Source organism: Salmo salar, chromosome ssa06 (assembly GCF_905237065.1).
Source record: "Salmo salar chromosome ssa06, Ssal_v3.1, whole genome shotgun sequence".
In the NCBI taxonomy this organism is placed as follows: Eukaryota; Metazoa; Chordata; class Actinopteri; order Salmoniformes; family Salmonidae; genus Salmo; species Salmo salar.
Window position 1 is genome coordinate 30,013,597 of NC_059447.1, and position 71,681 is coordinate 30,085,277.

The 71,681-nt window shown below is 42.6% G+C and overlaps 3 protein-coding genes and 2 pseudogenes across 13 annotated transcripts; 2 read left to right on the forward strand and 3 right to left on the reverse strand.

Annotated features, from left to right (window-relative positions):
- LOC106606984 (uncharacterized) overlaps positions 1-3,998 on the forward strand; it is a 7,297-nt pseudogene extending 3,299 nt beyond the window's left edge.
- A 10,914-nt stretch (positions 3,999-14,912) lies between these two features.
- Positions 14,913-19,253, reverse strand: LOC106606910 (uncharacterized; annotated as a pseudogene).
- A 3,017-nt stretch (positions 19,254-22,270) lies between these two features.
- Positions 22,271-24,185, reverse strand: LOC106606914 (GTPase IMAP family member 4). Of its 3 annotated transcripts, none has more exons than XM_014203382.2 (3): positions 23,876-24,185; positions 22,939-23,766; positions 22,271-22,739 (listed from the first exon to the last, which is right to left on the reverse strand). In XM_014203382.2, exons 1-3 carry the CDS (start codon positions 23,958-23,960, stop codon positions 22,642-22,644), a joined length of 1,011 nt encoding a protein of 336 aa, XP_014058857.2. In that variant the 5' UTR covers positions 23,961-24,185; the 3' UTR covers positions 22,271-22,641. The 3 variants fall into 3 exon arrangements, with proteins under 3 accessions (XP_014058857.2, XP_014058856.2, XP_045576192.1); XM_014203381.2 differs by having other exon boundaries at positions 22,271-22,742; XM_045720236.1 differs by having other exon boundaries at positions 22,271-22,742; positions 22,939-23,736; positions 23,876-24,148.
- An 8,444-nt stretch (positions 24,186-32,629) lies between these two features.
- apol (apolipoprotein L) lies at positions 32,630-39,587 on the forward strand. 8 transcript variants are annotated; one of them, XM_045719450.1, is made up of 7 exons: positions 32,630-33,024; positions 33,195-33,345; positions 34,730-34,848; positions 35,661-36,257; positions 36,355-36,390; positions 36,506-36,634; positions 36,737-39,587. In XM_045719450.1, exons 4-7 carry the CDS (start codon positions 35,785-35,787, stop codon positions 37,725-37,727), a joined length of 1,629 nt encoding a protein of 542 aa, XP_045575406.1. In that variant the 5' UTR covers positions 32,630-33,024; positions 33,195-33,345; positions 34,730-34,848; positions 35,661-35,784; the 3' UTR covers positions 37,728-39,587.
- LOC106606913 (eukaryotic translation initiation factor 3 subunit D) lies at positions 39,570-47,807 on the reverse strand. Of its 2 annotated transcripts, none has more exons than XM_014203380.2 (16): positions 47,666-47,807; positions 45,856-45,981; positions 45,702-45,747; positions 45,354-45,490; positions 45,186-45,271; positions 45,003-45,075; positions 44,689-44,804; positions 43,875-44,007; positions 43,500-43,647; positions 43,166-43,296; positions 42,913-42,998; positions 42,401-42,530; positions 42,129-42,271; positions 41,780-41,972; positions 41,446-41,545; positions 39,570-39,669 (listed from the first exon to the last, which is right to left on the reverse strand). In XM_014203380.2, the coding sequence occupies exons 2-16, from the start codon at positions 45,976-45,978 to the stop codon at positions 39,653-39,655; spliced, it is 1,662 nt and encodes a 553-aa protein (XP_014058855.1). In that variant the 5' UTR covers positions 45,979-45,981; positions 47,666-47,807; the 3' UTR covers positions 39,570-39,652. The 2 variants fall into 2 exon arrangements, with proteins under 2 accessions (XP_014058855.1, XP_045576191.1); XM_045720235.1 differs by having other exon boundaries at positions 44,689-44,810.
- Positions 47,808-71,681: the final 23,874 nt, after the last annotated feature.

Sequence of the window (71,681 nt, forward strand, 5' to 3'; positions counted from 1 at the left end):
CTGTTTTGTTCGTGTGTTCAGGTCACTATCCGAAGGGTAACGCGCGAGCGCATTTCGTGACAAAAAATATCAAAATATTCCATTACCGTACTTAGAAGCATGTCAAACGCTGTTTAAAATACATTTTTATGCTATTTTTCTCGTAAAATAGCGATAATATTCCAACCGGGCAACGTTGTATTCATTCAAAGACTGAAAGAAAAAAATTGAGAAGTCTCGTGAACGTGCCTCTCAGTCTCACTGTCCCCAGGCTGACCACTTACAAACTCTGCTGCTGTACTTTGCCCAGAGACAGCAGACACCCCATTCCACTTTCTGGCGGCTTTAGAGAGCCAATGGAAGCCTTAGAAAGTGTCACGTTACAGCACAGATGCTGTATTTTCGATAGAGATGTAACAGAAGGACAAGAAATTGTCAGACAGGGCACTTCCTGTATGGAATCTTCTCAGGTTTTGGACTGCCATATGAGTTCTGTTATACTCACAGACACCATTCAAACAGTTTTAGAAACTTTCGAGTGTTTTCTATCCAAATCTACTAATTATATGCATATTCTCGTTTCTGGGCAAGAGTAGTAACCAGTTTAAATCGGGTACATTTTTTATCCGGACGTGAAAATACTGCCCCCTAGCCCCAACAGGTTAATGATGGTGTTGGAGTCGTGCTTGGCCATGCAGTCGTGGGTGAACAGGGAATACAGGAGAGGACTAAGCACGCACCCCTGAGGGACCCTGTGTTGAGAATCAGCGTGGAAAATGTGTTGTTGCCTACCCATACCACCTGTGGGCAGTCCGTCAGGAAGTCCAGGATCCAATTGCAGAGGGAGGTGTTTAGTCCCAGGGACCTTAACTTAGTGATGAGCTTTGTGGGCACAATGTTGTTGAATGCTGAGCTGTAGTTAATGCACAGCATTCTCACATAGGTGTTCCTTTTGTCCAGGTGGGAAAGGGTAGTGTGGAGTGTGATTGAGATTGCATTATCTGTGGATCTGTTGGGGCGGTATGCAAATTGGAGTTGGTCTAGGGCTTCCTGGATGATGGTGTTGATGTGAGCCATGACCAGCCTTTCAAAGCACTTCATGGATACCGACGTGAGTGCTACGGGGTGGTAGTCATTTAGGCAGGTTACCTTCGCTTTCATGGGCACAGGGACTATGGTCATCTGTTTGAAACATGTAGGTATTACAGACTCAGTCAGGGAGAGGTTGAAAATGTCAATGAAGTACCTTGGCAGTTGGTCCGTGCATGCTGTGTACATTTCCTGGTAATCCGTCTGGCCCTGCAGCCTTTTGAATGTTGACCTGTTTAAAGGTCTTGCTCGCATCGGCTACGGAGAGCGTGATCACAAAGTCATCCGGAACAGCAGGTGCTCTCATGCATGCTTCAGTGTTGCTTGCCTAGAAGCGAGCATAAAAGGCATTTAGCCCGTCTGGTAGGCTCGCGTCACTGGGCAGCTTGCGGCTGGGTTTCCCTTTGTAGTCTGAAGTAGTTTGCAAGCCCTGCCACATCCGACGAGCGTCAGAGCCGGTTTAGTAGGATTCAATCTTAGTCCTGTATTGATGCTTTGCCTATTTGATGGTTCTTCTGAGGGCTTAGTGGGATTTCTTATAAGCGCCCGGATTATTGTCCCTCTCCTTGAAAGCGGCAGCTCTAGCCTTTAGCTCGGTGCGGTGTTGCCTGTAATCCATGGCTTCTGATTGGGATATGTACAGTATGTACGGTCATTGTGGGGATGACGTGGTCGATGCACTTATTGATGAAGCCAGTGACTGAAGTGCTATACTCCTCATTGCCATTGGATGAATCCCAGAACATATTCCAGTCTGTGCTAGCAAAACAGTCTTGTAGTGTGGCATCCACGTCATCTGACCACTTTCGTATTGAGCGAGTCACTGGTACTTCCTCCTTTAGTTTTTGATTGTAAGCAGGAATCAGGAGGATAGAATTATGGTCAGATTTTCATAAAGGAGGGCCAGGGAGAGCTTTGTATGTGTCTCTGTATGTGGAGTAAAGGTGGTCTAGAGTTTTTTGGTATTTTCTCTGGTTGCACATGTGACATGCTGGTAGAAATGAGGTAAAACTGATTTAATTTTGCCTGCATTAATGTCCCCGGCCACTAGGTGCGCCGCTTCTGGATGAGCATTTTCTTGTTTGCTAAAGGCCTTATACAGCTCGTTCAGTGTGGTTGTTGTGCCAGTGTCGGTTTGTGGTGGTAAATAGACGGTTACGAAAAATATAAATGAAAACTCTCATGGTAGATAGTGTGGTCTACAGTTTTTCATGAGGTACTCTACCTCAGGCAAGCAATACCTCGAGACCACGTAATATTAGACATTGCGTACCAGCCGTTATTGACAAATAGACATACATCAGCCCCTTGTCTTACCGGACGCTGCTGTTCTGTCCTGCCGATGCACAGAAAACCCAGCCAACTGTATATTATCCGTGTCATCGTTCAGCAATGACTTTTATGTCCCGTTGGTAGGATAGTCCCAAACGGAGCTCATCAAGTTTAGGCTTCTAAACAGATTCTACCCCCAAGCCATAAGACTCCTGAACATCTAATCAAATGGCTACCCAGACTATTTGCATTGCTCCCCCCTTTTACTCCACTGCTACTCTCTGTTATTATCTATGCATAGTCAGTTTAATAACTCTACCTACATGTACATATTACCTCAATTACCTCAACTAACCGGTGCCCCCGCACATTGACTCTGGACCGGTACCCCCTGTATATAGTCTCGCTATTGTTATTTTACTGCTGCTCTTTAATTACTTGTTCCTTTTATTTCTTAATCTTATTTTTTAAACTGCATTGTTGACTTGGGGCTTGTAAGTAAGCATTTCACTGTAAGGTCTACACCTGTTGTATTCGAAGCATGTGACTAATACAATTTGATTTGATTTGGGCCTTGTCTGGAAGCAACATTATATCCTTTGCGTCAGACTCATTAAAGAAAAAATCTTTATCCAGTTCGAGGTGAGTAATCACTGTTCTGAAGTCCAGAAGCTCTTTTCGGTCATAAGAGACAGTAGCATCAACATTATGTACAAAATGAGTTACAAACAATGCGAAAAAACACAAAATAGCACAATTGGTTAGGAGCCCGTAAAACGGCAGCTATCCCCTTTGGCACCATTCTCAGACTGACGTTCCTGTTCCAAAGGGCTGAACAGAGCATCACTGGGCTGTTCAGCCAGCGCCAACCCAGGATGGAGTAGTTCCTGCCGAGCTGGTGGAGAATGCTGTGCAACTGGCCAGGATGAAGCTTTGGGCTAAGATCTCCAGTGTGGCAGGCAGCTCAGTGGGGGTAGCTGGAGGGATCCTATCCATCGTGGGCTTAGCTCTGACCCCTGTCACTGCTGCAGCGTCACTGGCTCTCACCATTGCAGGGGTCAGCCTGGGGGTCACCAGTGGGGTCGTGGAGTCTCTCCAGGAGTGTCTGGAGGATGTGGCCAGGAATATGAAGCCCGTCCTGGGGCTGATTAGGGATGGTTGGAGCATGGAAGGTGATTGCCCCTACTGGGGCCATCGGATAAGGCATTTACTCCCTAGTTAACCGTTCCTCAGCTTTGAAGGCAGTGAATGTCCTTAGAAGAGAAGAGACGATCTCAAGCGCAGGTAAGTTGGCGCTCCAGGAAGGCAAAGCAGCACGAAACCTGCCCAAGCTAGCAGAGGACATCCTGGACATTGGACAGATAGCCCTCTCCAAGTCAGCACGGGCTGGTCTTATCACCCTTAACATCCTCTTCATTGGCCTGGATGTATTCTTCATCTGTAAAGACAGCATCAGCCTGGCCAAAGGCAGCAAGAGTGAGAGATCCCAGCTCATCCGTGCCAGATCAGCATTGTGGCGCACAGAGATGGACTCCTGGCAGAGGATCCATGACTCGCTGTGTAGAGGTCTATTAACATTAGAGAAAAGCCAGATCGTCCTGGAGCAGCCATGTTACCCTCTGGGGGAGAAGCTGAGAGGGAAAAATCGATGTGTATGACGCAGTAGGACAACATAAATGACTTAACAGTCTTTGAAGTTAGGGCCTCTCAAACATACTGTTCAGTGGCACTTAGAATGTTATCAATTAAAAATAGATGACACACTTTTTTCATTTTCATCAATCATTCTGTACACGAGTCTAATTTTATAATCAACTTTACAATTTAATGTTATAAGAAATAAAACAATCTGTTCAATTTAATGAAACGTATTCAGCTTGGCACTTTTTTTTAAAGTAGTCTGTTTTTAATATCATGGCCATATGTTCCCAAAATATGTGTTCGGTGTAGTCAAAATACTGAAAGTGAAATGTAATAATGTTTCTATGATTGTGTTGCTGACATGCACCTTCATACACAGAAGACTCATATTCCTCACTTCACTGGAAGTTGAAGACTTCTCACACAGGGACAGATCAAAATGTACTGGGGGGAGGGGCTTGTCCAACTGAAGGTGTCGTAAAAAAAGCATCCTCCCCAAAGTTACAAATATTTCCACATGACCCTCCCTTTGTACTGTAAAATAATTTCAACACCCTCCCCCCTCATATAATTAACTCAAAATCATTTTTACGACCACAAATAACAATATCTGTACCGAGCCTGTGTTTATAATCATGGGTATCGACTTTGCCACTTCAGCATGCTTTTGTGGCACAGTCAATGCCACGCAGGGCTACGGGCCAGAAGATTGAGGGTTGTCGTGGAAATTCTAACAGAAAGGAAGAGACTGTAGATCCTTCAAACAACAACCTTTTTAAATAAGATGTGAAAATCTGGAGCTGGTTAAAACAATCCCTCAAAAGTTAAGAACCCAACAAAGAATAGTTTTGTCTCGGCTTTTATAAGCTTAGTCTACGTGACAGTTTAGCAGGTGTGTAAGATCATGATGGGAATATAGCGTAAACAAGTGATAACGCCAGTTTTGTTACTCCTTTCTGCTGATAGAATTGTCACTGCTGCTCAAGCTAGCCTCTGTTCTATTCATATCTCCACACAGCTGTGCCCTTGAAATATACAAAAAGAACAGGATGGACCAAAAACTGGTCACAATCAATCACCAGCTTGGGGTGAATCAGATTTTCAAAATGTTTATACCGTATTCCTAATTACATCAAATATATGCAACAAATTTTCCACCAACAGGTTTCTTTGCCAATGACCACACAATCTATAAACAAAGCATACCGACTTCGGGCACTTCAATATCATGGTTTTCATTTTCAACACCACAATAAATAGACTACTGTATGTCAATCTAGACAAACAGAAAATACATCCCTGCCTAACTTGTAGGCTTACCCAGTATTGAAGGCTTGGCTTGACAATCTCAAAATGTCATTCACCTTTTTGATGTTTTGTAACAGATGTCTCTTTCCATTCCTCAATTGGCCGCTGCACAATTTGAATTGATTGATTTTATTTGTCAGTTAAAGAAATACATACTGTATACAGTGCATTTGGAATGTATTCAGACACCTTGACCTTTTCCACATTGTGTTACGTTAAAGCCTTATTCTAAAATTGATAAAATATATTTTTTTCTCATCAATCTACACACAATGCCCCACAATGACAAAGTAAAAACAGGTTTTTAGAAATGTTTGAAAATGTATTAAAATTCAAAACAAAAATACATTATTTACATAAGTGTTCAGAACCTTTGCTATGAGACTGAAAATTGAGCTCAGGTGCATCCTGTTTCCATTGATCATCCTTGAGATGTTTCTACAACTTAATTGGAGTCCACCTGTGGTAAATTCAATTGATTGGACATTATTTGGAATGGCACACACCTGTCTATGTAAGATCCCACAGTTGACAGTGCATGTCAGAGCAAAAACCAAGCCACGAGGTCGAAGGAATTGTCCGTAGAGTTCTGAGACAGGATTGTGTCGAGGCACAGATCTGGGGAATGGTATCAAAAAACGGCTGCATTATTGAAGGTCCCCAAGAACACAGTGGCCGCCATCATTCTTAAATGAAAGAAAAGCTGGCCTCCCGGCCAAACTGAGCAATCGGGGGAGAAGGGCCTTGGTCAGGGAGGGGACCAAGAACACGAAGGTCACTGACAGAGCTCCAGAGTTCCTCTGTGGAGATGGTTGTCCTTATGGAAGGTTCTCCCATCTGTGCAGCACTCCACCAATCAGGCCTTTATGGTAGAGTGGCCAGACGGAAGCCACTCCTCCGTAAAAGGCACATGACAGCCCGCTTGGTGTTTGCCAAAAGGCACCTAAAGGACTCAGATCATGAGAAATAAGATTCTCTGGTCTGATGAAACCAAGATTGAATTATTTGGACTGAATGCCAAGCGTCTTGTCTGGAGAAAAACTGGCACCATCTCTATGGTGAGGCATGGTGGTGGCAGCATCACACTGTCGGGATGTTTTTCAGCGGCAGGGACTGGGAGACTAGTCAGGATCGAGGAAAAGATAAACGGAGCAAAGTACAGAGAGATCCTTGATGAAAACCTGCTCCAGAGCGCTCGGGACCTCAGACTGGGGCAACGGTTCACCTTCCAATATGACTAAGACCCTAAGCACACAGCCAAGACAACACAGGAGTGATTTTGGGACAAATCTCTGAATGTCCTTGAATGGTCTAGCCAGAGCCTGGACTTGAACCCGATCGAACATCTCTGGAGAGACCTGAAAATAGCTGTGCAGTGATGCTCTCCATTCAACCTGACAAAGCTTGAGAGGCTCTGCAGAGAAGAATAGGAGAAACTCCCCAAATACAGGTGTGCCAAGCTTGTAGCGTCCTATCCAAGAAGACTCGAGGCTGTAATCGCTGCCAAAGGTGTTTCAACAAAGTACTGAGTAAAGGGTCTGAATACTTATGTAAATGTGATATTTCCGTTTTATTTTATTCATACATTTGCAATAAATTCTAGAAACGTGTTTTTGCTTTGTCATTATGGGGTATTGTGTGTAGATTGATGAGGAAGAAAAACTATTTAATCAATTTTAGAAGGAGAATGTAACCTAACAATATGTGAAAAAAGTCAAAGGGGTCTGAATACTTTCTGAATGCACTGTACAGTGCCTTGCAAAATTATTTATCCCCCTTGTTATTTTTCCTATTTGTTGCATTACAACCTGTAATTTAAATAGATTTTTATGTGGATTTCATGTAATGGACATTCACAAAATAGTCCATATTGGTGAAGTGAAATGGAACAAATAACTTAAAAGTGGTGCGTGCATATGTATTCACCCCCTTTGCTATGAAGCCCTAAATAACATCTGGTACAACCAATTACCTTCAGAAGTCACATAATTAGTTAAATAAAGTCCACCTGTGTGCAATCTAAGTGTCACATGATCTGTCACATGATCTGTCACACCTGTTCCAAAAGGCCCCAGAGTCTGCAACCCCACTAAGCAAGGGGCACCACCAAGTAAGTGGCATCACGAAGACCAAGGAGCTTTCCAAACAGGTCAAGAACAAAGTTGTGGAGAAGTACAGATCAGGGTTGGGTTATAAAAAAATATCCGAAACTTTGAACATCCCACGGAGCACCATTAAATCCATTATAAACAAATTGAAAGAATATGGCACCACGACAAACCTGCCAAGAGAGGGCCGCCAACCAAAACTCACAGACCAGGCAAGAATGGCATTAATCAAAGAGGCAACAAAGAGACCAAAGATAACCCTGAAGGAGCTGCAAAGCAATTGAGAATCTGTGGTATAACTTAAAGATTGCTATACACCAGCGGGACCCATCCAAGTTGAAGGAGCTGGAGCAGGTATGCCTTGAAGAATGGCCAAAAATCCCAGTGGCTAGATGTGCCAAGCTTAAAGAGACATATCCCAAGAGACTTGCAGCTGTAATTGCTGCAAAAGGTGTCTCTACAAAGTATTGACTTTGGGGGGTGAATAGTTATGCAGGCTCAAGTTTTCCGTTTTTTTTGTTTGTTAACGCAATAAAAAAATATTTTGCATCTTCAACGTGGTAGGCATGTTGTGTAAATAGAATTATATACTGCTCAAAAAAATAAAGGGAACACTTAAACAACACATCCTAGATCTGAATGAAAGAAATAATCTTATTAACTACTTTTTTCTTTACATAGTTGAATGTGCTGACAACAAAATCACACAAAAATAATCAATGGAAATCCAATTTATCAACCCATGGAGGTCTGGATTTGGAGTCACACTCAACATTAAAGTGGAAAACCAAACTACAGGCTGATCCAACTTTGATGTAATGTCCTTAAAACAAGTCAAAATGAGGTTCAGTAGTGTGTGTGGCCTCCACGTGCCTGTATGACCTCCCTACAACGCCTGGTCATGCTCCTGATGAGGTGGCGGATGGTCTCATGAGGGATCTCCTCCCAGACCTGGACTAAAGCATCCGCCAACTCCTGGACAGTCTGTGGTGCAACGTGGCGTTGGTGGATGGAGCGAGACATGATGTCCCAGATATGCTCAATTGGATTCAGGTCTGGGGAACGGGCGGGCCAGTCCATAGCATCAATGCCTTCCTCTTGCAGGAACTGCTGACACACTCCAGCCACATGAGGTCTAGCATTGTCTTGCATTAGGAGGAACCCAGGGCCAACCGCACCAGCATATGGCCTCACAAGGGGTCTGAGGATCTCATCTCGGTACCTAATGGCAGTCAGGCTACCTCTGACGAGCACATGGAGGGCTGTGCGGCCCCCCAAAGAAATGCCACCCCACACCATGACTGACCCACCGCCAAACCAGTCATGCTGGAGGATGTTGCAGGCAGCAGAACGTTCTCCACGGCGTCTCCAGACTCTGTCACGTCTGTCACATGTGCTCAGTGTGAACCTGCTTTCATCTGTGAAGAGCACAGGGCGCCAGTGACGAATTTGCCAATCTTTGTGTTCTCTGGCAAATGCCAAACGTCCTGCACGGTGTTGGGCTGTAAGCACAACCCCCACCTGTGGACGTCGGGCCCTCATACCACCCTCATGGAGTCTGGTTCTGACTGTTTGAGCAGACACATGCACATTTGTGGCCTGCTGGAGGTCATTTTGCAGGGCTCTGGCAGTGCTCCTCCTGCTCCTCCTTGCACAAAGGCGGAGGTAGCGATCCTGCTGCTGGGTTGTTGCCCTCCTACGGCCTCCTCCACATCTCTTGATGTACTGGCCTGTCTCCTGGTAGCGCCTCCATGCTCTGAACACTACGCTGACAGACACAGCAAACCTTATGCTACAGCTCACATTGATGTGCCATCCTGGATGAGCTGCACTACCTGAGCCACTTGTGTGGGTTGTAGACTCCGTCTCATGCTACCACTAGAGTGAAAGCACTGCCAGCATTCAAAAGTGACCAAAACATCAGCCAGGAAGCATAGGAACTGAGAAGTGGTCTGTGGTCCCCACCTGCAGAACCACTCCTTTATTGGGGGTGTCTTGCTAATTGCCTATAATTTCCACCTGTTGTCTATTCCATTTGCACAACAGTATGTGAAATTTATTGTCAATCAGTGTTGCTTCCTAAGTGGACAGTTTGATTTCACAGAAGTGTGATTGACTTGGAGTTACATTGTGTTGTTTAAGTGTTCCCTTTATTTTTTGGAGCAGTGTATAAACCCCCCCCAAAAAATCATTTTTAATTCCAAGTTGTAAGGCAGCAAAATAGGAAAAATGCCAAGGGAGGTGAATACTTTCACCAGCCACTGTATACACAAAGATGTTTTAAAGTGATCAAGATTGCATAATAAAGTCCGGGACTTATTTCCATTGTGGTCCCTATTTTTTTATATAAATACATACAGTACAAGTCAAAAGTTTGGACACACCTACTCATTCCAGGGTTTTTCTTTATTTTTACTATTTTCTACATTGTAGAATAGTAGACAAGATATCAAAACTATGAAATAACACATATGGAATCTTGTAGTAACCAAAAAAGTGTTAAACAAATCTAAATATATTTTATATTTGAGATTCATCAAAGTAGCCACCCTTTGCCTTGATGACAGCTTTGCACACTCTTGGCATTCTCTCAACCAGCTTCATGAGGTAGTCACATGGAATGTATTTCAATTAACATGTGCCTTGTTAAAAGTTAATTTGTGGAATTTCTTTCCTTCTTAATGCTTTTGAGCCAATCAGTTGTGTTGTGACAAGGTAGAGGTGCTATACAGAAGATAGCCCTATTTGGTAAAAGACCAAGTCCATATTATGGCAAGAACAGCTCAAATAAACAAAGAGAAATCAAATCAAATCAAATCAAATCTAATTTATTTATATAGCCCTTCTTACATCAGCTGATATCTCAAAGTGCTGTACAGAAACCCAGCCTAAAACCCCAAACAGCAAGCAATGCAGGTGTAGAAGCACGGTGGCTAGGAAAAACTCCCTAGAAAGGCCAAAACCTAGGAAGAAACCTAGAGAGGAACCAGGCTATGAGGGGTGGCCAGTCCTCTTCTGGCTGTGCCGGGTGGAGATTATAACAGCACATGGCCTAGATGTTCAAATGTTCATAAATGACCAGCATTGTCAAATAATAATAATCATAGTAGTTGTCGAGGGTGCAACAAGTCAGTAACACAAGAGTAAGTGTCAGTTGGCTTTTTCATAGCCGATCTTTGAGAGTATCTCTACCGATCCTGCTGTCTCTAGAGAGTTGAAAACAGCAGGTCTGGGACAGGTAGCACGTCCGGTGAATAGGTCAGGGTTCCAGCAGGTCTGGGACAACTGGTCTGGGACAGGTAGCACGTCCGGTGAACAGGTCATCATTACTTTAAGACATGAAGGCCAGTCAATCCTGAAAGTTTTAAAAACTTTGAAAGTTTCTTCAAGTGCAGTCGCAAAAACCATCAAGCGCTATGATGAAACTGGCTCTCATGAGGACCGCCACAGGAAAGGAAGACCCAGAGTTACCTCTGCTGCAGGAGATAAGTTCATTTGAGATTCCAGCCTCAGAAATTGCAGCCCAAATAAATGCTTCACAGAGTTCAAGTAACAGACACATCTCAACATCAACTGTTCAGAGGAGACTGCGTGAATCAGGCTTTCATGGTCGAATTGCTGCAAAGAAACGACTGCTAAAGGGCACCAATAAGAAGAAGAGACTTGTTTGGGCCAAGAAACACGAGCAATGGACATTAGACCGGTGGAAATCTGTCCTTTTGGTCTGATGAGTCCAAATTTGAAATTTTTGGTTCCAACCGCTGTGTCTTTGTGAGACGCAGAGCAGGTGAACGGATGATCTCTGCGTGTGTGGTTCCCACCGTGAAGCATGGAGGGGGGTGGTGTGATGGTGTGGGGGTGCATTGCTAGTGACACTGACTGTTATTAATTTAGAATTCAAGGCACACTTAACCCCAGCATGGCTACCACAGCATTCTGGAGCAATACGCCATCCCATCTGGTCTGCGCTTAGTCGGACTATCATTTGTTTTTCAACAGGACAATGACCCAACACACCTCCAGGCTGTGTAAGGGCTATTTGACCAAGAAGGAGAGTGATGGAGTTCTGCATCAGATGACCTGGCCTCCACAATCACTCAACCTCAACACAATTGAGATGGTTTGGGATGAGTTGGACCGCAGAGTGAAGGAAAAGTAGCCAACAAGTGCTCAGCATATGTGGGAACTCCTTCAAGACTGTTGGAAAAGCATTCCAGGTGAAGCTGGTTGAGAGAACGCCAAAAGTGTGCAAAGCTGTCATCAATGCAGAGGGTGGCTACTTTGAAGAATCTAAAATCTAAAATATATTGTGATCTGTTTAACACTTTTTTGGTTACTACATGATTCCATGTGTTATTTCATAGTTTTGATGTCTTCTTAATTATTCTACAATGTAGAAAATAGTAAAAATAAAGAAAAACCCTTGAATGAGTAGGTGTGTCCAAACTTCTGACTGGTACTGTACATCGTATATAAAGGAAGAGAAGCTTATGCCTAACCCCAGATATATATATATATTCCGGTGGCATGCTACGATACTGGCATGCATTTCTTCATGTCAGATAGCTACTGTGTCTGCTATACAGATATAGATGTACAGAATGAGGGTAATTTGCAAATTTTCGATCCAAATATTTTTTATAATAATAAGAATTTTATTGTTAGATTATAGGATTAACTCTGGTAGGCCTGGAACAGTCTTCCTCACATCAAGTTCAACTGTCGAAGTCAGTTGGAGCGCCGGGACGCACTGCCTTCATACTGTATCATAGGCCTGCAGTAGCTCAAGTTTAATAATAGCCACACCATTACATTTTTGTATTTATTTCACCTTTATTTAACCAGGTAGGCCAGTTGAGAACAGCTTCTCATTTACAACTGCGACCTGGCCAAGATAAAGCAAAGCAGTGCGACAAAAATACAACACAGAGTTACACATCAGATAAACAAAAGTACAGTCAATAACACAATAGAAAAATCTATATACAGTGTGTGCAAATGGAGTAAGGAGGTAAGGCAATAAATAGGCTATAGTAGTGAAGCAATTACAATTTAGCAAATTAACACTGAAGTGATAGATGTGCAGATGATGATGTGCAAGTAGAAATACTGGTGTGCAAAAGAGCAAAAAAAGTAAATAAAAATAATATGGGGATGAGGTAGGTAGTTGGGTGGGCTATTTACAGATGGGCTATGTACAGCTGCAGCGATCGGTAAGCTGCTCAGATAGCTGATGCTTAAAGTTAGTGAGGGAGATATAAGTCTCCAACTTCAGCGATTTTTGCAATTCGTTCCAGTCATTGGCAGCAGAGAACTGGAAGGAGAGGCTGCCAAAGTGGGTATTGGCTTTGGGGATGACCAGTGAGATATACCTGCTGGAGCGCGTGCTATGGGTGGGTGTTGTTATGGTGACCAGGGAGTTGAGATAAGGCGGAGCTTTACCTAGCAAAGACTTTTAGATGACCTGGAGCCAGTGGGTCTGGCGACGAATATGTAGCGAGGACCACCGACGAGAGCATACAGGTCGCAGTGGTGGGTGGTATATGGGGCTTTGGTGACAAAACGGATGGCACTGTGATAGACTGTATCCAGTTTGCTTAGTAGAGTGTCGGAGGCTATTTTGTAGATGACATCGCTGAAGTCGAGGATCGGTAGAATAGTCAGTTTTACGAGGGTATGTTTGGCAGCGTGAGTGAAGGAGGCTTTTTTGTGAAATAGGAAGCCGATTCTAGATTTAATTTTGGATTGGAGATGCTTAATATGAGTCTGGAAGGAGAGTTTACAGTCTAACCAGACACCTAGGTATTTGTAGTTGTCCACATATTCTAAGTCAGAACCGTTCAGAGTAGTGATGCTACTCGGGCGGGCGGGTGCGGGCAGCGATCGGTTGAAGAGCATGCATTTAGTTTTACTAGCGTTTAAGAGCAGTTGGAGGCCATGGAATGAGTGTTGTATGGCATTGAAGCTCGTTTGGAGGTTTGTTAACACAGTGTCCGAAGCAGGGCCAGATGTATACAGAATGGTGTCGTCTGTGTAGAGGTGGATCAAGAAATCACCCGCAGCAGGAGCAACATCATTGATATATACAGAGAAAAGAGTCGGCCCGAGAATTGAACCCTGTGGCACCCCCATAGAGACTGCTAGAGGTCCCGACAACAGGCCCTCCGATTTGACACACTGAACTCTATCTGAGAAGTAGTTGGTGAACCAGGCAAGGCAGTCATTTGAGAAGCCAAGCCTGTTGAGTGTGTCGATAAGAATACGGTGACTGACAGAGTCGAAAGCCTTGGCCAGGTCGATGAATACGGCTGCAAAGTATTGTCTTTTATCGATGGCGGTTATGATATCGTTTAGTACCTTGTTGGCCAGGATTGGGGTAGCCAGGAGGAAAGCATGGCCAGCTGTAGAGAAATGCTTATTGAAAATCTCGATTATTGTGGATTTATCGGTGGTGACAGTGTTTCCTAGCCTAAGTGCAGTTGGCAGCTGGGAGGAGGTGCTCTTATTCTCCATGGATTTTACAGTGTCCATACCATACCATACCAGACCATACCAAACCTTCACAAATGTTTCTAAACTTTATTAGGGTAATATCAAAAGTAAGTCAAGCCATTGTTTATAGGAAAAAGGTTTGCACTACCCTCCCCGTGTCCCCCCAAAAAACACACAACCCTCCCCAAAGCAAAAACAAAGTTTGACCACCCTTCACAAATCCAGTAAATTTCGATCTGGCCCTTAAAGGCAATGAAACATGTTACTGCAATTTATTCTGATGCTGACTTGTGTGAAAACGTTTCTAAGAGATGTTAAATTAAATGGGACTGTTCATGTCTGGTCTCATTTGTATTAACAATAATATGCCTAGTTGCTGGTGTTCTGAAATACCCTTGTAAAAAATGAAAAAATAAATTGTATTTTTTAATTGGACGTTTGTACTGCGTTCTCATTTTCATCATGACATAACTGAATACCGGACATCACAGTGATGCAGTCTGTAGTCGTGTACAGCAAGACAAAAGCATTGTGTTGTACAACAGAACACAATAAGAACTCTTTGCATATGTTTTAACTGATATTGTTTGCTTCCACACAATTTACTGTGATTATAAATCATCCTAAAACATGAGTTCCTTATATGTAATCCTATATGTACAGAAAGTGTTAAATCCCTTGCCCATATCATTTATCTCTGGACTTTGGCCTGGAAAAATAACAACTTTTCAAAATGTTGTATACAAGGAAACAAAACAAGGAAGATTCTCATAGGACAGCCTGAGAGGCAATAGCTTTTTACAGCCAGTGTCATGCCCCAGTGTAGCCTTAGAAACAGTCAACAGGTGTGGTAATCAAAGGCAGCTATACACACATTGTACCTGGGATAATCAGACCCAGTTTGTGATTGCTTCTATGTCTGTTTTCAGGAATGCTTGGTAATAGCAGTTATAATGATTCACATTGACATTTTTATTTATTTTATTTTATTAGGATCTACATTAGCTGTTACTGAAGCAGAAGCTACTCTTCCTGGGGTCCACATCAATAAGAGAAATCATGCAAATCTGTGCATTCAAAATATGGGAAAACTGTCACGGTGTGGTATTTGTGCGAATACTCTACATTCTATCAAACAGTACATGTCAGTTAGTATACACATTATGTGTGTGTCATCAGGAAGTCAGCAAAGTCTTAATCTCCCTCTTCTCTTTTATTGTGTCTTACAGCTCTGACTGACAATGATCCTGAGGTCAGACCAGGTGAGGTGTGGTGGGGCTGATGTAGGATCTGAACAGTTCACCACACATGCTGTTGAAACACACACATAAATTTACATTTAAGTCAGTACATTATCAAATGTTGATAAATATGTACAGTTTTAACATTACAGTGCTGCTTTAAGTGCAATGTATTTACACAGTTCCTTTCAGATCCTCCTCAGCTTTGGTTACTGTACTCCCTGTCCCTCTCTATGAGAGACTGAAAATAGGTTGTAGATGAATTGTCTTTATCAAAAGGCAGGATTAATACACAATTCCCAAGTACATTTGATGAAATATAGAGAACTAGAAGATACGGTACACTTACTTTTACATGGTGGTCAACCATAACATATATCACCGCTCTGAGTGGCCTTCTTGAATTTACACCTGTAACACCAAACAAAGCTTTCAGTTTCTACTGATACATATAGTATTTAAAAAGTAAATCCCAGAGATAGCTTAAAGATGATATGCAGACCATTTCCAGAAGTACATAAAAAGGAAATCACTACAATGGATCATAATTCAATAGGATGACTATGCTGTGGATAATGCAATAACTGTTATTGTTTAATGTCGGACTGAGAATTAGTTTACTTCCAATAACCAGTGGATTATCTCATAAATGAATTACAGACCAATCTAGTAAATCAATAATATTTTTTAAATTGTTGCTTTACATCAAATTGTATAATTGATTTTAAATGATCAGCTTTAATATACTGAATTATTGATGAAAACTGCTTCTGCAGGGGCACAAACTCCCCTCTTCAAAGACCTCAAAGACTGGTAAGTCATTTTGTCATCCTGCTATGTTATACTCATCCTAGGGCTCTATTCAATCCGTATCGTGGAAGTTCAGCGTTACAGCATGATTGAAATGTAAAGGCAGTGGAGACTGCATTCACGGTAAACGTTGCATATATCGGCTCAATCGGAAATTGTGTAATCTGTAACTTTTCAGCGATACAGATTGAATAGAGCTCAGTCTTATTTACTCTTAGCATTTCATCCAGATGGTAAAATGGGTGTTCCAGGATTCTCTGGCTCTTCTTTAACATGAATAGACCTCTACACAGCGAATCATGGATCCTCTGCCAGGAGTCCAGCTCTGTGCGCCACAGTGCAAGGATGCGCTAGGATCTTTCACTCTTGCTGCCTTTTGCCAGGCTAATTCTGTCTTTACAGATAAAGACGACATCCAGGCCAATGAATAAGACATTGGTGGGGATAGAAAGAGCTTTGCCGTCCTGGCACGCCAACTTACCAGTGCTGATGATCTGATCTTCATTTGTAAAGGCCTTCACTGCCTTCAAACCAGAGCCACAGTCCACTATGGAGTCGATACCTTTTCCAATGGCCCCTGAGGTGCCAATAGCCTTCCCTGTTCCAACTAAGACATCCAACCCTCTCTGCCCCAGGAGCGCCTCCTTTCTAGCCACATCATCCAGACACTCCTGGAGACTCTCCACATCCTCCATGAAACTCTGGAAGACTTCTCTGGCTTCTTCTCATGGATGCTATTGACCTTCATCTCTGTGATACCAGTGGTTAAACTGTTGACCCTTCTGGTGAACCCCAGGCTGGCTCCTGTAATGGTGAGACCCAATGACACCCCAGCAGTGACTAGGGACAGAGCTATGCCCGCGATAGAGAGGATCCCTCCAGCCACCCCCACTGAGCTGCCTGCAACACTGGAGATCTTAGCCCCCAGCTTCATCCTGTCCAGCTGCACAGCATTCTCCTCCAGCTCGGTCAGAAACTGCTCCATCCTGGGTCGGCGCTGGCTGAACTGACCAATGAAGTGCTGAGCAGCCCCTTGGAACAGGAACGTCATTCTGAGGAGCTGGTCCATCTTAATAGAGGGAAGAGAGATTCAACATCTATTTACTGTACTCAAATATACATACAGTACACTCCCTCCATATGTATTCGGACAGGGGAGCTACATTTTTTTATTTATCTACACTGTAGTGCCCCCATTTAAATCAATCTGTGGACACCGTAGATCGAAATGGCTTGCATTGGGCGATATCCCTGTAACCATGTAAACAGACACAAGCCTATGTAAACAGGTGCACGAGCTCTGCAAGTATGCATGTGTTGCGTGCATGTATTTTCATCTTGTGGCATGCTTCAGGTGATAGAAATCTGAACGCACTACCAGCGCCTTGAAAAGTTGATTTAATTATACTTTCCTGTGGATATATTGTCTCACATTCCTACCTGCAAAAGGACCAACCGCACGGATAACCAGTAATGTAAGTTAAAATATAATTGTATTCAACATGCTGGCTTGTAGAGGTCGTGAGAGGACAAATGCTCATTTTTGCGCAATGTAGAATTCAATTAAATTCAACTTTGGGTTTTCAGGCTGAGGTCAACCCTGTAATGTGAACTGAACTCTCATTTTAATATAGTAAAACTATTCCCTTAAAAAAAACTAAAAAACATTGAACATCTAATTGTCAAATCATAGTGTAAAAGCATCTGAGTGGATTCTACTCTTTTTGTCCATTTTGCGGTGGAAAACTGAGCGTGTCGATGAGCATAACACATCAACACAGAAAAACGTTGGTTGTAAAGTTGATCTTTATGACAGAATGTTAAAATTAGGTGAAATATATATAGTTATTTTTGGCAAAATTACACTACCCAAAAGGCACTCTATCCATGGAATGACACCAGCCCTGTTAGCCCAAAGAAAGAGTATTAAAGAGAATATACTGTATTGTGTGTAATTACTAGGTAGGACCATGTTTTTTTTACAGGTATTTTAAATAAACAAATACAATTGTGGGGATCTTCCTCAAATTTACTTTCAGGCTGTCGTAGCATATTTTTTCAAATGTATGTATAATGACACTGAAGAACATTGAAAGTACTACTTTAATACCAATTGAGTGGTGATGAGGAGCTCTTCGGACCCTTCATTTCAGGAAGTAATTGACATTCATTGTCGCCATTGGCGCTCTGTAGAGCTGCTATTTTTTTCCAGTTTTTTTGTGTCAATTAAGTTGTGATATTCCTCGATTACTCATTATATTAATAAAGCATGATTTAAATCAACAAATAAGATAGTCTTGTACCTTTAACCTTTTTTTAAATTGACTATGTGTACATATCTGGCTGTATTGGCAAAATCACTACATATCCCATCGAGCCAAGCGGGGAGAGGCTGCCTGTTGTCACAGTTCCAAGACCAGTCAGAAACGTCCAGCTAACCTAACCCTGAATCCAGAAAATGAATAGTGAAGTTGCTTCCGGACACGGTAGACTCCTCCTCACCACTCTATAGCCTACTAGGCAAACTACAGTGGTGGATTGTGATGGGCATTCCACTTACCTTTCCTCTATCCTGTCACAAAGCTCCTGGCTGATCTGTATGCAGCTGCTCACCTAGAAGGCCAGTACTTCTACATTGAGGAGGCTGGTTATAAAGGAGGGCTTAGCATCCCCCTTAAAATAGATGAGGAGAGGGCAGGTCATTCTGGCAGCAATGATGGCAGCCTGAACACTGGCATGGCCCGTCCCCTGAGGCAGACAGAGGAACCTGTTCTCCTCAAACACAGACAGGTGACCGCCAGACACTACACAGCATCTACAATATAGTCCAGCTTCTCCATCCCCCCAGTATCCTTCATTACAGCCCCCAGGTCATTCTCCTGCTCCTCAATCTTACTGTCTGCAGTCACCTGGCTCAGGCTGCTCCATATGAACTCCCCAAACGCCTTGGCCTGTGCCCTGGCATTGACCTTATATTTGGTGACATGGTCAAATTTCAGGTTGATTCTGCCGGCCTCCTTCTTGATGTCTTTCATAATTTTTGCTTCTGTCTCTCTCTGAAGTGCCCATTTGGAATGCCAGTCAGAGAATTCCTTCACTGTGTGAATGTGGCTGAGGGTGTCTGAGATGTATTGAACTAATAACCCCCTAATTTGCTCTCTGTAAGAAAATACAACCTTTTAGAATATTATTTTCACCTGGTATTCGTGATGATGCGAGCTCTCTGCTGCTCTCTTGTCACGTCGAACTACCATTCTTCATTTACCACAAGTGCCAAGTAGCCTAGAAACATTTACATTTCTATAAACTCCATTGCCGTTGCACTAATGAGTGTACCAGTTTGTGCTATTAATGGAAACACAGACTCAAGGACTTTTTCCATTTCAGTTCATAAAATAATGTTTTATTTTACGAATTTCATTCATTGCAATACCTGTTTGTTTGACAGTTTTGTCAATGTCAGGAGCGCAGTGATCCTGGACCTCACACTACATGGACAAAGGTATGTGGACACCAAAAGTATGTGGTCCCCCTTTGCTGCTATAGCAGCCTCCACTCTTCTGGGAAGGCTTTCCTCTAGACGTTGGAACATTGCTGCAGGGACTTCCATTCAGCCACCAAAGCATTAGTGAGGTCGGGCACTTATGTTGGGCAATTAGACCTAATTAGACCTGGCTCACAGTCGGTGTTGCAATTCATCCCAAAGGTGTTCGATGAGGTTGAGGTCAGGGCTCTGTGCAGGCCAGTCAAATTCTTCCACACCGATCTCGACAAACAATTTCTGTGTGGACCTCGCTTTGTGCACAAGGACATTGTCATGCTGAAACAGGAAAGGGCCTTCCCAAAACTGTTGCCACAAAGTTGGAAGCACAAAATTATCTGGAATGTCATTGTATGCTATAGTGTTAAGATTTCCCTTCACTGGAACTAAGGGGACATGAACCATTATTCCGTCTCCACCAAACTTTACTGTTGGCACTATGCATTGGGCCAGGTAGCGTTCTCCTGGCATCCGCCAAACCCAGATTTGTCCGTCGGCCTGCCAGATGGTGAAGCGTGATTCATCACTCCAGAGAACACGTTTCCACTGCTCCAGAGTCCAATGGCGGCAAGCTTTACACCATTCCAGCCGACTCTTGGCATTGCGCATGAAGATCTTAGGCTTGTGTCTGGCTGCTCGATCATGGAAACCCATTTAATGATCTCCCGACTAACAATTTTATACACCTGTCAGCAACAAGTGTGGCTGAAATGGCAGAATCCACTAATTTGAAGGCGTATCCACATACATGTAGTGTTCATGCTTAAAAGCCATATTTTCCAATCCAAACTTCTATTACAGTCCCTTACAACAGTGTCTGCATTTTTTAAATGTCACTTTATTGCTAAAACCAGTGACTTTTCAAAAAATGGAATGCAGACAGAGGGTTTCTTACCTGTTTGTTTAAATAGGATGGCATCATGAAGAAGGATAATTATAACTACATCACAGTGTAGGCCTAGGCATACCTGAATCTATCCTTGTACAAGGGTGACTGATGTAAGGACCTCTAAGGAGATCAAATTTATAATGCACATAGCCTACACATTTGAGTCATGTTCCTGTTGAAACCTTAGGGTAAAACCTTATATATTTTGTAACCTCACCGACTAATAGGCCTATGAGTTCCAAGTGAGTCATGCGCAGCTTATTGTTGATCATTTTGGAATTCATGTTGTCCCTCTTTGACACAGTTTAGTAACTGATGAAAATAAAATTACAGATAAATAAAGGCAAAGGATATGACTGGTAAAGATGGTTAGCCCTTAAACAAAATAGGCCTACTGTAAAAATGCATGAATAATTATTAGCAGTTCCTAACAGTATCTTTGGTGTCTCTTTGTCATTTTCGGAGTCTGACTTGTAGTTCACAAACGATTCGTTATTATTTGAACGACTCATTCTTTTTGAACGACTCTTTAATGACTCAAAAGTCAGGATTTGTTTTTCTGAGTGATTCGTTAATTTTAGTTGTTTGTTTGACCTGCTGGCCACAATGAGTCCTACACAGTCCTACACACGCTCCTCTGACTCAGCAGCTCCAGACAGTTAGTGCTATCGGGCATCCCTGGGACATCACTACCTAAATCTTACCTAACCTAACCTAACCCAACCTGAACCATAACCCTTACCTAATTTAGCTGAAGAATGCTCAACTGTTCTCTTATATCAGGGTGGAGTGGAGTTTTGATAACTGGTCGCGCGATTTGCTAGCATCAAGATTGAGTCACAATAAGTAAATCAATACTTGTAAAAATGTAAATTCTGAAAATGCTTACCTGTACCTATGTTTGGCTTGTATAACAGGGGTCCAACCGAGTGCTGAAATTCATACTTTTAATAAAAACTTTTATTGATTACAACCAAGTTTTTCCCTCATTTGTGTTGCTCAACTCAGCGTGAATGCACATGTGCCAATTTCATCTCAGTTTTTAGTAGGCTTATGTCAAGGCTGATATGTCTCCAGTTGAGCAACACAAATGAGGAAAAGTTGTAAGGACAAACATAGGTACAAGTAAGCGTGATTCAATGTTGTTGCTAGCAAATCGAGTGACCAGTTATCAAACTACGCCTCGATATAAGATTAAGATAATGGAGTTGAGTGTTCCTTAGCAACCTAAACTTCATGGTGAAGGAAGTTTCTGATGAATTCCATCAACTGAGAGGAGCAAAGACCAGGCTTTGTGGAACCTAGCTATGACTACATAAATTTGCAAAAGGACAATATAAAAAAAGTTTGAAATATTATGAAATGTCAACCTTGTACCTGTTTGTCCTCTGTAGTTTCGTGCCTTTCTTTGATTGCTGAAATCCACACTTTTTTTGAAAAACATGAATCAAATACAACTACTGACTGTTTGCTCATTGTTGTTGCTCTAAGATGGCAACTGAGCGCAAATGTTCATGTACAAATTGAATCTCAACAAGGAAACAGTCGGTGGTTGTATTTGATTAATGGTTTTTCAAAAAGTGTGGGATGAGCAAAAAATAAATAGAAAATGATGCTCTCTACTTGTCAGTGTTCCAAACGGGACATTATTTGTCTTTTTACCTAAATATGGAATCACCATCAGATACAATTCATAGCAAGCAGTGCACTGGAATGACATTCAGATTAACTGGAATGACATTCACTGTCATGGGATGGGTGGATGAAAGCCACACCCCCAATAAGACGCAATAAACCACAAATATGACAGCATTGAGGCAAATGTCACTGTGCTTCTATGGCTATATGCACCTTGCCACTGGCTACTTCTTCTCTTTTTTCATTTATCAAACCAGACAGCTCATAATCAAGTGCCTTTATCACAGTCAACACATGTATATTTGAGCTTTAATTAGAATGTGTAGAATAGCATGAGATTAGCTACAGAAATGCACATTTTTCTCTCTGCCCCAATAGCTAAATGTGTAGAATTACATGAAGTTAGCTGTTGTCTTTTATTTTTTTATTTTTGGGGGGGCCCACACAAATTTCTGGAGGCTCATCAATGACTTTCTGGCTATGCTACTGCCACAAGTAGACCTTTTTTTCAAATAATCTTATTTGTACAGAATTGGCAGTCCATATCCAAAATCAATAGTGGAAAATATGAATGTATTTTGGACTGTAGTCAGTATAGACCATCAGGAAGTCAGCAAGTTCTTCTCCCCTCTTTTATTGTGTCTTACATCTCTGATCTCTAATGGCCCTGAGGTCAGACCAGGTGAGGTGTGGTGGGGCTGATGTAGGATCTGCTGAGCTGCTTTCCACACCTGCTGTTGAACCACAAAAATGTGTCAGTACAATGTATTTTCACATTCCTTTCGTTATAATTTTCTCACATTGAGAAAATACTGGCAGACATACAGAATATTTTGTTTGTCTCATTTGACAACTGATGGGCATATTTAGGCATCACATAAAACAACTTTCTCAGTAAGTACTGTAGGTATAGTATAGTGTTTTACTCACTGTCTGATTTCTCATCTGTGTATCTCCTCCCTCTCTGCTGTCTCGTGGACTCCTCTGTGGCCTCCTCTCCCTCCCCTTGCACATCCTCCATCTCCTCCTCCATCTCCAGCTCTCTCAAAGCCTCCTTGACCCTCCTCAGATCCTCCTCTCTCTCCCTGTCCTCCTCCTGCTGCCTCCTCTCCTCCTCCTCCTCTTTCTCCCTGGCCTCCTCCAGTACCTCCTTGCTGGAGAGCAACTCCCCTCTGTTCTTGGCCACCATGTTGTCCAGCTTCTCAAGTAGCTCTGCCACGGCATCGTGGCCCTTCCTGGGCCTCCCATAGAGGGCATGATAGCGGCCCCCACATCGATCCACCAGGCCCTGGAGTTCCTCACTCTCCTCCACCTCCTCCTCTAAGGTGGCATCCTTCAGCCGCCCACCCTTCACCGTGAAAAGCACCACAGTATGCCCCCAAGCCCGCTCCCCCAACATATCCACATGCTCCTCGGCCGCCTGCCGCTCCCGTCTGGTAAAGGAGAAGGAGAGGGGCACCACCAGGAGCACGGCGTGGGGGCCAGGCTGGCACAGCGACACGCCCCGGACGATCTCCCTCCGGACCCCCAGAGAAGAGCCCCTGGAGGGGAACCACTCCCAACCAGGCGTGTCCACCACTGTCACCTGCCTCTCGGCCACCTCTCCCTGACGCTTTACCGCCTCTCTTGTTCTCACCCCCACCGCGTCAAACATCCCTCTGCCCAGGATGGCATTGCCCACAGCACTCTTCCCCGCCTCTCTCTCTCCGATCAGGATTATTCGCAACCCTGAGACCACAGAAAGAGGGACTGCTTGGTCTGTAAAAAGAATCATACCACCCTAAATGAATGTACAGAATAACACAATTCAATTGTATTGAATTTTCACTTCCTGTTTCTCATAAGCCAGGATAGATCAACAACTGACCTGGTTGAGAATCTGAGGAGCTTCCAGTTTTTTCCATTTCCACCATGACCTCCTCTGAATCCATGTTGAAACCACTGATTATCATACTTGTATGATAACACAACCAGTGCCTTCTAAAATTCTACTTCATACTTGAAAATGCTACTTCATACTTGTCCACTTTCATCAAATCTGAAAGTATACAGTAGATATTTTGTTAAAGGAAGAAAATATTCCCCAGTCCTCTTCCCTCCTGGTACATCTTGTTGTCTGAATGGCTTATGAACTGTAGCCACCCTGCTAATCATTCTTTACAGCCCATTTTACTGTCCCAGGGATCCAAAGTTCACAGTGGGACTGCTTGCATGTTTGCACAGCTAGATAACACTACCTTGGCAGGAATCAACATTCTGGCTGTGACCCTGCCCCAAGCGATACTGTATGGGAACACAGCTTCTTTATTGTGCCTGAGGAAGACTTGAAACTTTTGGAAACTTTTGGAGATAAGGGAAATGGTCCTGATGAGTTAGGAGTTGTTTCTGGACAGGGCCCTGGAGATAATGAACAGACTCACTTATCAGTATTACCACACAAATCACTGGCAAACAAGATTAAATGTGAGAGCTCCTCCTTAGTAATGAATGAAAGTCATATTTGGTTGGAATTATCTGTTTGATTGTTGAAGATCCTTCACCAACAGCAACACACAGTGCCTTCAGAAAGTATTCTCACCCCTTATCTTTTTCCAAATGTTGTTTTACACCCTGAATTTAAAATGGATTACATTTAGATTGTTTGTCACTGGCCTACACACAATACCCCATAATGTCAAAGTGTATTATTTGTATATTTTATTTTTTTGACAAATTAAAAGCTGAAATGTCTTGAGTCAATAATAATTCAACCCCTTTGTTATAGCAAGCCGAGTTGTTGGACTCACTCTGTGTGCAATAATAGTGTTTAACATGATTTTTGAATGGCTTCCTCATCTCTTTATCCCACACATTAAATTATCTGTAAGGTCCCTCAGTCGAGCAGTGGATTTCAAATACAGATTCAACCACAAAGACCAAAGAGGTTTCAATGCCTCACAAAGAAGGGCACCTATTGGTAGATGGGTTAAAAAAAAAAGCAGTTATTGAATATCCGTTTGAGCATGGTGAAGTTATTGGATGGTGTATCAATACACCCAGTCACTACAAAGATACAGATAAGTCAATTTACAGATAGGAAGGAAACCGCTCAGGGATTTCACCATGAGGCCAATGTTTAATGGTTGTGATAGGAGAAAACTGAGGATGGATCAACAACATTGTAGTTACTCCACAATACTAACCTAATTGACAGATTGAAAAGAAGGAAGCCTGTACAGAACACTTGCATCCTGTTTGCAACAAGGCACTAAAGTAATACAGCAAAAAAAATGTGGCAAAGCAATTAACTGTTTGTCCTGAATACCAAGTGTTATGTTCGGGGAAAATCCAATACAACACATTACTGAGTACCACTCTCCATATTTTAAAGCATAGTGATGGATGCATCATGTTATGGGTATGCTTGTAATCGTTAAGGACTGGGGAGTTTTTCAGGATAAAAAATAAACTGAATGGATCTAAGCACAGGCAAAATCCTAGAGGAAAACCAGGTTCAGTCTGCTTTCCACCCGACACTGGGAGATGAATTCACCTTTCAGCAGGACAATGATCTAAAACACAAGGCCAAATCTACACTGGAGTTGCTTACCAAGAAGACAGTGAATGTTCCTGAGTGGCAGCGTTACAGTTTTGACTTAAATCTACTTGAAAATCTATGGCAAGACCTGAAAATGGTTGTCTAGCAATGATCAACAACCAATTTGACAGAGCTTGAATTATTTTTTAAAGAATAATGGGCAAATGTTGCACAATCCAGGTGTGGAAAGCTCTTAGACTTACCCGGAAAGACAGCTGTAACCACTGCCAAAGGTGTGTCTACAAAGTATTGACTTGGGTGTGAATACTAGATATTTCTGTATTACATTTTGCCATACATTTGCAAAAGTGTCTTAAAACGTGTTTTCACTTTGTAATTATGGGGTATTGTGTGTAGATGGGTGAGAAAAAATATACTTAATACATTTTGAATTCAGGCTGCAACACAACAAAATGTGTAATAAGTCAAGGGGTATGAATACTTTCTGAAGTCACTATGTGTCACGTCCAGGCAGCTGGTCATCGTTCCACATTTTATTTATACTGTGAAACTATGCAATACATAAATAAACTGAATGACAAAAAACAACAAACCGTGACGCAGAGGTGAAACATACACTACTCAAAATTAATCTCCCACAAACCCAGGTGGGACAAACACCAACTTAAATATGACCTCCAATTAGAGACAACGATGACAAGCTGCCTCTAATTGGAGATCATCTCAAACAAAGCCCAACATAGAAATACAAAAACTAGAACAACCCAACATAGAAATAGAAAACTAGAACATAACAACATAGAAAAAACTAAACTAGAAAACCCCCCTGTCACGCCCTGACCTACTCTACCATAGAAAATAACAGCTTACCATGGTCAGGACGTGACACTATGTTTCATCTTTTGCAGATAAAAGCAGCGACTGGATTGGGCTGAGACGAGAGGTAAAGCTTTATTTTAGAGGGAAAAAAAATCAAATTTTCACAGTTAAATGCATTTCTAAAGGTATATCATAAATTACCATAATTTGCTTGTTGTAACAGACAACAGGTTATGAAACTGTAGTGGATTCATATTTTATATATACACCTCACATGCAACCCATAATAAGACTATACTATTAATATGTTAATAAAGTCTATTAAATGTTGATCTAACTCCATAAAATTGAAATATGCAAGAGACTACAGTTGCGTTACAGTAATAGACAATCAAGAAACGTCTGACAATGTGTATTTAATTACTTTTCTAAATTGATTTACATATAAGGAATAAGCTTAAGTTACAAAGCATTAACAAGCATTACAAGTGTTATTCTAGGCATGATCAGAGAGGGAGAGGGAGAGAGAAAAACCCATAGCCTGAAAGGCCATGAATCTAAGACCCTTTTATAACCATTTGACCATGTTTGGTTTCGAAACCTGAGTTGTTGACGAATAGCAATACTGTTGAGTTAACGTCCAACCAGATATCAGACCTACAGGATGTAAAGACAACAGAATCTCTGCATCGCAGAAGTGTGACAAAATGGGGGTTGACTAGAGCAACACATAGAATGCTTAATTCCTAAGACAAAACAAAGATAGTCTTGCATATTTGATAAGTCACTTCTGGGGCTGGTTATGGTATTGTTGTAATTTCATCCACCAGTTTTGACTTTCTTATTCCATATCTATATCAGTCTGTTCAGTATGTCTAAGTCTTGGTCCACAGGGAACCCAGCTTTAACTATATGTTATTAGTAGGAAGAGAGTAGTGGGGTGGGGAGGGGTCTGCCAGCCCAGCACCAGGTTAGAGCAGGCGAGCTGAATCAGGTTGAGCTTGCTTCAGTGGTATAGGAAGACTTGACCTTCCCAGTCACAGCACTTTTTCAATCCAATCTATTTAGTTTAGCAATGTGTCACCACCAAAGTAGTGTAGTGCGAGCATGCTGGGGAATCCCAATGTGAAAGCAGGGCCCATATTTAATCTCCCTGAACCCAGTGCCTTCGGGAGGAAAGATGAAGGACAGAGACACGTGACTTAGAGACACAAGGAAATATGCAGTATTTACAGGGGAATAGTGAACCACTCTCTTGACTGACCAGGTGAATCCAGGTGAAAGCCATGATCCCTTATTGATGTCATCTGTTAAATCCACTTCAATCAGTGTAGATGAAGGGGAGGAGACAGGTTAAAGAAGGATTTTTAAGTCTTGAGACAATTGAGACATGGATTGTGAATGTGTGCCATTCAGAGGGTGAATGGATAAGACAAAAGATTTAAGTGCTTTTGAACGGGGTATGGTAGTAGGTGCCAGGCACACCAGTTTGAGTGTGTCAAGAACTGCAACACTGCTGGGTTTTCCGTGTGTATCAAGAATGGTCCATCACCCAAAGGACTTCCAACCAACTTGACACAACTATGGGAAACATTGGAGTCAACATGGGCCAGCATCCCTGTGGAACGCTTTCGACACCATGCCCTGACGAATTGAGGCTGCTCTGAGGGCAAAAGGGGGTGCAACTCAATATTAGGAAGGTGATCCTAATGCTTTGTACACAGTATATCTACTGTATTCTAGTCAAGGCTGCCTAAATAACTACTGCTGTACACACCTTTTCTATTCATAGACTGTCCATACTGTCTAGACACACCATCATATATATATATACATATATATATATAAATATTCTGGACTCTGACATTGCTCGTTCTGATATGTATAATTCCTTTATTTTTATTTGGGGGATTTGTGTGTATTGTTTTGTATTGTTAGGTATTTCTACACTGTTGGAGCTAGAAACATAAACATTTCACTGCACCTGCGATAAAATCTGCAAAATATGTGTAAGCAACCTATACAAATTGATTTGATTGAGATGGGGTAAATGCTTAGAAACTATCAAATCAGAAATTCTTTGACCCATTGCTGGCCAATTTGGTAGCAGGTATAATAATAAAAACATCCAACATGCATACAAATGAATCCATTAGTGAGTTAATGGTTTAATGGTTATTATCGGATCAAACAGTGAACAAATTTCACTTTGAGTAACACATAAGACATGGAACAAGAAACACACTGGAACAATCCTTTGACACTCATCATCAGATTCATCTGATTCTCTCTTGACAATTCTATGCATATTAATGATAGGCTATGTGTTCATCACAAACAAGCACAGAGGTATATGATCACAACACTACAATTCTAGGATCATATGCTTTACTCCAGTCACTCAGGTTGGTGCCATGCCCCCTCATGTGGCAGGGAGAAGATACTGCAGTAACTTACATTACATTTTTACATAAAAAAATATGTCAAACTACATGATTGATGGCATGTCATTAAGCAAAGGCAGCAGTGCAGTCATCGACTACAAGCACCATTTATTCACCAACTATGGAGTTGGGGTAACACGTGTGGACCTGAATTGTGATAACTGCAGTGGCCAAAACAAGAACACGTTTGTGCTCTGGTATTGTGCCTGGTGGACCATGCACAAGCTTCACCACAGTCTGGATCTTCACTTCCTGATCACAGGCCACACCAAGTTTGCCCCCGACTGGTGCTCCGGCCTCATTAAGTAGAGCTTCAGAAAGACCAGAGTGAACACTTTGTCTGACATTGCTGGTGTTGTGAAGGAGAGCACTGTGACAGGGGTCAACATCCCACAGCTGGTTAGACTGGAAGATGGTACGGTGCTGGTGGAAAGCTATGGCTGGCAACAACACCTGACTCTGTACTTCAGGCCGCTGCCACAGATCAAGCACTACCAGAACTTCAGGTGAATATAATTGTCATTGCATTGTATGAGGTTATTCTTATTATCTAACCTTTGGAGGAGAATTTATATTTTGCAAGGTTGTAATGTCTTCTCAAATGTTTTGGTTATTTCATGTTTACAGCTTCGATGCTCTGGAGCCTGGTGTTGTTGTCGCCAAGGAGCGTTCGGACTCAGTCAGGACCAGGTTTCAGCTGCTGCGGAACGCTGACATCCTTCCTCCAATAGATGGTCTGCCTGTACAAGCACCACCTGGCTGGACACAGCTAGACAAACTTATATTTTTGAGAGGATCAAGGAGTTTTTCGACGAAGAGGCTATGGACATCACATGCCCTGCACCAAAGTCAAGGGTAGGACAGAAACAGTCTCTCCGAATATAGAGTCCTTTGTTCATGCGAGGTTCGGACTGACCAGTCATCAGCACAATCTGCAGTGCCTCTATTCACATGACTCTCTCCTAACACTCTCTCCTACGTTGTTGCTAGTATTCTTTTTTAAACCTGCTGCTCAGCCACTTTACCCCTCGTCTATCACTGATATCGTTATTGATATTGTTCTTGTACATACTGTATATTATTTTATTTATATTCACGCAATCTATTTCTGATATTGCTACTATGCAAGTAACCATTTGGCTGTAGTGTTTACACCTCCTGTAGAGACCCATCCACTTAGCAAGATGTGGCCAGTGGTGTAAAGTACTTAAGTAAAAATATTATAGAGTACTACTTAAGTATTTTTGTGGGGTATCTGTACTTTACTTTACTATTTATAATTTTGGCAACTTTTACTTTTACTTAACTACATTCAGAAAGAAAATAATGTACTTTTTACTCCATACATTTTCCCTGACACTCAAAAGTACTCCTTACAATTTGACAGGAAAATTGTCCAATTCACACACTTATTAAGAGAAAATCCCTGGTTATCCCTACTGCATCTGATCTGACAGACTCATTAAACACAAATGCTTTGTTTGTATATTATGTCTGAGTGTTGGAGTGTACCCCTGGCTATCCGTCAATAAAAAATAAAACATTTAATTGTGCTGTCTGGTTTGCTTAATATAAGGAATTTTAAATTATTTAGACTTTTACTTTTGATACTTAAGTACATTTTAGCAATTCCATTTACTTTTTTTTTTTTAAACCAAATACTTTTAGACTTTCCCTCAAGTAGTATTTTACTGGGTGACTTTCATTTTTACTTTAGTAATTTTCTATTAAGGTATCTTTACTTTTACTCAAGTATGACAATTTAGTACTTTTTCCACCATTGGATGTGGCTGGGGGTTATAGCATTTATTTCACATGACCCATCAATTTAGACAAGTGTGTCTGGGTAAGCGTCATCTAATATTTATAACATATTTTTGTCTGGACACTTTCTGTTTACCTGGAATTTTTCATTATTGTAGGCTACTACTTTTACCACTTTTAGTCTTAATCTTTACTACACTACTCACTGTTTAGCACATGACCTCACATGTGAATCCTTAAAGAGATGGGTGGGGCTGGCTTAAGAGGGTGTGGACAATGCTAATGCTAATGCTAAGTTTATTACCTTTCAAAGCAGAATTACTTTCCCATTGTTCCTCAAAAATGCAGTGTATGATATACCATTTTGTAGCTCTGAGTCTCTACTTTATCCAATGTAAAAAGCACAATTTAAAATTTTGCTACATAAGACCGATTTGTGCTAGTCAGTCACATTTACATTTGACATTTTAGTCATTTAGCAGACGCTTTGGCTTACAGTTAGTGCATTCACCTTAAGATAGCAAGGTGGGACATATGTATATCTGAAAAGGGGTAAGGAATAAAAAAAAACACGGAAAATAAAAGCCACCTAAAGACCTAGTAATGATTCCTGCATTTTCACCGACCCTGTAACCAAAATACAGGTATCAGGTCTGTGTGAATGGTTCTCTGCTTTTTGCAGGTACATTTATAATCACTTCCATTCTTTAACACCTTCCTAATTTGAACTGCAAACAGCAACATCCCCCACTCCCCACCCCTCCCAACTTGCCAGTTTCCCACTGATATGTATAAAAGGGTTATACCTGCAAATAAGTTGTAAATAAGGGGATGTTTGAAAGGGTAAGATTTAGGATTTGATTAAGATCCCCATTAGCCGATGTCAGTGGTGACAGTTAGTCTAGTGGGGTCCAACACATAACGAAAAAGATATTACAGACAAAATACTTTACAATTGACATTCATTTAAAACATCAACATGTAGTCCGCATGTGTGTTCATCTATCAGTTACACATACATGTCACATGTAGTCCACATGTGTGTTCATCTATCAGTTACACATACATGTCACATGTAGTCCGCATGTGTGTTCATCTATCAGTTACACATACATGTCACATGTAGTCCACATGTGTGTTCATCTATCAGTTACACATACACGTCACATGTAGTCCGCATGTGTGTTCATCTATCAGTTACACATACACGTCACATGTAGTCCACATGTGTGTTCATCTATCAGTTACACATACATGTCACATGTAGTCCGCATGTGTGTTCATCTATCAGTTACACATACATGTCACATGTAGTCCACATGTGTGTTCATCTATCAGTTACACATACATGTCACATGTAGTCCACATGTGTGTTCATCTATCAGTTACACATACACGTCACATGTAGTCCACATGTGTGTTCATCTATCAGTTACACATACACGTCACATGTAGTCCACATGTGTGTTCATCTATCAGTTACACATACACATCACATGTAGTCCACATGTGTGTTCATCTATCAGTTACACATACATGTCACATGTAGTCCGCATGTGTGTTCATCTATCAGTTACACATACACGTCACATGTAGTCCACATGTGTGTTCATCTATCAGTTACACATACATGTCAGTATATACACACAAAAGTGATGAATGAGGAAGGGCGTTGTGTCATGAGGTGTTGCTTTAATTGTTTTTTGAAACCAGGTTTGCTGTTCACTTACTCTATATGAGATTTAAATATTGCCTTATATTTTTTACAGGTAACATACCACATCTGTCTGAAATGGATATTGCATTTGTCAGCTACCCTCTGAAGTCACTAGTATGTGACTAGTCTCACCATCCTTCCAAATAAAACTTTAAAATTGTTGGTAAATGGAATGAGTAGAAGGGAGAGTCGGTCAAGGACTGATTCGGACAAGGCGCTAAATTATATGACAAGCGATAGTTTATTCAGAGTGAAAATATTTGGTACAGCGTGCACGGACTCGTTCCAGTAGCTCTGAGGGAGCCAGCGGAGGAGAGCGCCTAAAACAGTTTGTTTACATGTTTTATACAACACAGAAAGTAGGTTGAGTGTTGAAGTCCCGATCCTCTGGTTGGCTCAGGTCCAGGCGTTGTCACCGTCGATTGGCTCCATCTGTTCATGCGTCTTCCTGCGATCTTGCACAATGTTCTGATGATGTTAGGTTTCTGTCAAAGGTTCTAAGTCTGGGTGTGAGTGCCTTGGATAAGCTATGGCTTGTGTGTGTGTGTGTTCCTGTTTTCACAGGGTCGAGCATGCCAGACACTGTTGCTGTTATCACGAGATGGGGCCCCGCAGGCTTGTGGTTGGGCCAGTTCCTGTTATGTGCTGCAAGTGGAAACATCAGTTTGCTTGTTTACACATTGAGACATAACTAGTTGGTTAGTGGAAAACATGTGTAATAGCTGCAATTCATGGTAATAACGTTTGTTAGCTTGGTGCATGTTAGAGGCACACTAAGTAGAAAATCTTACAAATTCTTACAAAATGAACACACAAAAAAATAGGCCACAATGTTGTTCCACGCAACAGATTTGTTTACTAAAGAATTTGCTCTGTGTTTTGGCGTTTCTTTCTCGCCTCGCAGTCTCAATCATTCAAAGGCATGGTGGTGACGTGGCCAAGCGTTCTTATTATAGCTCAACGGGTCCAGGAGGAGTTTGGTAAAGGGAAACGAAACTGAGAAGACAACATTCCCGGTGTAGGGAGAATGAACAGCATTCAGCGCCTTTGTCAAGGTGAGTGAGATTTATAAATCCATATGTATTTAATTCAGTGAAAGGGGCTATCAACAGTTGAAACAATAACAAAGCGTTTTACCAGCCCGTTTCAGCTAAAAATTGAGGGATGTAACTGGAGATTGTAACCACTTCACAGACAGACCTATGCATACAAGGACTGACCATCCATCATATCAACATTATAGTTTTAACCATGTATTGAGGGTATATAGTGTTTGTTTACATTTACTTTGTTTGCAAATATTGGAGTAAAACAAGCTTATATTGTGGGTTCTGGTGGGATATGAGAGTTGGACTCAGCTAATGAGGCAATACATTATATTCTTCAAGAGATAATGTGTACACAGGGCTATCGTTATTTTATACATTCCCAACTGCAGATTGTCCCTTTTGAAATGTTGTATTACGAAACGTTTTAACACCTTTGCCCCAGTGCTTAATTTGAGCCGGATCCAGCATGTCTCAGATTTGACTTGTTCGTTCCGGTACCTATTTACCATTCTAATAAAAGCGATGAGCGTTAAATCAAGTTGCCTCGTCGTTATTGCTCCCGCCCCCCAGAATGATCATCACGTGAAAGCGCGGTCTTCCGGTGTAATCATCATATCTTGCCACACTGATTCAAGAACTGCTTTCTTATTTGTACATAGTGGTTATGGGGATTAAACTAGCTAGCAAAAGTGTGGGTAGAATGCAGTAACATCCTCTGACATTAAAAGAAAAACTAAGAGCCCTCAGAAAAAAGTTTTTTAACATGCCCAAACCAAGGCGCATTTGGTGGCAGCAAGCATTGTAGACAAGGTTTAAGAAGACACAGGTTATAGTTAACACTGAACATGAAAAAATGCACAACAGCCAGTCTTCCACACAGCCTTAGGAGACTAAAAGCCTATATTATTTTATTTGAAGTACTATTACGATATTGTGATATTTGTTCTACTGCTACATTGATGTCTTGAAAATTAGATGGAATTCGGGTCTTGTAAAACACCACAGCTGAGTATGTGTGCATATGCATATGGCGGGTGTTCTGCAGTCACGTCTGAAACTGTTGTAGTACACTGTCTAGAATGAGGAAATAAGAAATCGGAATCAGCAACTGATTCCCCTGTCCATTTCACCACCACATATAGTAGGCTACTTGGCTGTTTACTCTGTCTGCTGCGCTGCTACGTTATTTGTCACTTTCCTCAATGTGGTCCCTGGATGGATGCCACTCCTCGCGCTCACAATGTTTTCCGCGACCTCCCGATTTACAAATTAAGTACTGTGTTTGCGCATGTAGCTATGCGATGTCTGTGAATCCTAATTCAAAATTATTTCAGAAGAGAAATGTAGACTTTTATTTTTCATGCCTGTGATTTTTTTTAATTATCCACAGTTCCATTGGACATGCATTGGGGACAAGGCAACACTGTTCAGTAACGATATCAACCAACCAGGAAATGTCCAAACACATGGAGAGCGTCATGTCACGGTGAGACTGTTAAACAGTTAAATGTAACTAAATGGAATAAATAAATGTAATCTACGTAATCCACAAAAGTAATGTATCATGAGAGGGCCATAAACAATAACCAGTAACGCTGTATACCCAAAGAAAGGTTAAAATCTCACATTTCTGGTAAAAAAAATAGTTATACATTGCTGAGGTGTAGTCACTTTTGAGGACAAGCTCAAGTACACAGTACAAATATGAAGTATTTTATATGATGTATTTCCAATTCAACAAAACTGTATGAATATGGATTGAAATGACTTATGCTTTCTAAATATAGCATAATCAAATTATAAAATGACTAACTATAGATTTATAGCCATTCATCTAAAACGTATCTCTTAATGTGTTACCATGATGAAACCTGTGATGTAGGGTTCAGGAGTTGATGGACAGTTGGAAGAGTGAATGAAATGGTAGGAGGGACATCCCAGCTTCAAGTGGTTTCAGATTTCACATCCTACATCACATAGGCTCAGAAAAAATACTACTGTGTCCTTGGGAACCAGGGCTTTCGCTTAATCCATTTCGATCTACTGTGTCCACAGATCGATTTATAAGCGAAAATGTCGGTTGGAACCGGTACCAGAACCACATAGGGGACCTTACATTTAAGAGGTTTATTAACTGGGGCAGTAAGGAGAGTGTTGTTGGGCTACATTACAAAAACAACAGAGGGCAGTGTTGACAAAGAATCCAATGTATTCATTCAATAAAGGTTAAAGGGTAAAGTTGGCACTCTGTAAATCTACAACTTCGTAATTTTATATAGTGATTATCCTGAATTCAATAGTATAGCCCTCTTTTGTTACAGATCAGCGTTAACAAGGGAGCCCTTGGGCCAGTACATCTCAGACACCCTCAGCCACATTCACACAGTGAGGGAGTTCAGCGACAGGCATTCCAAATGGGCCCTTCAGAGGGAGACAGAACTGGAAATGATGAGGGACATCAAGGAGAGGGCAGACAGAATTGACCTTAAGTTCGACCATGTCCGTAACTCAGCGACCAAGGCCAAGGCGTTTGGGGAGTTCGTATGGAGCGGTCTGACCCAGGTGACTGCAGACAGTAGGCGTGAGGAGCTGGAGAAGGAGCTGGGAGCTGTACTAAAGGACACTCTGGGAGGCCTGGAGAAGCTGGATTACTTCCTGGATGCTGTGGAGTGTCTGGCGGTCACCTGTCTGTTGGTGTTTGAGGAGAACAGGTTCCTCTGTCTGCCTCAGGGGACGAACCCTGCCAGTGTTCAGGCTGTCATCATTGCTGCCAGAATGGCCTGCCCTCTCCTCATCCATTTTAAGAGGGATGCTAAGGCCTTCTTTATGCCCAGCCTCCTCAATGTAGAGGTGCTGGCCTGCCAACTGGATAGATACATACAAATCAGCCAGCAGGTCTGTAAAAGGATGGAGAAGGGGTAAGTGGAGCTCCCATCACAATTGCTTCAACATTAACTCATTTAATCTTCTTCATTGCCATTTTACAAACACTTGATGCCCATTTTTTCCTTCAAGATTACAGACCAGACCACAGTCTGAGAATAAACTTGGGTAAGATCCCTCAAAATCAGCATTTATATTATATTAGTTTTGTGATATAATTCAAAAGCCACATAATAATCTAATGAATATAATGTAATGTTGAAATTAATATGCATTGCTACAGTAGCTACATCAGTCAAATGCTGTTTTGGAAAAAGAAGAATGACATCCCTGTGGTCAATCTTGGTGCTGATGTGAGGGAAGAGTCCATACAAAAGATGCTCCAACATTTGAATCAGCTGAGTGATATCAGGTAAGGTTAGTTTGGTTGTTCTCTTTAAACTTCTATTGATATTTTTGATCAAGAACTATGTTTATTGGTGTAGGTAAATAGATGTTGAATCCATCTCCCCAGGATGGACCAGAACCTCAGACTGACGTTCCTGTTCCAAGGGGCTGCTCAGCGCTTCATTGGTCTGTTCAGCCAGCGCCGACCCAGGATGGAGCAGTTTCTGACCGAGCTGGAGGAGAATGCTGTGCAGCTGGACAGGATGAAGCTGGGGGCTAAGATCTCCAGTGTGGCAGGCAGCTCAGTGGGGGTAGCTGGAGGGATCCTATCCATCGTGGGCTTAGCTCTGTCCCCTGTCACTGCTGGAGTGTCACTGGCCCTCACAATTGCAGGGGCCAGCCTGGGGGTCACCAGTGGGGTCAACAGTATAACCACTGGTATCACAGAGATGAAGGTCAATAGCATCCATGAGAAGAAAGCCAGTGAAATATTCCAGAGTTTCATGGAGGACGTGGAGAGTCTCCAGGAGTGTTTGGAGGATGTGGCCAGGAATATGGAGCCCATCCTGGAGCAGAGCAGGGTGGATGTCATGCTGGGAGCAGGGAAGGTGATTGTCAAAGCCAGGGCCATCGGAAAAGGCATTGACACCATAATGGACTGTGCCTCAGCTCTGAGTGTGAAGGCCTTTGCAAATGAAGATCTAATCGCAAGCGCTGGTAAGCTGGTGGTCCAGGAAGGCAAAGCAGCACGAAACCTACCCAAGCTAGCAGGGGACATCCCGGACATTGGACAGGTAGCGAAAGGCACCCCACTAGCCCTCTCCAGCTCAGCGCGGGCTGGTTTAATCACCTTCAACGCCCTCTTCATTGGCCTGGATGTCTTCTTCATCTGTAAAGACAGTGTCAGCCTGGCCAAAGGCAGCAAGAGTGAGAGATCCCAGCTCATCCGTGCCAGATCAGCATTGTGGAGCACAGAGCTGGACTCCTGGCAAAGGATCCATGACTCGCTGTGTAGAGGAATTTGGAAGTCCAGGAAGTGCCAGAGAATCCTGGAGCAGCCATTTTACCCTCTGGAGCAGAATCTGAAAGAGAAAAAAACAATGTGTATGATACAGTAGGACAACATCAATGACTTACCAGTTTTAAGTTAGGGCCTCTCAAACATACTGTACAGTGGCACTTGGAATGTTCAACAGTCAAAAATAAATGACACAAAGCACTTTTTTTCATTTTTATGAATCATTCTGTACACAAGAGTCTACAAAACTAAAATTAAGGTAATTTGATGAAATGTATTCAGTTTATTACTTGTTCAGAGTAGTCTGTTTAATGTCATGCCCTGTTTACAATGATGTGTTCATTCAAAATACTGAAAGTGAAATGTAATAATGTTTCCAAATATTGTGCTGCTGACGTGCACCTTCATACACAGAAGACTCATATTCCTCACTTCACCACTAGTTGAAGATGTCTTGCTAACAGGCAATGAAACATGTTAGTATAATTTATTCTGATGTTGACTTGTGTGGAAATGTTATGAAATGGAAAGGTACTGATCATGTCTGGCCTTTTTTGTGTTAATAATAGGCCTACTTGATGGTATTCTGAAGGGGGGAAATATATATATATATATAAAAAAGTGGTCATTGGTACTGCATTCTCATCAGGACAATTTAATACCAGACATCAGTGATCCTGGCCTCCTTCAGGATCGCCGTGGACGATGTCCCTCCGGACCCTCAGAGAAGAGCCCCTGGAGGGGAACCCCTCCCAACTAGGCGTCCGCCACTGTCACCTGCCTCTCGGCATCCTTGCCCTGTCTCCTCACCGCCTCCCTGGTTCTCACCCACACCACGTCAAACACCCCTTCTGCCTAGGATGCCATTTCCCACAGCACTCTTCCCCACCTCTCTCTGATAAGGATTATTCGCAACCCTGAGACCTCAGAGAGGGACTGCTTGGCCTAAATGAACAAACAGAATAACATAGTTCTATTTCATTGCATATCTCTTTAAACAACCTTTTCTCACATATGTATTATAGCTGTCAATGAAAATCCCTCATGAGATCATTACAATCATTGTATTGAGAGACTGTTAGGACAGTTTATCTGACTGCAGTGTTTTCACTTCCTGTTTCTAGTTTTGCCAGGATGATCAAAAACTGACCTGGTTGAAAATCTAAGCTTCCATTTCCACCATGACCTCATCTGAATCCACCGTTTATCATACTTTTATGATATGGCAACACACAACCAGTGCCTTGAAATATACTCCACTTTCATCAGAACAATGTATACAACATGTGTTTTCCCCAGTCCTCTCCCCTCCCATCTTGGGACATCTAGTCTGATATGGCTTTCGATATAGCCATACGTCTGGCTGTGACACAGCCCCAAAAGATACTGTATGGGAACAGCTTCTTTGTGCCTGAGGGAGACTCAACTTCTGGACACTGGCTCAGTGCCAGATGAGTTGGGAGGGGTAGTTTCTGGACAGGGCCCTGGCGATAACGAAACAGACTCACTTATCAGTCACACATCTCTGGCAAACAAGATTGAATGTAAAAGGTCCCCCTTGGTAGTTCATATGTCATTATGTTTGAAGATCTCAAACAGCTACATATTTATTATTTGGCAGATAAAAGCATTGACTGGAAGAACACCTTTACAGTGGCTCAGCTTTGACCAGGTGTTTGAGGAGCAGACGGGTGACATGCCTTGGAAGTTATTTGGGACATAGATCAGCATACAGATTGATGTAGCTCTGCCCTCACCAACTACCCAGTAGCCATTCACTCAACCTGTGTACAGAAACATCAAGTATCTACATATACCAGAAACTTCAATTGCAATTAACAATATATACACTTCGCAGAATAGGAATCCTTGACTCATTTTGATGAGTCTGCTTAGTGATTATTTTTCAGTAGGAGAAAATACAAAATAAATGGAAACGAGCCAGTTTCTCAGATCTTTATTTGAATGTAATGAGTATTTTCTGTGTGATGCAGGACACCTGGTCACTAGTGCAATTGTCACACCTTAGGGTTCTTGTTCATCTAGAAAAAGAGGACAGGAAAGAGAGAAATAAGGGGGAGAGAAAACATAAGTAATTCAGAATATGCTAAACAAATTGTACAAAAAGTCAACTTAAAATCACATTACTTATAAACCATTAGACAGAATACAATCAAATAAACAATTTAAGACCACACATTGTAATATATACAGTGCTTTCGGAAAGTATTCAGACCCCTTCACTTTTTCCACATTGTGTTACAGCCTTATTCTGAAATGGATTACATCGCCCCCCCCCCCCCCCAATCTACACACAATACCCCATAATGTCACAGCAAAAACGGATTGACATTTTTGCAAATTTATATATAAAAAAAAACTGATATCACATTTACTTAAGTATTCAGATGCTTTACTCAGTACTTTGTTGAAGCACCTTCGGCTGCAATTACATCCTTGAGTCTTCTTGGGTATGACTCTACAAGCTTGGCCACCTGTATTTGGGGAGTTTCTCAAATTTTTCTCTGCAGAGCCTCTCAAGCTGTCAGGTTGGCCGGGGAGCGTCGCTGCACACCTATTTTCAGGTCTCTCTAGTCGTTCGATCGGCTTCAAGTCTGGGCCACTCAACAACATTCAGAGACTTGTCCCGAAGCCACTCCTGCGTTGTCTTGGCTGTGTGCTTAGGGTCACTGTCCTGTTGGAAGGTGAACCTTCGCCCCAGTCTGAGGTCCTGGGCAGGTTTTCATCAAGGATCTGTGTACTTTGCTTTGTTCATCTTTCCCTCGATCTTGACTAGTTTTCCAGTCCCAAACGCTGAAAAACATCCCCACAGCTTGATGCTGCTACTACCACCATGCTTCACTGTAGGGATGGTACTGGCCAGTTGAGTGGTGCCTGGTTTCCTCCAGACGTGACCCTTGGCATTCAGGCCAAATAGTTAAATCTTGGTTACATCAGACCAGAGAATCTTGTTTCTCATGGTCTGAGTCTTTAGGTGCCTTTTGGCAAACTCCAAGCAGGCTTTCATGTGCCTTTAACTGAGGAGTGCCTTCCTTCTGGCCATAAAGGCCTGATTGTTGGAGTGCTGCAAAGATGGTTGTCCTTCTGGAAGGTTCTCCCATCTCCACAGAAGAACTCTGGAGCTCTGTCAGAGTGACCATCATGTTCTTGGTCACCTCCCTGACCAAGGCCCGTGTCCCCAGTTTGGCCGGGTGGCCAGCTCTAGGAAGAGCCTTGGTGGTTTCAAACTTCTTCCACTTAAAAATGTCTACTGTGTTCTTGTGGAACTTCAATGCTGCAGACATTTTTTGGTAGTCTTCCCCAGATCTGTGCCTTGAGACAATCCTGTCTTGGAGCTCTACGGACAATTCCTTCAACCTCATGGCTTGGTTTTTGCTTTGACATGCACTGTCAGCTGTGGGACCTTATATAGACAGATGTGTGCCTTTCCAAATCATGTCCAATCAATTGAATTTACCACAAGTGGACTCCAATCAAGTTGTAGAAACAGCAAGGATAATCAATGGAAACAGGATGCACCGGAGCTCAATTTCAAGTCTCATACCAAAGGCTCTGAATACTTATGTAAAAAAAGGTATGTTTTATTTTTAATTAGCAAATAATTCTAAAACCTGTTTTCGAATTCTCATTATGGGGTAGTGTGTGTACATTTATGGGAAAAAATCTATTTCATTAATTTTAGAATAAGGCTGTAATGTAGCAAAATGTGGAAAAAGTGAAGGGGTCTGAATACTTTCCGAATGCCCTGTAAACATTGTACAGGTACCGCATAGTGCAATGGTGGCAGTCCTTCTTACCTTCCTCCTCCTCGTCCTCTTCATCATCTTCATCATCTTCTTCCTCATCTTCATCTGAGCTGAAGGTCCCGTCAGGCAAGCTATACACGCGGATCACTTGCTGTTGGCAAAAGCACACAATGATGATATTGACTCTCTGTAAGGAACACTAACATTTCTAGAGCTCTGTGTGCAGACACCGTCAGACAATGGGGGAAAATCAACTACTACAAGTTGCAGAGACAAGTACTAGTCTTTCAAGTCATTGGCAGCGCTCTACAGAAACAGTCAAGGGCATGCTCTGCTCCATGGTCAGCGGTCACAGAGGCTCAATGGTCAGCAGTCCCGGGCTCACCTTGTTGGGGTCCTTGAGGATGAGGTACTTGCCCTCCTCCAGCTTGCGGCAGATGTCGATGACGCAGCGGAGGATGCCCCAGGCGTTCTCCATGCTCAAGTTGATCTGGCTGGCAAACTCAGTTGGCTGGAACTGCTGGGTTCCCAGGACCACGTGGCGCGCAGAGTCCTTCGCGTGATAACGAGACACGTACCTGGAGACAGGAAGGCAGGGGATTTAACTGATGGAGGTCGGTTGAATTGTTTAATAACAGAGGATGTACCAAGCTATTCAGCTCATAACCAATTTAATTTATGGACAATTTGAAGGGGAAAAATGGTTGCTGTGAACAGTATATAGTCGCACTGACCCTAGCTTGAGGTACTCTGAGCCAGCCAGCATGGCACAGCAGGTCCAGCGGGCCAGTTTGTAGCTGTTGTTCTTCAGCTCGGTGGCCAGAACAGCTCCTCTCTGAGAGTCCAGCTTCTGACGCCAGTCCACTCCATTACAGTGCTTAAGACAAGAACAAAACATTCAACAACATTAAGCATTAGAGGGGAAGTTAATACTGCATTTCATCCCCAGAGATAGCATCAAATATCTAGTACTGTCTTTTCTGTCATCACTCGTTCCTCCTCTTACCCGGGAGTCCCACTCGTTGAGGGTCTTGACATTGATGAAGGACACCTCTCCATTGGCCCCGGTCATCACTCCATCGTGCTCACAGCGTACAATCAGGTCAATGTCCTCCCCCAGCTTCCAGCGGCGGTACCTGACACAGAAACAGGTGACTTTACAGGTCTACACAGCTACAGCCCTCAACACTAACCCAGAGTCCAGCAGGACACATCACATGGATCCATTTAAAAACACGAGTACCACTTTTTCTTTTTAAAAAGACCACTTACAGATGTGAATCAACTGTGATTAGATGGTCTGACTGATTAGATGGTCTGACTGATTAGATGGTCTGACTGATTAGATGGTCTGACTGATTAGATGGTCTGACTGATTAGATGGTCTGACTGATTAGATGGTCTGACTGATTAGATGGTCTGACTGATTAGATGGTCTGACTGATTAGATGGTCTGCAGTAGAGAGAGAGCAGTAGTGAGAGAGCAGTAGTGAGAGAGCAGCAGGGGTCAGTACCCACCTGTAGGCAACAGAGGCCACCTCACTCTTGTCTATGTCCTCCTCTACAAATGGGTTGGGGTTAGGGAACTTGTGCCTCTCCCCGCCCTGAGGGGAAACAAAGACACGGCATCCTATTAGAACTGAAAGAATTAACATCCAATTCAAATGTATTCTTTACAATGGCAGAAATGCTTGGACTTTTTCCACATTACACTCACATTGAAGGAATGTCACTAGACATGTCCATTGGTGTATAATTGTAGTGGTCTTACCATGCGCAGACACTGCTGGCTGAAGTTATGGTTGATGTAGGTAGCCTCCATGGCCAGGTTACGGGGCGAGTTGAAGGAGTTGCCCTCATCCTGTGGTGGCTCGTTGGCAGTCTCACTCACCGTCAACAGATCTGACACGTACAGTTACAGATGGTTAGATGAGCCGATTGCACAAAAACCGAACGCACCCCTAAACATTGGCATTATGGCAAGAAGACTTAAATATGAGAGAGTTTGATATAAGGTATAACTACTGATACACTAGTAAACAAGACTTCCTTGACCAGTCATAGATGGACCAACAGCTGAATAGATTAACTTGAGATAGCCTCACCAAAGTCAGAGTTGTCTCTCTTGTCGAAGAAGAGCTTGTTGCCCACTCTCTGCACAATGATGTCCCAGGAGTTGACTGAGCGCGTGCAGCACATCAGGGTGGCCAGGATGGCATCGGTGGCAAACACATTGCCCTGGGTCTTAGCCAACTGCAGAGAGGAGGGTATAGGGAAGGATTTACATCAGAGCAGAGAACAGACTCTACAGGACAGTGGACATTGTAATAATCATGTTTTTGTTTCTGAAATGTGTGAAACCATTAGTTCTGGACAAGAACGTGCAGACAAAACAACAAAAGGACTGAATCAATAATATGTTGCTCTGGCGTACTGTACCTGGCACAGTGCTGTACAAGTGTGGAATTGAGAGGGTGTACCTTGCGGATAACCGGGTCGTCGGTGGTGGTGACTGTGTGAAAGATCCTCTTGATGCTCTTGAGAGGCTTCTCGTTGCGAGTGGTGACGCGGTCGAAGGCCTTGTCGTAGTACTCCAACGCACCACAGCACTCACTGAGGGAGAAAGAAAATCAACTGACTTTACGTGGATATAATATTGTCTTCCAGTAGAAACAAAAAGGGAAAAAACAGACTAGACTCACTGCAGGTGAAAAGCAACTTGAACATCATGTTATTCAGAATGTGGGTTTTGTTCTGAACTGTGAGACAGACTGTAAAAAATATGGACAAAGCCATCGATGACATTGTTTCCTATGAGAATGCTCAGTGGCGCATTTCATGATAAGGAAGTGTCATTTCAGCATGTGACCATCCTTTTACACAGAGGAGTTGTTGGAAACCTACTCTATGAAGTGACGTTGAAAGCTAGCTCAGTGCTGCTCCCTCTCATTGAGTATCTCAAATTGAAGGCCGAGAGAGGTACTGCAGGCTGCCATTAGCAACTAGATTATTCTTATAACTTTGTCTGTGATTTTAAAGTAATCGGTTCAAGGACATACATCTGGTGAAATAGAAGCCATTATTGGTACCATGATTGTGTTTGAATATTTTGTTTATATACATCTACGAATACTGACCAAAGAGCACCATTTCCCCTTTCACTATAATGGGGGATCCTGTTTTGTGGAAACAATGCCCGCAGTACCGCGGTCGTCCATCAACTTGAACTCAACGCGAGGGGGCAGTCGTTCTCCCCTGGATTGAGCACAGATGCAGTGTTGATAAGTCACTCACATGTCAGTGGGGTCTTCCACCTCCATGTATCTCATCTTCATCAGCCTGGGGAAGTCCATCTCCTCCTTCACCTCCCAGTCACTCCGGACCTCCACCGACGAGTCCCGGGGTTTCAACTGGGCCTTGAAATGAAAGGTATGAGGGGGGAAAGGGAAAGGGGAGGGAGGAGAGACAGGCACGTATGGTAGCGTTAGCAGGTGTTTGGGAAGACTGTTGCCAGAAACTTCATACGACCACATCAGATGTTATCTGAGGGGTATGACAATACGGTTCAGATGTCCGGAGGTGAACTGATGTTTTTGATCTTCCCATACCTGGGATTTCTGGTCCCACTTCTGACGGACGCCAAACTGCTTCTGGAACTTTTTCTGTAGGCGCATGCGATCCCTGGACAGAACCACGTGAGATAAGACAGAGTTGTAGAGAAAACCAGAACAACATGTGTTTTAGAAAGCCACATTAGCAGTGGATTGGCTAAACAACTGCAGGCAGCTCACCTCTCCTTCTGCTTGGCACTCTTCGGGAGGGTCTGCATATTGAACTGGGTCAGGTTCCTGCGGTCCTTGTCCCTGCGCAGATTCCTCTGTAAAAACAGAACATCCTGTTATAGAAAAGGTGACACAGAAAAGCCTTTTAGTGTGTGGTCGAGCAGGTTAGTCTTGTACCTGAGCAAACCTCATGCGGTTCCTCTGGTAGGCAGTCTTCTGCGTCTTGGCAGTGTCCACCAGCTGGAAGCTCGTCTCATCCTCCTCATGGAAGTAGGCATACTGACTACCACCCCCAAACTGAGATGAATACTTGTCTGTCAAAACATACAACCAAATGTCAAATGATGGCATCCATGGTCTGAAATACCTCAAAATCAATATTGAATATAGACATTTAGAATAGGCAATATATTCTGGATTATGTTTACACCATATCATGTTATTATCGTGAATCCTTGAAAATAAGGGAGAGCCGCACACTCTAGGAGCTCATTATCGCGAATCCTACAATACAATTTAACCCACTTGTGTATCTCTTGTCCTGGTAGGTTGCTCCTGTCCAATCAGCCACCTGCACAGATGGATAGAAAAGTAAATCAGTCAGCCTAATTTCCTCCTCTTGAGGCAGGGCAAACTGCTGTTTCTAATTAAAGGTGAGAGGCAGCAGAGGAAGACCAACCTTTCCCAGACGGTCTCCTTTGCTAAAGGGCTGGTAGGGCATGTCCTTAAACTTCTCAGGGACAGCACAGGGACCCCATCCAGAGGGATTGTCCTGGATCTCAGGGGCATGGAACTTCGCCATGGTCTGGTTAGGGCAGATGTAAACATTTAAAATGAAACGCAGATTTGAACGATATCTAGTTACCTTATACTATGTATATTAGATAGAAATTTGGTGTACATACGCAAGTGGATGATAAGAAGTATAATATATAACAATATATTAATATATAACAAGTGATATAGATAACAAGATAACAAGTGCCACTAGGGGTCACCTAAATATAATTTTAGGGAGAGAGGTCGTATTGAAATGGGTTTGATACTGTAGTTTTGCAGCTGACTCTCTCTGACGTCTCATGAAGAGGCAGAACGCATCACACCCTGGTCTGTTCAGTTTAAAGATTGTTGAAACATGGATTTGATAGTCAGCGTACCAGATTGTTTTACACCATACAGAGGACTGAATTCAATAATTCTCACTAACTTCATGGTCATGTTAACTGACTGATAGTATCTCATAGAACAAAACGTATAAGATCTCCGAAGCCTGTGTTAACCTCTGACGTTATTTTCAGCGTTTATTCCAAAACCCTATTCTTTCCCCATTAATGTTCCCCATAGGAATGGCTGAACAATTTTACCCATAGGAAGGGCTGAATGAACCAGAGGTAACTCATTTTCCCCATAGGAAGGGCTGAACGAACCAGAGGTAACTCATTTTCCCCATAGGAATGGCTGAACGAACCAGAGGTAACTCATTTTTCCCATAGGAAGGGCTGAACGAACCAGAGGTAACTCATTTTTCCCATAGGAATGGCTGAACGAACCAGAGGTAACTCATTTTTCCCATAGGAAGGGCTGAACGAACCAGAGGTAACTCATTTTTCCCATAGGAATGGCTGAACGAACCAGAGGTAACTCATTTTTCCCATAGGAAGGGCTAAACGAACCAGAGGTAACTCATTTTTCCCATAGGAATGGCTGAACGAACCAGAGGTAACTCATTTTCGGTTTTTAGGACTACAAGCTGGCGAGCTCTATAACCTGGAAAAACTCCAAACACCTTTGACAGAACTACTGAAATGCAAAAGATGTGTACCTCCATGATGTGAAGAAAATGTATGAAATGTATGCATTCACTACTGTAAGTCGCTCTGGATAAGAGCGTCTGCTAAATGACTAAAATGTAAATGTAAATAAGATTAGTAACCTTGGCCGCAGGGTCTCAGACAATGTCAATGAACAGCACTGTTTTCACTCAGCAATGCACTAACATTAGATAGGCATTTCAGTTTGCGCAGTGGCCTAGTCATCACGGACCCAGAACACATAACCATTGGATTGCTAAGAAACTGCCATCGATAGACTATTTGCATATTGCATAAGTAATCATCAAGCAGAGAATGCAATGCTAACGTCGTTATCTACAATACCCTAGCCTAAGCTTGCTAACGTTAGCCAGCTAGCATTATATTAGCAGGCGACCTAGTTAGCTAACTTAGCTAACCAAAAATGTCACAACACCAAATCTAGTAAGGGGACATTAATCGGGGACATCAACAAGTGAGCGCAACTACGTTGTTTCCATATGGACACTATGGCAAGCTAACCAGCATGCTTGTTAGCCAGGTGGCAGATAGCAATCTGCTAAGCTAACGGCGGTGGCAGTAACATCCACTCGAGTACATCTCACATTATGTTTCCCCTAAACATAATTGTAAATATGACATGTTCATACATATTTATATGTCTTATTCGAATCTCACCTTTGAGATTGTGACGACCAAACGGCAGCTTTTATTCGGCCAATCAGCCGAGTCACAATTTTCTTCTAAAAGCGCCGTAGAAAAAGGAAGTGGAAAAGTACAGTTAAGAGTTGTTTTCTGGCAGACTATAAGCTTTGTTGCATAATGCTGCCTTTCACAGGTCGGAGTGTGAATTGCACATTTTGTTCACAAAAAGTGAAATTTGTAAAAAAAAAAAAAAGAAAAGAATTGCACCACCATCTACCCCTAGATATACACCACTATCCCCAACAAACCCACCACCCCTTCACACTACTTTGGGAGGCTGGAAACCCTTCTCTGAAATCCCCCTGTAGTTCTTCTGCACTAAAATCTCAACACACAAAACATCTCTGCTGCTTCTACCATCAAATCAGTCTTCTGGGATTTCCTTTCCATCTGTGCAGTAATGACCATAGCAAAAAATGCCAAGAAGTCAACCTTACTAAAGCACAAACTGTTTGGGTTACTCTGTACTGGCCCAATACTCACTGGGATCCTCTCAGGCGCCCTCATCCATTGCTCACCATCCTCTACTTTCCTCACAGTTTTTTTGTTGTGGTATTTTATTAGGATCCCCATTAGCTGTTGCTGAAGAGGCAGCTACTCTTCCTGGGGTCCACACAAAACATTACATAATACAGAACATCAATAGACAAGAACAGCTCAAGGACTGAACAACACACATTTAAAATAAGAATATTAGAACAAAAAAAGGTCCTACTGACAGTTGCACACATTACTGACAGTTACTCACACATCAGTACATACACAGAAATTATTCAGACCCCTTGACCTTTTCCACATTTTGTTACTTTACAGCCTTATTCTAAAATTGATTACATTGTTTTTCCCCCCTCATCAATCTGAACATAATATCCCATAATGACAAAGCAGAAACAGGTTTTTAGACATTTTTGCGTTGCTTAAAAAAAAGAGGAAATATGACATATACATTAGTATTCAGACACTTTACTCAGTACTTTGTTGAAGCACCTCAGGCAGCGATTACATCCTTGAGTCTTCTTGGGTATGACGCTACAAGCTTGGCACACCTGTATTTGGGGAGTTTCTCCCATTCTTCTCTGCAGATCCTCTCAAGCTCTGACAGGTTGGATGGGGAGCGTCGCTGCAAAGCGATTTTCATGTCTCTCCAGAGATGTTCGATCGGGTTCAAGTCCGGTCTTTGGCTGGGCCACTCAAGGACATTCAAACACTTGTCCCGAAGCCACTCTTAAGTTGTCTTGGCTGTGTTCTTAGGGTCGTTGTCCTGTTGGAATGTGAACCTTTGCCCCAGTCTGAGGTCCTGAGTGCTCTGGAGCAGGTTTTAACTAAGGATTTCTCTGTACTTTGCTCCGTTGATCTTTGCCTCGATCCTGACTAGTCTCCCAGTCCCTGCTGCTAAAAAACATCCCCACACCATGATGCCTCACCGTAGGGGTGGTGCCAGGTTTCCTCCAGATGTGACGCTTGGCATTCAGGACAAAGAGTACAATCTTGGTTTCTTCAGACCAGATAATCTTGTTTCTCATGGTCTGAGAGTCTTTAGGTGGCTTTTGGCAAACTCAAAGAGGGCTGTCATGTGCCTTTTACTGAGGAGTGGCTTCCGTCTGGCCACTCTACCATAAAGGCTTGATTGGTGGAGTGCTACAGAGATGGTTGTCCTTCTGGAAGGTTCTCCCATCTCCACAGAGGAACTCTGGAGGACTTTCAGAGTGACCATCGGGTTCTTGGTCACAACCCTGACCAAGTCTCTTCTACCCCGATTGCTCAGTCTAGCCGGGCGGCCAGCTCTAAGAAGAGTCTTGGTGGTTCCAATCTTCATCCATTTAAGAATGATGGAGACCACTGTGTTACTGAATACTTTCCGAATGCACTGTATGACAAACAGGAGTGGCAATATAGTTCGCTGCCATCCTCAGTAGCTTTCCATCTAAGTTGTCAATACCAGGTGGTTTCTCATTATTGATGGACAACAATACATTTTCACACTAACTTGACAGAATAAAAAATTACAACGCTTTCCTTTCATTATAAAGTCTTTTATGCATTTCATGCCTGAGTTTGCCCACTTTGCCTATGAAATAGTAATTAAAATAATTGGCAATATCAAAAGGTTTTGTGATGAATGAGCCTTCTGATTCAATGATAGATGGAGTTGAATTAGTCTTTCTGTCCATTATTTAATTTAAAGTACTTTAAAGCTTTTTTCCCTTCATACTTTATAATATTTATCTTAGTTTCATGATTTATTTTCTTCTTCTTCTTTTTGTTTCAGCTTAGTCACATCATTTCTCAATTTACAGTAAGTTTGCCAATCAGATGTGCAGCCAGACTTATTAGCCTACTCATTTTGCCTCATCTCTCTCAACCACACCGTTTTTCAATTCCTCATCAGTCCACGGAGCATTAACAGTTCTAACAGTCAGTTTCTTTATAGGTGCATACTTATCAATAGCTGGAAGAAACAATGTCATAAATGCATCAAGTGCAGCGTCTGGATGCTCCTCATTACACACCTCAGACCAACAAATCTTTTTTACATCTTCAACTTAGGAATCTCCTATACACTATTTTAGGCCCAGCCTTTGGAACTTTGGCGTTTCTGGATATAACCCACTACAGTATAGTATGGTCACTATGTCCAATGGGTGTGGATACAGTTTTAGAACAAAGTTCCGCAACATTAGTAAAAATCCTGCTCTATACACGTGGATGATATATTTCCTGTAGTGTTTGTAAACACCCTGGTAGGTTGATTAATAACCTGAACCAGATTACAGGCACTGGTTACAGTAAGAAGCCTTGTTTTCATCAAGCTGTCCGCTCAAGACCAGTCTATATTCAGGTCACCAAGAAAAAAGACCTCTCCGTTAACATCACATACACTATCAAGCATTTCACACACATTATCCAGATACTGACTGCTAGCACTTGGTGGTCTATAGCAACACCCCACAAGAATAGACTTGAGATGAGGCAGGTGAACCTTCGACCGCAGCACTTCAACAACATTTGACATGAGATCGTCTCTTGACAGGAATATGGCTCTGAATATATATACCAACACCTCCCCCACAAGCATTCCTGTCTCTTCTACAGATGTTATATCCCTGTATTGCTACTACTCTATTATCGAAGGAATTATTTAAGTGAATCTCAGAGATAGTCAATATATGAATATTATCTGATGTAAGCCAGTTATTGATTTCATTAACCTTATTTCTAAGGCTATATATTCATATGGGCTATCTTTATCCCTTTACTGGGTAGCTTATCAGAGAGAACATAATATTGAGAAGAAAAAGAACAAAGCAAGAAAATAACACACTCCGTCCAGGTCTCATGTGGAGACTCTGGGATTTCATCCACGACAATGTTATTTTGCCTTGATTAGTCTTCTAGATAACCCTGTTTCCCTGTCATTGTTAACATAGATGTCATTTCTCGTGGATTTACAGTTAGTTGCCATCTTTCTGCAGTCCTGTTTTCATCACATCAAGTGCTCCCTGGGAGAAATGCAAATAGTTTTTCAGGTCCTGGACCTCTGTGGTAAGATCTGCCTCAGCATATGACACTTTCTGCATGGCTCTAACCCTGGTAGCCTCAACCTGTCTCACTCGCACAGGACATTTATGATCCCAAGCAACATGGGCAACCCCACAATAGAAACACAGCACTTTTTCCACCAAAACGACACACTCCTTTGTCCCATGCCCTCCTGTACACTTCTCACACTTCGGAATCTCCCTCCTACATACTGCTGCAATATTACCATAAGCTTAGTACCTGAAACACCATAGTGGGTTTGAAACAAAAGCTCTTATGGGATACCTGACATATCCTAGCATGACTTTATCAGGTCAAAACTCACCATCAAAACTCAAAAAGGATAGACAGCGTCTCCTCAGTCTCGAGCTTGCCACTGGGACTGCGTCGCACAGGGACGTGCATCACAGACACTGGGGATCCTCAACTCCACCTCAACACTCTAACCCACCCCAGTTATCACTCCTTTCAGCTGTGCTCTGCTCCGGAGAGCAAAGCAAGACACAGCTCTTGTCCCGAGACACGTGGTGTGGAGCGCCCGCTATTTACGACAATAATAAAAAGGACTGTATGGAACAAAAATAAGAAGAGATAAAGCCTACATATATTCTTACCATATATTCTTCTTCTGTACCTTCACCCAAATATTCTAGGCTGTGCTACAAGACTTGCGCTACCAGGTACCGAGCTTTCAATAAATTATATCCTATGGCGTTAATATAAAATATTCAAATATGGAATTTCTCACCAGTGTAGTCATAAATCTTGCCCAAATTTTCATTACCAAAGTGAAAGCGGGGGAAAGAAAGGGTGAGTGTGTGGAGAGAGGGTTGGGGAGGTGTGTGTGTGTGTGTGTGTGTGTGTGTGTGTGGGTAGTGGTGCATTTTAATTCTAGCTGATCACTGCCACTAACACACCTGACAAACTTAGTCATGTGTAACTGCTTGGCTGGAACAAATGTTCACACATCTCCGAAACCTGGATTAATATGAAACCCTGATTTACTGGTGGCCAAGGAATGTGTTTAATTGCAGAGAACATAAGCCTTGAAGAGCAGGAGATGATCCAGCTGGCAGAAGATACAGAGATGAGTGCAGTAGGCCCATGTATATTGCACTACCTGCATGAGGCAGCTTGATGTACAAGTACACCCCCTGGACAGGACACCAGTCTGTTGCAGGGCCTTGAATACTTTAAACATATGGCGCGTCGTCCCTACCACATCGCCATTATTCTAGATAATGTACAGAGCGTCAGCGTATATTCCTTCATACAAATTGTATGGGCTAATAATGTAGGCTATATGTCAGAAAGCAGCACAGTTACCGTGGATTGAAACACTTTTACCTCTCTTTTGAAGGCATTCAAGTGATCAGGGTTCTGGGAATTACGCAGGGGAAAAATGATGTACAGCATCAGTTCGGAGGTGATAAAGATGCATACTGATGGTGTCAGAAAACATGTGAGCCTCAGCCCTCAGCAACTACCTGAGGGTATGTTATTAGTAGTCGTTTTGTTACCACACAGTGCTCATATCAATTGCCATTTTCACTAACACAGTTTTGCATGCTCTTTGATTGATATTATATAATGTTAATTTTGTTATGCCAATTCTTTTCAACTGGCCTTTCAAATGATCTTTGTGATATAAAAAAGATGAGGGTGTCACGCCCTGACCGTAGAGATCCTTATTATTCTCTATGTTTGGTTAGGTCAGGGTGTGACTCGGGTGGGGAAGTCTATGTTTTCTGTTTCTTTGTTTTTGGGCAGAGTGTGGTTCCCAATCAGAGGCAGCTGTCTATCGTTGTCTCTGATTGGGAATCATACTTAGGCAGCCTGTTTTCCACCTGTGTTTGTGGGAGGTTATTTTCTGTTTAGCATTCTGAGCCTGACAGAACTGTGCGCTTTCGTTTTTTTCGCCGTTTGTTATTTTGTTTGAGTGCGTCTTGAAATAAAGTATCATGAACACTTACCACGCTGCGCCTTGGTCCACTTCTCCTTCTTACGACGAGCGTTACAGAGGGACAGGAGAAAGAGGCGAAGAGGCAGAAGACCAACGCTACAATGTTTTGCACAATGTGTGAAGAGGGAGTGTAGGGATCTGGTTAAGGAGATTATTAGGTTGATGGGCAGGTCTGCTTCAGTGGACGCAATCATTGGTGACATGGCCCCAGAGGAGAAAGTGGGTTTAACTGTCTATATCAGAAGCCAGTAATATGTGTGTGCTTCTCTCTGTGTGTTAAGGGTGGCAGCTGAATAAGAGTTCTTATGAATGTAACATCACCCCAAGTGGCAATACATCATTTTAGGTTTAATTTACAATTCAATCAGTCACAAACATTTAATTTCATTGTCTAAAATGTAATGGAATAATTAAATTGGCCCATACATGGCGTCCCTGGAGGAAAAAGTTTGTCATCCTTGACCACCAGGAATGGTGAAGGATGATGCACACCTTTGGACCAGAGCTCATACAAAGAATGTTTACCTACAGTGCATTGGGAAAGTATTCAGACCCCTTCCCCTTTTCCAAATGTTGTTATGTTACAGCCTTATTCTAAAATGGAGTAAATAGTTTTTTCCCCCCTCATCAATTTTTTTTGAAATGATAGCAAATGTATTATTAAAAAACAGAAATACCTTATCTACATAAGTATTCATATCCTTTGCTATGAGACTCGAAATTGAGCTCAGGTGCATCCTGTCTTCATTGATCATCCTTGAGATGTTTCCACAGCTTGATTGGAGTCCAGCTGTGGTAAATTCAATTGACTGGACATGATTTGGATTCTACCTGAAACCAAGAAGGGTTTTCATCTGGGGAAAGCCGAAGAACCCTTTCGGAACCCTTTTTTCTTGACATTCTGTATAAGCTTGATGATATGTTTTTATGTACATTGAGCCGCAAAGTAAATTTCCCCACAGGGATAATAAAGTCCTTATCTTATCTCATGACTGATTTAATATGGAAGTGTTATCATTACAGCCCCCCCCCCACCACAGAGAGGGAAGTTGGTGATAACGAAAGGGTGTAAAGACATTTACTAGGACCTGTAAGTATCATAGGAATTTTATCATAGGAACTTCTCTCTTGCTGATGTAGAATAAATGTGTTAAGAAGGTTGTAATCTTGGCAACCAGAATGCCTACACGAAAAACAGCCATCTGCCTCAACTGGCTGAGTAGGACATGTGGCTGTAGTGCAGTGGAGGCTGCTGAAGGGCTCATAATAATGGCCGGAACGGAGGAAATGGAATGGCATCAAACAACTGGAAACCACGTGTTTGATGTATTTGTTGCCATTGCACTTATTCCGCTCCAGTCATTACCACAAGCCCGTTCTCCCAAATTAAGGTGCCACCAACCTCCTGTTCTGTATGTAGTGTGTTACATGCTGAACTGAAATCAATAAACAACAGTCTAGCATAGGCCTTGGGGTTCTCCAGGTGCTTAACAATGAGATGCAATGATTTGTGCTATACTCTTGATTGCATCATCAGTCCCACGATTTAGCTTATTGGCAAATTGGTAAGGATCTAAGGCCTGTTTATGCATACAGGTGTGCTTAAAGACAAACTATTGTAGATTTATTTCCAGCCTAGTAAGAATCCAGTCATCAATAACAATTGTGTCAATCACATTAGCACACTCAGAGAAGTCATGTACATCAAACCTTGTGTAAAAATGATTTAATTCATTAGCTTTTGTTACTTAATCTGTTATGTGCACTGATTATTTTGTGGGGTTCATGTTGGGGATTGTTTTCATTGACTCCCACAGTTTTTTTGGAGTTCATTGTAAGGAACTTTTCTCCAAAGATTCCTTGTGTTGTTTCCTTGTCTCTCAGAGTTTTCGTTGAGTTTCTTTTCACACACATTTTTCAATTGTTGTTGTTCCTTGTTTTTTGATCGTTTGTCTCTTGCGGTTGTGTGTGTGTGCCTCCTCTACAGGCTGGTTGAAAAAGAGCACCACCAACTGATGGTGGACTCCGATAGAGGTGCTGGTTTATAGATAGGTGCAACTGTCCCAGCTCCCTCTTTAGAGGATATAAATGATGACCAGTAGGAGACAGGGATACAATTTACACTGTATTACCACATACCAAACAAATACATTTTTATTGGTTGCATTTTATTGGTTGCTATCTTCATACAACAACATTAAACATGTTACAAGACAGATGGCTGGAGGCTGCTGTGGGGTGGACGGCTCATAATAATGGCTGAAACAGAGCGAATGGAATGGCATCAAATGTGTTTGATGTATTTGATATCATTTCACCTATAAGGTACCACCAACCTCCTGTGTTGCTTACACATGTTTAGCAGATAACTCCAACAGTGCAGTAATATCTAACAATACACAACAATCTAAAAGTAAAATAATGCAATTAAGAAATAAAGAAATATTAGGACGAGCAATGTTGGAGTCCGGAGTAGGGTACTGGGTGGAGGCTGGCTAGTGATGGCTATTTAACAGTCTGATGGCCTTGAGATAGAAGCTGTTTCTCAGTCTCTCGGTCCCAGCTTTGATGCACCTGAAAAGGCCGTGGCTCAGGTGGCTGAGGTCCTTGATGAAATTCTTGGCCTTCCTGTGACACCGAGTGCTGTAGATGTCCTGGAGGGCAGTCAGTGTGCCCCCAGTGATGCGCTGGGCAGACCGCGCCACCCTCTGGAGAGCCCTGCGGTTGCGGACGGTAGAGTTGCCAAACCAGGCGGTGATACAGCATGACAGGATGCAATCAATGGTGCATCTGTAAAAGTTTGTGAGGGTCTTAGGGGCAAAGCCAAATTTCTTCAGCCTCCTGAGGTGGAAGAGGCACTGTTGCGCTTTCTTCACCAGATTGTTTGTGTGGGTGCACCATCATTGATGTGTACGCTGAGGAACTTGAAGCTTTTCACTTTCTCCACTGCGGCCCCATCGATGTGTTTGGAGGTGGGCACCCTCTGCTGTTTCCTGAAGTCCAAGATCAGCTCCTTCATTTTGTTGACGTTGAGGGGGAGGTTATTTTCCTGGTACCACTCCGCCAGGGCCGTTACCTCCTCCCTGTAGGCTGTCTCGTTGTTGTTGGTAATCAGGCCTACCACTGTTGTGTCATCTGAAAACTTGATGATTGCGTTGGAGACGTGCATGGCCACGCAGTCATGGGTGAACAGGGAGTACAGGAGGAGCACGCACCCTTGTGGGGCCCCTGTGTTGAGGATCACCATAGTGGAGGTGTTGTTTCCTACCTTCACCACCTGAGGCGGCCCGTCAGGAAGTTCAGGACACAGTGGAACAGGGTGGGATTCAGACCCAGGGCCCTGAGATTAATGATGAACTTGGAGGGTAATATGGTGTTGAAGGCTGAGCTGTAGTCAATGAACAGCATTCTTACATACTGTAGGTATTCCTCTTGTCCAGATGGGATAGGGCAGTGTGCAGTGTGATTGCATCATCCGTTGATCTATTGGGGTGGTATGCAAATTGCAGTGGGTCTAAGGTGTCGGGTAAGGTGGAGGTGATATGATCCTTAACTAGCCTCTCAATGCATTTCATCATGACAGAAGTGAGTGAGTGCTACGAGGCAATAGTAATTTAGTTCAGTTACCTTTGCTTTCTTAGGTACAGGAACAAGGGTGAGCATCTTGAAGCAAGTGGGGAAAGCAGACTGGGATAGGGAGAGATTGAATATGTCCGTAAACACTCCAGCCAGGTAAGTATGCCGTCTGGACCGGCAGCCCTGCGAGGGTTAACCAACTTTAATATCTTACTTACGTCAGCCACGGAAAACGAGAGCTCACAGTCCTCGGGAGTGGCAGCGTCGGTGGCATTGTGTTATCCTCAAAGCGAGTGAAGGTGTTTACCGTGTCTGGGAGCAAGACGTCGGTGTCCGCGAGTGGCTGGTTTTCCCTTTGTAATCTGTGATTGTCTGGAGTCTCTAACACAAACTCAGCAAAAAAAGAAACGGGGGGGGGGGGGTCAAAAGTAACAGTCAGTATCTGCTGCATTAAGTACTGCAGTGCATCTACTCCTCATGGACTGCACCAGATTTGCAGTTCTTGCTCTGAGATGTTACCCCACTCTCCCATCAAGGCACCTGCAATTTCCCTGACATTTCCGGGGGGAATGGCCCTAGCCCTCACCCTCCGATCCAACAGGTCCCAGACGTGTTCAATGAGACTGAGATCTGGGCACTTCGCTGGCAGAACGCTGACATACATGTCTTGCAGGAAATCACGCACAGAACGAGCAATATGGCTGGTGGCATTGTCATGCTGGAGGGTCATGTCAGGATGAGCCTGCAGGAAGGGTACCACATGAGGGAGGAGGATGTCTTCCCTGTAACGCACACCGTTGAGATTGCCTGCAATGACAACAAGCTCAGTCCGATGATGATGTGACACACCGCCCCAGACCATGATGGACCCTCCACCTCCAAATCGATCCCGCTCCAGAGTACATGCCTCGGTGTAACACTCATTCCTTCGATGATAAACGTGAATCCTGTCTGGTCCAGCAACGGTGGGTTTGTGCCCATAGACGACGTTGTTGCCGGTCATGTCTGGTGAGGACCTGCCTTACAACAGGCCTACAAGCCCTCAGTCCAGCCTCTCTCAGCCTATTGCGAACAATCTGAGCACTGATGGAGGGATTGTACGTTCCTGGTGTAACTCGGATAATTGTTGTTGACATCCTGTAACTGTCCCGCAGATGTGATGTTCGGATGTACCGATCCTGTGCAGGTGTTGTTACACGTGGTCCGCCACTGCGCAGATGATCAGCTGTCCATCCTGTCTCCCTGTAGCACTGTCTTAGGCATCTCACAGTACGGACATTGCTATTTATTGCCCTGGCCACATCTGCAGTCCTCATGCCTCCTTGCACCATGCCCAAGGCACGTTCACGCAGATGAGCAGGGACCATGGGCATCTTTCTTTTGGTGTTTTTTAGAGTCAGTAGAAAGGCCTCTTTAGTGTTCTAAGTTTTCATAACTGTGACCTTAATTGCCTACCGTCTGTAAGCTGTTAGTGTTTTAATGACGGTTCCACAGGTGCATGTTCATTAATTGTTTATGGTTCATTGACCAAGCATGGGAAATAGTGTTTAAACCCTTTACAATGAAGATCTGTGAAGTTATTTGGATTTTTACGAATTATCTTTGAAAGACAGGGTCCTGAAAAAGGGACGTTTCTTTTTTTGCTCAGTTTATGTCTCGTGTCTGAGCCGTTGAACTGCAACTCCGCTCTGTCTCTGTTGTCATGACTGACCACGAGAATCCAAATAGATCAGGTTTGCAATGAATACCTTCAATCAGACCCCTTTCACCTGTAGAGGGGGAGGAAAGAACTAATGGAAATTGACACTCACATCCTGTTGTAAATCAAGGGAGAAGATCCAGGCCTGTTCTCTCCAAATTCACCAAATGAATGTGCTTTGTCTCAACAGACCTTTTTCACGCTGAAACTCTAACACGTTTGAAAGTGAATACTGGAACAATATTTCTAACGTAAAATGTGGGGAATGGTCAGAGGCAATCTATAGAGCACTAATGTCATTTGTTTGTTATTTTGTGATGTCTTTAAAAATGTTATTAAGGAAAAACTGTAACTTGGAAAGTATACACACTACATAGATTAAGTTTCCTATACGATGGGTTGTGCATGTAATATGAAAAATTATGAAAGTGTTTTTGTTAAGAGAGGGATGTGATTTGAGAAGTTATAAGACATAATTGTTTTCCATAACATTGCACAGTGAGTAATCACCGCCCCAGATTGAGGTCAGTTAGCGTGCCAGCCGGCCGGAACCGCCTCTTTCGAGCAAGAGGTATAAATGATGGGTTAAGAAAAAAACACATTGAATCAGAAAAAGCGTGAAGCGGCAGCTACACTTTTAAAATGGTTTGAACTTTGAATCTCAACACGAGGTGGAGATGTTAAAATCCCCTCCCAGACAATCACTGATACGGTTGATTAGCTGTTCTAAGTAAAGTATATTCGAAAGAGAATTTAAAGAAGAGATGGAGAGGGAGAGAGAGGGACAGAAACACTTAGCATTGCCTCATTCAGAAACTACTCTCACTTACAATAACCATATTCTTTGGACACGAACCGCCGCCTGCATTGAGCAAGAAATCCTTAATGTATTTACGTGAAGTGATGGGTTCGTCTGGGATCTCTCGGTGAACGGGGCACCCATGGAAAGGGGGTTGGGCCTTTTTGCAGGACGCTTGTAAGGCTCTGATTGTCCAAAATGGTTCCAACAACTCCTCTACTGTTGTCCTTCTTCGTAGTTGTCCGGTATCCGATAACCTTTTGTGTAGTCCTGAACACAACTACAGAGTTGACTTTCCTTCCATTCACTCTTGAAGATGCTTCTTTGAAGATAGCCTAGCCAGCCGTATCGATGGTTCCCCAGTGGGGTGACGAGAGTAGCGTAGTATGATAGTTTGAGCAGAGCAAAAGGATGGTCCTACATAACCCTTGTGTAGTCTTAACATTCTGTATACTCCCCTTTTCCTAAGGGTAAAAAATGACCCGCCTTCACTAAACCCCTAAAATAAAACAGCTTAATTGAGTTTTAAACCCCAAATCTATTTTGCATGAAGAAACAACCTGTCATTCATCACAAACTTTGTGAATATGTGGGTTTTCCCTCTTCATAATGCAGAAAGACTGCATTTAATCAGTGGACACAACTCATTTTTATTACAACACACCTGTCATAATTGTTTTCTTTACTAAAGTAGTTTGTTATTATTATTATTATTATTATTGCTAAATGTACTGCATAGGTGTAAACATACATTTTTTTAGCAAGAGAGATCACTTGTATAGCCTAAGAAAGTAGCAGAAATGTGCAGAAAGTAGTTTTGAATGCAAGTTACTAAAGGGAAACAATAACAGTCTTGAACTTTTTTGGCAACATAGTGATACAGTTGAAGTCGGGAAGTTTACATACACCTTAGCCAAATACATTTAAACTCAGTTTTTCACAATTCCTGACATTTCATCCAAGTACAAATTCCCTGTCTTAGGTCAGTTAGGATCACCACTTTATTTTAAGAATGTGAAATGTCAGAATAATAGTAGAGAGAATGATTAATTTCAGCTTTTATTTCTTTCATCACATTCCCAGTGGGTCAGAAGTTTACATACACTCAATTAGTATTTGGTAGCATTGCCTTTAAATTGTTTAACTTGGGTCAAATGTTTCAGGTAGCCTTCCACAAGCTTCCCAGAATAGGTTGGGTGACTTTTGGCCCATTCCTTGTGACAGAGCTGGTGTAACCGAGTCAGGTTTATAGGCCTCCTTGCTCGCACATGCTTTTTCAGTTCTACCCACAAATATTCTATGGGATTGACGTCAGGGCTTTGTGATGGCCACTCCAACCTAGATAACCCACCCTAGTCACACACTAACCTAACCAACATAGAGAATAAAAGGCTCGACACCTCCTTTTTCCTCCAAACATAATGATGGTCATTATGGCCAAACAGTTATATTTTTGTTTCATCAGACCAGAGGACATTTCTCCAAAAAGTATGATCTTTGTCCCCATGTGCAGTTGCAAACCGTAGTCTGGCTTTTTTATGGCGGTTTTGGAGCAGTGGCTTCTTCCTTGCTGAGAGGCCTTTCAGGTTATGTCAGTATAGGACGTTTTACTGTGTATATAGATATTTTTTTACCTGTTCCCTCCAGCATCTTCACAAGGTCCTTTGCTGTTGTTCTGGGATTGATTTGCACTTTTCGCACCAAAGTACATTCATCTCTAGGAGACAGAACATGTCTCCTTCCTGAGAGGTATGACGGCTGCGTGGTCCCATGGTGTTTATACTTGCGTAATATTGTTTGTACAGATGAACGTGGTACCTTCAGGTGTTTGGAAATTGCTCCCAAGGATGAACCAGACTTGTGGAGGTCCACAATTTTTTTCTGAGGCCTTGGCTGATTTCTTTAGATTTTCCCATGATGTCAAGCAAAGAGGCACTGAGTTTGAAGGTAGGCCTTGAAATATATCCACAGGTACACCTCCAATTGACTCAAATGATGTCATTTTCTGGAATTTTCCAAGCTGTTTAAAAGCACAGTCAACTTGGTGTATGTAAACTTCTGATCCACTGGAATTGTGATACAGTGAATTATAAGTGAAATAATCTGTTTTTAAACAATTGTTGGAAAAATGACTTGTGTCATGCACAAAGTAGATGTCTTAACCGACTTGCCAAAACTATTGTTGGTTAACAAGAAATTTGCAGAGAGGTTGAAAAATGGATTTTAAGTGTATATAAACTTCTGTAAAATTCTGACTTCAACTGTGTATTCTTATATACTGTACAATGAGGAATTCAACTACAAAATACTAGTATTCTGCCATTTTTTAACCATTGCCCCCACCCACAAGGTGTATAAACAACAACAATAAATAAGAATAAATTAAGATAATAGATACAAAACAAAAATGTGAAGAACATAAATCAATCAACTCTAATTAGCACATGTAGGACAGTATGCAAGTGTGGACTTTGCAGATGTATTTCTCACATGTGCAGCACATAGTATTTGTTTTACAGTCCTTCTTTGGGGGGCAGAATTGACATGATTGTGCGTCACAGGCCACCCATATATTGATGCCATACTTTGCTGGATTGCTGGGTATATACTGCCGGAAAGGACAGCGACCTTTTGACAAAAGAGATTACTGTCAGTAATTAGTATCAGTGTCACAGAAAACAATCACATAAATCTATGATATTACAGCAATACATAATCAAATTAACAGTGAAAATCACTTACATTACAGATCCCAGTAACAACATGTAGCCTCGCCTCGGGACCGATACACACCCGCTAAGATTAGCAGCCCTATGTAGGCATGCAGGTCAATCTCATCCATCCTTTTCCAGTTGTCTCCATATTTATGGGAAACCCTCCAAATTTGTCATTGCCAGGAGGCTGGCTGGTGTGATGAACATGTAGAATGTTGAGGCGATGTCCTGGGCATGGGCAACTGTATGTCTTGTGGGCCCTGGGGTCATCCTTATGACATTCTGTGCTGCCATTCGGCCCTGGTTGTCATATGGTGACAAGGACCATGTTATTTTGCTGTTCTTTGACAAAAATGTCTCTCTTTCAGCTTGGGGGATTTCTTCTTCATCTGAAGATGATGCATCGTGCTCTAGGTTGTATTTTTCCCCATCTTCCTCCTCTTCTAAATCATTGTTCTCTTGTTCCTCCTGGACATCTGAAAAAAGATCAGATCTACGACCTGTTGGGCACTGAAACGTGTACTTTGAACTGGGGGGACTGTCATCTGCAGCACCTTTATAGCCTCTGACTGCATTCCCCATTAGTATACAATGCTTTCAAGAAATGTTTATTTTGTCTAAAATGTTGTTTATTTTGTCTGAAATTGTTTTTATTTTGTCTGTGAACTTGAGTCATGTGTGGGGTCGTGGAGGGGAGATGCTGCACATGCACAAGAACGTTTTAGTTTTGTCTGAGTTCAATCAGTAGCACACATAATCTCCATTTCTCATTGTGTCTTTGTGGTTTTTGTGGTGTGTAAATTATTTTATAACTGCCGGGTCAAAAATGGCCCTAAGACAATCTTTGTACCCTGGTGGTGTACAGCTTTCATGGAAATATGAACAAAGGCGATGTTTCACTTTTTGTAATGTTGGGGTCACTCTAGGAAAAGTAATCAAATTTCAAGTTGAAAAAATATAATTTAGCGGGTTTTCTCTGCTGTTAAACAAAGTGGAAATGTGAAATTAATGTAGGAGAATATAACACATTAGATCTGGTAAAAGATAATACAAAGAAAAAACATGCGTTTTTTTTACCATCATCTTTGAAGTATTATCTTGAAGTATTATAAAGAATTATTCCAGCCCAGGCACAATTTACATTTTGGCCACTAGATGGAAGCAGTGTATGTGCAACGTTTTAGACTGATCCAATGAACCATTGCATATCTGTTCAAAACATTCTATCGACTGCCCAAATGTGCCTAATTGGTTTATAATACATTTTCAAGTTCATAATTGTGCACGCTCCTCAAACAATAGCATGGTATTCTTTCACTGTAATAGCTACTGTAAATTGGACAGTGCAGTTAGATGAACAAGAATTTAAGCTTTCTGCCCATATCAGATATGTCTATGTCATGGGATTTTTTTTTGTTACTTACAACCTCATGCTAATCACATTAGCCTATGTTAGTTCAACCGTCCTGCGGGGGGGACACCGATCCTGTAGAGGTTAATGAAAGCAGTTGGACATGTTTAATTGACTCACAAAGTTCAGTATTGATTGTTTTAAACCCAAGAACATGTTTTAGAACAGTAATCTCAGTTAGATAAACGCTACATGATTGCCATTGCTGGCCAGATAGCTAGCTAGCTCGGTTGCCTAGTGACAATCATCTTAAAAAGATGATTCGTAAGAAGATATTTGAGAAGTTGGTAAGAAAATCATGAATTCTTAAATATCCAATGCAGCCGTTTTGATCACAATATCAAATCATTTCTGGATAACAATTAAGTACCTTACCGTGATTGGTTTCAATTAAAATGGTCAAATAGAAACTAAAATAGCTTCTTAGCAAAGGGCAATTTCTCACAGAATAATTTTGCTAGGACTGCTAGGAAAACTGGCAGAGAGGTTTGGAAATCTCTTTCTTATTGGTCTATTAACTCATTTACCTCATGGTGATGCCACCTTGGAAGGCCAAATCTCAATCCCACCAAAACAGGCTGAAATTACAGGTGGTCTTTTCAAACAGCTCTTACACCAAAAGGGCATTATCATCATTTAAAAAATGTCACAGTATTATTCCAACCTCATACTGTGGAAATATATGTAAAACAAAGGAAAAATCACATTTTGACTGCACTGGGCTTTTAAGACATTTTTAAGAATTGCACTATGAACTTTTTTTATTTATTTTTTATAAGCCTTTAACTTCAGACAAACATGGCTGCTGCTTGCTTGGCTAGAGGTGAATTAAATTACATGACATTATCGTAAGAAGTGTTTTGTGCATCTGGGCCCTGGTGGATAAAATGTGGACGCCACCTGCGCGTACTCTGCAAATAATCAGTCCTCAACAATCTGCGGTGGTGATTACAGGTCGGCGATATAACGTAACTATGCAATTGGAAAGTCCGGATAAACTATTTAATAATTAAACTGATTATATTACTAAATATATTTGAAATATTAGATTAGAATGCAACATTGTGTCCCTGTGGGTACATTTTGTGATAGCTCTTTGAATGTAATTTCATTCACCTCTAGCCAAGCAAGCAGCAGCCATGTTTGTCTGAAGTTAATCTCAGTTAACCCAGAAGTAAAGTCTAGCATAATTGGTCAGTAACAAGGTTGCAAGATGGGGGCCAAATGACCCCTCCCCTTCCAAAATTTGAAAGATGCTAACACCTGAGAAATCGTGATTTGTCCAAATAACCCATACTAGAACTACTGCTGCTTGTTATCCTACACACCCAGTTTAGTCCTGACAGATTCTATGGTACCAGATCTGTCCACGAGAGATTAGTCTGAAGTAGGCTAGCTTCCACAGATTATTATCTTATTCTACAGATTTGCTCCCAAGTGGCGCAGTGGTCTAAGGCACTGCATCTCAGTGAGGTGTCACTATAGTACCTGGTTCGAATCCAGGCTGCATCACATCTGGCCGTGATTGGGCGGCGCACAATTGGCCCAGCATCGACCGGGTTTTGCCGGGGTAGGTCGTCATTGTAAATAAGAATTTGTTCTTAACTGACTTGCCTAGTTAAATAAAGGTCAAATTGAATTAAAAAATCTACCTAAAATGTTCTGTATCCTATTCTACCTACCTGCAGTCCTGCAAATATTCTACACGTTTCTGAAAATAATAATAAATAAATAAACCTGGAGTTATGATGATAATGATGGCATCCATGAGTTCACCCCCAGTCTAGTCTGACTGTGATGGTAAACAGACTCCAATACCCTCAAGTTATGACATCACAACGGAGACAAAGTGCTAAATGCAAATGTAACAGAATTAAGAACGTACCTTAAGCTTACTCCACAGCTAGATTGAAATGTTACAGATGGAGCTATGGCATTTGATATTATTCCATAGCTTAAATGGTTGGTTTGTTGTCAAGGAGGATGGTCACGTGTGTTAGCAAAGCAAAGGTCCTGGGTTTGAGCTTCAGTGTGAGCTGCAAGCCGTACTTGCTAAGCAAGCAGCATAATGTCTGTAACACAAAGGTCTGCTTTGAAACCTTGATAATCTGTCATGTTTAAGTTTGTGCTTTGTATGCATGTTTTTAATTGGTCTTGGTTAGTGAGATGTGCTAAAATATTCATGATTTGCTGTGGCTGATGAATATGATTGGACAGGGACTCTCAAAGGCATCCAACCTCACAGTCCTCTCATCAGAGGATGCTGCTGTTTAGGCAAAAATCTAAGGTTACCTGTGCATTGCAGTATGCAAGCAATGCCCTTCAACAAACGTGGGCAGGCAAGCATTACCCATGTGCTGAGAATAAGTTTACTGTGGAGACCTCTGCCTCTGAAATCAAACGTTCTGTCACATCATGTTGGGATATGCACACTAACACGCTGTGTCTGTATTGAAAGTGACAAGATTAATCATTATTCTGATTAGGATGCACTAATAAACTAGAACACACTTGTAGCATATTGCATCTAATTTGTTTTGATTATTTTAGTGCTAAGCAGCGTATACATTTATTTATTTTATTTATTTTTATTTCACCTTTATTTAACCAGGTAGGCTAGTTGAGAACAAGTTCTCATTTGCAATTGCGACCTGGCCAAGATAAAGCATAGCAATTCGACACATACAACAACACAGAGTTACACATGGAATAAACAAAACATACAGTCAATAATACAGTAGAACAAAAGAAAACAAAAAGTCTATATACAGTGAGTGCAAATGAGGTAAGTTAAGGCAATAAATAGGCCATGGTGGCGAAGTAATTGCAATACAGCAATTAAACGCTGGAATGGTAGATGTGCAGAAGATGAATGTGCAAGTAGAGATACTGGGGTGAAAAAGAGCAAGATAAATAAATAAATAGAGTATGGGGATGAGGTAGGTAGATAGATGGGCTGTTTACAGATGGGCTATGTACAGGTGCAGTGATCTGTGAGATGCTCTGACAGCTGGTGCTTAAAGCTAGTGAGGGAGTCTCCAGCTTCAGAGATTTTTGCAGTTCGTTCCAGTCATTGGCAGCAGAGAATCAAATCAAATCAAATCAAATTTATTTATATAGCCCTTCTTACATCAGCTGATATCTCAAAGTGCTGTACAGAAACCCAGCCTAAAACCCCAAACAGCAAGCAATGCAGGTGTAGAAGCACGGTGGCTAGGAAAAACTCCCTAGAAAGGCCAAAACCTAGGAAGAAACCTAGAGAGGAACCAGGCTATGAGGGGTGGCCTGTCCTCTTCTGGCTGTGCCGGGTGGAGATTATAACAGCACATGGCCAAGATGTTCAAATGTTCATAAATGACCAACATGGTCAAATAATAATAATCATAGTAGTTGTCGAGGGTGCAACAAGTCAGTAACACAAGAGTAAGTGTCAGTTGGCTTTTTCATAGCCGATCTTTGAGAGTATCTCTACCGCTCCTGCTGTCTCTAGAGAGTTGAAAACAGCAGGTCTGGGACAGGTAGCACGTCCGGTGAACAGGTCAGGGTTCCAGCAGGTCTCGGACAGCAGGTCTGGGACAGGTAGCACGTCCGGTGAACAGGTCAGGATTCCATAGCCGCAGGCAGAACAGTTGGAACTGGAGTAGCAGCACGGCCAGGTGAACTGGGGACAGTAAGGAGTCATCAAGCCAGGTAGTCCTGAGGCATGGTCCTAGGGCTCAGGTCCTCCCAGAGAGAGAAAGAAAGAAAGAGAGAAAGAGAGAATTAGAGAGAGCATATTTAAATTCACACAGGACACCGGAAAAGACAAGAGAAATACTCCAGATGTGACAGACTGACCCTAGCCCCCCGACACACAAACTACTGCAGCATAAATACTGGAGGCTGAGACAGGAGGGGTCAGGAGACACTGTGGCCCCATCCGATCCGATCCGAGAGAACTGGAAGGAAAGACGACCAAAGGAGGAATTGGCTTTGGGGGTGACCAGTGAGATATACCTGCTGGAGCGCATGCTACGAGTGGGTGCTGCTATGGTGACCAGTGAGCTAAGATAAGGCGGGGCTTTACCTCGCAGAGACTTATAGATAACCTGTAGCCAGTGGGTTTTGCGACGAGTATGAAGCGAGGGCAGACCAACGAGAGCGTACAGGTCGCAATGGTGAGTAGTATATGGGGCTTTGGTGACAAAACGGATGGCACTGTGATAGACTGCATCCAGTTTGTTGAGTAGAGTATTGGAGGTTATTTTATAGATGAAGAAGTCAAGAAGTCACCGAAGTCAAGGATCGGTAGGATGGTCAGTTTTACGAGGGTATGTTTGGCAGCATGAGTGAAGGATGCTTTGTTGCGATATAGGAAGCCAATTCTAGATTTAATTTTGGATTGGAGATGCTTAATGTGAGTCTGGAAGGAGAGTTTACAGTCTAACCAGTGATGCTGGACGGGCGAGCAGGTGCGGGCAGTGATCGATTGAATAGAATGCATTTCATTTTACTTGCATTTAAGAGCAGTTGGAGGCCACGGAAGGAGAGTTGTATGGCATTGAAGCTCGTCTGGAGGTTAGTTAACACAGTGTCCAAAGAGGGGCCAGAAGTATACAGAATGGTGTCGTCTGCGTAGAGGACGATCAGAGAATCACCAGCAGCAAGAACAACATCATTGATGTACACAGAGAAGAGAGTCAGCCCGAGATTTGAACCGTGTGGCACCCCCATAGAGACTGCAAGAGGTCCGGACAACAGGCCCTCCGATTTGACACACTGAACTCTATCAGAGAAGTAGTTGGTAAACCAGGCGAGGCAATCATTTGAGAAACCAAGGCTGTTGAGTCTGTCAATAAGAATGTGGTGATTGACAGAGTCGACAGCCTTGGCCAGGTCGATGAATACGGCTGCACAGTAATGTCTCTTATCGATGGCAGTTATGATGTCATTAAGGACCTTGAGCGTGGCTGAGGTGCACCCATGACCAGCTCTGATACCAGATTGCATTGCGGAGAAGGTACCGTGGGATTCTAAATGGTCGGTAATCTGTTTGTTAACTTGGCTTTTGAAGACCTTAGAAAGACAGGGTAGGATAGATATAGGTCTGTAGAAGTTTGGGTCTAGAGTGCCACCCCCTTTGAAGAGGGGGATGACCTCGTCAGCTTTCCAATCTTTGGGAATCTCAGACGATAAGAAAGAGAGGTTGAACAGGCTAGTAATAGGGGTTGCAACAATTTCGGCAAATAATTTTAGAAACAGAGGGTCCAGATTGTCTAGCCCGGCTGATTTTTATGGGTCCAGATTTTGCAGCTCTTTCAGAACATCAGCTATCTGGATTTGGGTGAAGGAGAAATGGTGGGGGCATTGGCGGGTTGCTGTGGGGGGTGCCGGGCAGTTGACCGGGGTAGGGGTAGCCAGGTGGAAAGCATGGCCAGCCGTAGAGAAATGCTCCTTGAAATTCTCAATTATAGTGGATTTATTGGTGGTAACAGTGTTTCCTAGCCTCAGAGCAGTGGGCAGCTGGGAGGAGGTGCTCTTATTCTCTATGGACTTTACAGTGTCCCAGAACTTTTTTGAGTTAGTACTACAGGATGCAAATTTCTGTTTGAAAAAGCTAGCCTTAGCTTTTCTAACTGCCTGTGTATATTTGTTCCTAACTTCCCTGAAAAGTTGCATATCACGGGGGCTGTTCGATGCTAATGCAGAACGCCACAGGATGTTTTTGTGCTGGTCAAGGGCAGACAGGTCTGGAGTGAACCAAGGACTATATCTATTCCTAGTTCAATCATTTTTGGGTGGGGCATGCTTATTTAAGATGGTAAGGAAGGCACTTTTAAAGAATAGCCAGGCATCATCTACTGACGGGATGAGGTCAATGTCATTCTAGGATACCCCGGCCAGGTCGATTAGAAAGGCCTGCTCGCAGAAGATTTTTAAGGAGGGTTTGACAGTGATGAGGTGTGGTCGTTTGGGCGCAGACCCATTACGGACGCAGGCTATGAGGCAGTGATCGCTGAGATCTTGATTGAAAACAGCAGAGGTGTATTTGGAGGGCGAGTTAGTTAGGATGACATCTATGAGGGTGCCCGTGTTTATGGATTTGTGGTTGTACCTGGTAGGTTCATTGATAATTTGTGTGAGATTGAGAGCATCAAGCTTATATTGTAGGATGGCCGGGGTGTTAAGCCTGGCCCAGTTTAGGTCACCTAGTAGCACGAACTCAGAAGATAGATGGGGGGGCAATCAATTGACATATGGTATCGAGGGCACAGCTGGGGTCAGAGGGAGGTCTATAGCAAGCGACAACAGTGAGAGACTTGTTTCTGGAAAGTATTTTTAGAAGTAGAAGCTCGAATTGTTTGGGTACAGAGTTGGATAGTAATACAGAACTCTGCAGTCTATCTCTGCAGTAGATTGCAACACCGCCCCCTTTGGCAGTTCGATCTTGGCAGAAAATGTTATAGTAAGCGATGGAGATTTCTGGGTTTTTGGTGGTTTTCCTAAGCCAGGATTCAGACACGGCTAAGACATCCGGGTTGGCAGAGTGTGCTAATGCAGTGAGTAAAACAAACTTTGGGAGTAGGCTTCTAATGTTAACATACATGAAACCAAGGCTTTTACGGTTACAGAAGTCAACAAATGAGAGCACCTGGGGAGTGGGAGTGGAGCTAGGCACGGCAGGACCTAGATTAACCTCCACATCACCAGAAGAACAGAGGAGGAGTAGGATAAGGGTACGGCTAAAGGCTATACGAACTGGCCGTCTAGCACGTTCGGAACAGAGAGTAAAAGGATCAGGTTTCTGGGCACGATAGCATAGATTCAAGGCATAGTGTACAGACAAAGGTAAGATAGGATGTGAGTACATTGGAGGTAAACCTAGGCATTGAGTAATGATGAGAGAGATATAGTCTCTAGAGACGTTTAAACCAGGTGATGTCATCGCATATGTAGGAGGTGGAACAACATGGTTGGTTAAGGCATATTGAGCAGGTCTAGAGGCTCTACAGTGAAACAAGACAGTAATCACTAACCAGAACAGTAATGGACGAGGCATATTGATATTAGAGAGAGGCATGCGTGGCCAAGTGAACATATGGGTCCAGTGAGTGGTTGGGCTGACTGGCGACACGGCGATTCAGACAGTTAGCAGGCCGATACTAACAAGCTAACAGTTAGTAGGCCGGGGTTAAACAAGCTAGCAGTTAGCAGACCGGGGCTGGCAAGCTAGCAGTTAGCAGACCGGATTAGCAAGCAAGCAGTTGGCAGACCGGGGCTAGCAGTTAGCAGACCGGGGCAAGCAAGCTAGCAGTTAGCAGACCGGGGCAAGCAAGCTAGCAGTTAGCAGACCGGGGCTAGCAAATTAGCAGAAGGGCCTTTGGGGGACGTCGCGATGGAGGTAAGTCTGTTTTTGCCTCTTCGTGCGGTGACGTCGATAGACCAGTTGTGAATTAGTAGGGTTCCACGTAGCTCTAGGTAGCTAGCAGGCCTGCTGTTAGCAGAATGGGCCTTCAGCGGATGTGGCGCCTGAGGGGCCTGTTGGAATCCTCGGGCAGATTGTGTCGGTATTCCAGTCGTAGAGGATCGGCGGGGTTCCGTGCCCCGTACCGGCAGTAGAAGGGGTCCGGATATTGTAGCCCAGGAATGGGCTTTGGTGGTAGCACAGGAGCCCTGGCTGGGCTAGCTTCAGGCTAATTGGTGCTTGCTCCGGGATGGAAACGCTAGCCAGGAGTAGTCACCCGGGATTGCGGTTAGCTAGTTGCGAAGATCCAGATGAAAATGTTCAGAGTTTGCGGTAGGAATCCGGGGATATGGGGAATTAAAAAAAATAAAAATAATAGGTCCGTTATGCTCTGGTTTGAGTCACGTTGTTCGAACTGGCGAGAGGTTTCCGAGCTAAAGATTAGCTGATGACCGCTAGCAATGGTTTGCTGACCGATAGCTGGTAGGTAGTTAGCTGGCTAGCTTCAGTTGAGCGATTCCAGATCCGAAGTAAATAGAAATACTTCAGAAAAAAAACAGATCCACGCTACATTGGGTGAGGCGGGTTGCAGGAGAATATTTTGAAGTTGAGGTTTAGGAAAATATTTTTAAAAGATATGTGAAGAAAAAGATGTAAAATATATATACAAGGGACACGACAGGACAAAGACAAAACGTCTGACTGCTACGCCATCTTGGATTAAGTATGATAAATGTGATAATACATTAGACAGACAGCCTTTCCAAAGTCCTATTTAATCACAACCCCCCACCAAAAATGAATAAGTTGTATACTCTTAGAAAAAAGGGTTCCACAGATCCT

Excerpts from the sequence above, each read along its gene's own strand:
- LOC106606914 (XM_014203381.2), bottom strand. The coding sequence starts at position 23,960 with ATGATAATCAGTGGTTTCAACATGGATTCAGAGGAGGTCATGGTGGAA. Across the intron at positions 23,767-23,875 it reads CTCCTCAGATTCTCAACCAG|ACCAAGCAGTCCCTCTTTCT; the intron begins GTCAGTTGTTGA and ends TTCTTTTTACAG. Across the intron at positions 22,743-22,938 it reads CACAGATGAGAAATCAGACA|CAGGTGTGGAAAGCAGCTCA; the intron begins GTGAGTAAAACA and ends GTGGTTCAACAG.
- apol (XM_014203372.2), top strand. The coding sequence starts at position 34,542 with ATGTGGTCCCTGGATGGATGCCACTCCTCGCGCTCACAATGTTTTCCG. Across the intron at positions 34,613-34,729 it reads CCTCCCGATTTACAAATTAA|TTCCATTGGACATGCATTGG; the intron begins GTACTGTGTTTG and ends AATTATCCACAG. Across the intron at positions 34,826-35,660 it reads ATGGAGAGCGTCATGTCACG|ATCAGCGTTAACAAGGGAGC; the intron begins GTGAGACTGTTA and ends CTTTTGTTACAG.
- LOC106606913 (XM_045720235.1), bottom strand. The coding sequence starts at position 45,978 with ATGGCGAAGTTCCATGCCCCTGAGATCCAGGACAATCCCTCTGGATGG. Across the intron at positions 45,491-45,701 it reads CCAGGACAAGAGATACACAA|ACAAGTATTCATCTCAGTTT; the intron begins GTGGGTTAAATT and ends ATGTTTTGACAG. Across the intron at positions 45,272-45,353 it reads ACCGCATGAGGTTTGCTCAG|AGGAATCTGCGCAGGGACAA; the intron begins GTACAAGACTAA and ends CTGTTTTTACAG.